This window comes from Schistocerca cancellata, chromosome 9 (genome assembly GCF_023864275.1).
Source record: "Schistocerca cancellata isolate TAMUIC-IGC-003103 chromosome 9, iqSchCanc2.1, whole genome shotgun sequence".
Taxonomy (NCBI): Eukaryota; Metazoa; Arthropoda; class Insecta; order Orthoptera; family Acrididae; genus Schistocerca; species Schistocerca cancellata.
The window spans coordinates 358,459,796-358,531,884 of NC_064634.1; the positions used below are offsets into that span (position 1 = coordinate 358,459,796).

General features: G+C 41.8%; 1 protein-coding gene across 1 annotated transcript; it reads left to right on the plus strand.

The window, feature by feature from the left end:
* The first annotated feature begins 7,433 nt into the window (after positions 1 to 7,433).
* On the plus strand, positions 7,434 to 42,108 carry LOC126100140 (aldo-keto reductase family 1 member B1-like). Its single transcript, XM_049910680.1, has 7 exons — positions 7,434 to 7,570; positions 29,984 to 30,151; positions 35,154 to 35,270; positions 36,447 to 36,638; positions 37,500 to 37,703; positions 38,814 to 38,962; positions 41,951 to 42,108. The coding sequence occupies exons 1-7, from the start codon at positions 7,496 to 7,498 to the stop codon at positions 41,991 to 41,993; spliced, it is 948 nt and encodes a 315-aa protein (XP_049766637.1). The 5' UTR covers positions 7,434 to 7,495; the 3' UTR covers positions 41,994 to 42,108.
* Positions 42,109 to 72,089: the final 29,981 nt, after the last annotated feature.

Consider the following 72,089-nt stretch of genomic DNA (forward strand, 5'->3'; position numbering starts at 1 on the left):
CCCAAATTTCAAAAACTTCTATTTTCTTCTTGTGTCAACTTTTATCGTCCAAATTTCACTCCTATGCATGGTTAAACTCGACACAAATACGTCCACATCTACATATGTACTCACAAGCCACTGGGTAATAACAGTCTTCAAATCATCTAAAAGCTTATATAATGTGTATTTGAAATATATAAAGACTGTAAAAAATGAACTGATTATAATGGTGGTCTAGTTTCAAGATGCTTACTTGACTTTTGTGGTTGGTCACGTGGCTGAGTTTTGAAAAGGCGGTCAGAACTTGTTTTATGGTCTTTAATTTGATATTCTGGTCTTGGTGAGTAAGGTTGTTTGGTAAGGTTTACGTGAGCCGATGAGCAGTGTTGGTCGGAAAGTAGAATTATTTATTTTTGTGCATAGTCAAGATTTGGAAAATATTCGAAGAATACGTGCTAGTATAGTTGTGAGTGACTGAAATTTTGACATGATGAATCGGTTGTTGCATGTAGTCTTGAATGAACTTGCTGAACTTTAGAGTTTTAGTTCAGTTTGTTATCTGGATGCACTGCCCAACGTTTTTGTCTATTTCGTTATTGTCTGCAAATATTCTGCTTTATCTGCTAAGTCAGTCAGTTGCTGTCTTATTGCATTACTGTGTTTAAATATCAGCCAATGTAGGGCCACTATCTGAAGTAACTTGTTGGTCGATCTGAATATAGGTGACAGTCAACTTCAATCCTTTGGTTAGGCTACATCATCATCCCGAGGGACATTCCTTTAATTTCCCTTTTATTCATTAATCCATTAATGTATTAATATTATATAAAATGTTCACTGATTGATAAATGAGCCTTATGAAAGACTGATACTTCTATAAGGGCTTAAAGCAACAGTGCACGACCGAAACCGTAATTTACAGATAAACAACATACGATTTTGAGGTCGAGTACTTGCCATCTGGCGAATCGTAAATGGTCCGCGATAGGAACGGTTGTTGGTAAGCCTGGGTGTAAGCTCGAATCTCACTAATCTTACCTTCGTCGTCTTTTCACGACATATACCCAGGAGGAAGTAGTAATGACTCCTCGGGGAGCGCACACTCTGGGAATTTTAACAGTAGCCCATGTCGTGGTGCATAACGTGTCTCTTGAAGAGCTCGGCGCCGTATTTGGGTGATCATCACCGTGATGGTTTCGCGCTTACTAAATGAACCTATGACTAGACGTGCTGCTCTTCCTTGAATCCTTTATCCGGTCTATCTGATATGGATCCGAGACTGACGAACAATATTCAGGTACTGGTTGAATGAGGTTTGTGTAAGCTACGTCCTTCGTGTCTGTGTTACGCTCTCTGAGGAATCTTTCAATGAATCTCAGTCTGGCCACTGCTTTAACTGCAATTAGTTTATGTGGTCGTTCCACATGAACTCATTCGTACTCATACTCCCAGATATTTAATGAGTGTAACTGCTTCCAGTGATTCTCCTGGAATTGTGTAATCGCGTAACACCCACAGAAGAAATTTGCTAAGACTGAAATTTGATATTCGATGTTAGCAAATCTCTGTGGACTCCTCTGCAGCTGAACAGTGTCGCTGCCTTCAGTGTTAAATGGTCCGGGATCGGTTCCTTGTACCATCACAGATTTTTTTGTGAGATGGGGATGTCAGGAAAGGGGCGTAATCAGCCTCGTGATGCCAAAAGAGTAGCTGCTTCAATAAAGAAACAACGGCATAACCACGATTCATCTATTGGCAGTAACGGCTGGAGGGATTGGCGACTCGTTGGTTGGTTGGTTTTGGGGAAGGAGACCAGACAGCGAGGTCATCGGTCGCATCGGATTAGGGAAGGACGGGGAAGGAAGTCGGCCGTGCCCTTTGAAAGGAACCATCCCGGCATTTGCCTGGAGCGATTTAGGGAAATCACCGAAAAACCTAAATCAGGATGGCCGGACGCGGGATTGAACCGTCGTCCTCCCGAATGCGAGTCCAGACTCGGTGGTGATTTGTCGCATGATCACATTCGATTCTTGTACTGCCTTCTAGGCAGCAGTCAGCCAGCCACAACGGACCTAAGACCTAATTCCTAAGTTGTGTTTACGCTTGCGTTTCACAAATTTATCTTCTTCAGTAATGCTTTTCTTCCTATTGCCAATCTGCAGTTTATGTCGTCTCTACCAGGGGCATCGCTAATTATTTCGCTGTCCAGATAGCAAATCTCATCTACTACTTTCACAATCTCATTTCCTAGTCTCCCTCAGATTCTCCTGTATTAATTCGATTCCACTCTGTTGCTCTTCTTTTATTGATATTCATATTACCACCTCTTTTCAAGATACCATCCATTCCATTCAATAGCTCTTCAGAGTCCTCTGGCGTCTCTGACAGCATTACAGTGTCATTTGCATATTTCAATGTTTTTAATTTTTATCCATAAACTTTCCTGAAAGCTTAATTTATCCACAAAATAAATGACATTCAAAAAACTCGCTCTACCTATTCTTGAATATTGCTGTCAATCTAGGAACCTTATCAGTTTGGATTCGTGGAATAGAGAAGATCCAACGAAGAGCTTCGCGTCCAGTCACGTGATCGTTTAGTAAGAACGAGGACATTAAGGAGATGCTCAAGCAGACGAAATAAGAGAGGCATTGTGTATCACGGAGTTTATTGCTGATATTCTGAAAGTGTACGTTCCAAGAAAACATATTACAAATGACGGAGGTTCTAGCTAATAGGGAGGCATATCGAAAGTTGTCCTACCAACGCACACTTCGTGAATGGAATAGGACAGGGGGGATATGACAGTGGAACGAGAAGTACTCTCCATCGCACACCATAAGGTGGCTACCTGGACATGCATGTCGAAGTAGGTGTAGAATTTACAAATGGCCACTGTACAGCTATTCCTCCCAAAATGCAGCTAGCGGGCCTGGCGCTGAAATGTTCTTCCATCACCAGATTTCGAACGGTCACCTAAGCGTCGAGTGGCTCCATCACTGAAATTACGCTAGCATCCTCGGTGCGTGGTTAAGGCACTGCTGTTCGTAGCCTGACCTTACACAGGGGTCAATCTTTGGGCTCTCTGGAGACTTCTACCACATATTGCGTGCAGGCACTGCTGTTCGTAGCCTGACCTTACACAGGGGTCAATCTTTGGGCTGTCTGGAGACTTCTACCACATACTGCGTGCAGGGAAGACAGGGACTGCAATTGGTACGTCGTTCACGCACGTCAGGATAAGCGACAGAGCTGTGCGTAATCCTCTTGACAGATAGTACTCTCGGTTTTTTTCCACGAGTTGTGATAAGAGTAACGCCGATACACAGCTACTGTTTGTGTGTCGCGATAAAGCTTGTGTACCAACATCTTGAGTTAAGTGTGCTACCGTACCTTTCTGATACGGATCCGAAATAACAGTACACGTCAGGTGATGGTTGTTTGTTCATCGCCTAGGAACATTATTTATTATTATTATTGTCGGCGTTTGATGTACGTATTAAGGGTAAGCTTTAGGGAGAGACAATATGTACAACAACCAAGAGGGAATAACAAGAGTGGACGATCAAGAACGAAGTGCTCGTATTAAGAAGGGTGTAAGACAAGGCTGTACCCTTTCGCCCCTACTCTTCAATCTGTACATCGAGGAAGCAATGATGGAAATAAAAGAAAGGTTCAGGAGTGGAATTAAAATACAAGGTGAAAGGATATCAATGATACGATTCGCTGATGACATTGCTATCCTGAGTGAAAGTGAAGAAGAATTAAATGATCTGCTGAACGGAATGAACAGTCTAACGAGTACACTGTATGGTTTGAGAGTAAATCGGAGAAAGACGAAGGTAATGAGAAGTAGTAGAAATGAGAACAGCGAGAAACTTAACATCAGGATTAATGGTCACAAAGTCAATGAAGTTAAGGAATTCTGCTACCTAGGCAGTAAAATAACCAATGACGGACGGAGCAAGGAGGACATCGAAAGCAGACTCGCTATGGCAAAAAAGGCATTTCTGGCCAAGAGAAGAGTACTAATATCAAATACCGGCCTTAATTTGAGGAAGAAATTTCTGAGGATGTACGTCTGGAGTACAGCATTGTATGGTAGTGAAACATGGACTGTGGGAAAACCGGAACAGAAGAGAATCGAAGCATTTGAGATGTGTTGCTACAAACGAATGTTGAAAATTAGGTGGACTGATAAGGTAAGGAATGAGGAGGTTCTATGTAGAATCGGAGAGGAAAGGAATATGTGGGAAACAATGATAAGGAGAAGGGACAGGATGATAAGACATCTGCTAAGACATGAGGGAATGACTTCCATGGTACTAGAGGGAGCTTTAGAGGGCAACAACTGTAGAGGAAGACAGAGATTGGAATACGTCAAGCAAATAATTGAGGACGTAGGTTGCAAGTGCTACTCTGAGATGAAGAGGTTAGCACAGGAAAGGAATTCGTGGCGGGCCGCATCAAACCAGTCAGTAGACTGATGACAAAAAAAAAAAAAAAAAAAAAAAAAAAAAAAAAAAAAAAAAAAAAAAAAAGATTAAGGAGCTAGCATCCATGATGGAGGCATAGGTTGCACATACGATAGTTAAAACATATGTTTGTACGTATGGACAGAGCACATAGTAGTTGAAATTGCTTAATAATTCCAACACTTTCGGTCTACAGCGTCAGAGATCTTGGACGGATCTAAAAATACACCTGCCACAGAGTTACCATTGGCGCTAACGCTGAAATGTCACACCCACCGTCTTCGTTTCTGTCGCGACGTGTAATACGGGACTTACTTCTATGCTGTTTCTCATCCGTCGCATCTCTGCGATCGATAGCGTTATAAGTACATTGTACGTTCCGAGCAAGTAATTCACTTTATCCTGTATAAGCGCTGCACATAAAGAAGTATACTTTCACATACATTAGACTTTCATATTTTTCAATGAAGTGACGTATTGCGTCGAATTAAATGAAAAATATTTCTCATCCTCCAGTTCTATCCCCGGTTTTCTGGAGGTTTCCCTTTGTTGCAAGACAAATACCGAAAGTGAAACCCCCGCCTCCCTAAAAATTTTCTTAATAAAGACCTGTCTCCCCTTCCGATCATCTCGCCGTGGCTGAAACAACCCGCTCTCCGTAAAGAATGAAAATTGTTAACCCTGCTCCTTTCCTTCAAAAACTATACACATATGCTCTTTCGGATCATAATGATCCCATTGGTATTTAAGGGCGTAATAATAAATTATTTGGTGTTATTGCAATTTTTAGTTTAGGTTTGTAAGTTCATAAACAATAATGTCAGGATTTCGATAGAATTTCCGCCCAGTTTTCCCACAGATCTCTCATTAGTGCTTGCTTTTCATTTTCTCTTCGTGCTCTTCGATCAGATTTGTCATTCAAGCGTTAGCACGTGAGATGCAACTAAAGCGTTTCAGTGACATTATGGCATTTCCGGACCACATAGACTTTGTGTTGATCCACCATACGTTTTATACAAACCAACCAGCAATAACAAACCAATATAGGTTTAAAGAGTAATTTGATGTAATTCTTCCCAGCTGTCACCATAAACATTTTGACCGTCAATATTAGTCATTTCCGCCACAATACTCTGAATATTATCGGTCATAATAGCTTGAAAAGATGATTTCATACCGCTTATTCTGGATATAGCGTATATTCTTGTACCCAGAGTCATTTTTATGATGTTTGCATTGGATGCTCTTCCAGTTGTGGAAAAGGTGGTAAGTTCCAGGTTATTTTTTTGCTTTTTTAATGAATCACTTGTACCGCTTGTATGTGACGTACGAAAGTGTGAAGTTTCTTCTGATGCATATGTAGGATGAATGCTGTCGCTACTGGTGTGATTTTCTTATTTACAAATATTCTCGTGATTGATGCCCGGATTTAATAACGTTTCCAACTGCTCATCAGAAGGAAATCGTTTCGTGATTTTAGTTACACAGAAATCTTTTCCTTAGATACACGAACTGCGTCCGCACCCAACAGACCCAAAAACTGGCGAAACATTACTGGTAGCGATAATGCTTTGATAACTTGAACACAGTAAGCGACCTGCATTGTTGTTTATAGTCACGCATTACAACAATGAAGAAGGAAAGACCTGCGTTGTTATGAAAACAATTATGTGTATATCTCAGACATGTATAAATAAAATTTTACTACCAGTATTTGTGTATTGAATAAAAACAATACCAATCGCCTTTATATAAGTGTATTTCTAGGCTACCAGTTTCGACGTTACATTACGTCATCTTCAGGCCAAAACTGCTCCAATCTAGTAACTTTCGTGTTACAAATATAGCAGTGCCTTTAACTGGTCTCGTAATTGCTATTACGGGCATAAGTGCTCGTTGGACAACAGTTATATTTGTATATGTTGTGTATTTTTTAATACCCTCAGTCATATAGACCCACGGGAGGGAAGTGTAAAAAATTAAGCTACATCCAAGTGGAGAAAATCTATTTCTTTTTCATTTGAGCCTTACGCTACGTGGAGTGCACTAAAAAACAAAGTCACTAAGTTTAGATCACTAGCGTTTAAATATAAAAATGTTATAGAAGAACAGACTTCTTTCCAGATCATATAGTCCCGAAAACTCCAGCAGGGTTAGAAAGAATTGCAATCCGCCAGCGTCAAGTGCTCGATTCCATCCTGCTAAACACGAATCCCACAGCTTTATTAAAACTGTTGACATACTTTTTTAACAGCCCCTTTGATGACCGAGACCCAGTAGTCTGAAGGGTGGGCTATAATCCGGATCTGCTCAAACGAAATTTTGTGCTGATTCGTTAGGCTGTGCTTGGCAACAGCATTCTTGAAACTTCCTGGCAGATTAAAACTGTGTGCCGGACCGAGACTCGAACTCGGTACCTTTGCCTTTCGCGGACAAGTACTCTACCATCTGAGTTACCCAAGCACGACTCACGCCCCGTCCTCACAGCTTTACTTCTGCCGGAGTCTCCTACCTTCCAAACTTTACAGAAGCTCATATGGTAGAGCACTTGCCCGCGAAAGGCAAAGGTCCCGAGTTCGAGTCTCGGTCCGGCACACAGTTTTAATCTGCCAGGAAGTTTCATATCAGCGCACACTCGGCTGTAGAGTGAAAATCTCATTCTGGCAACAGCAGTCTTGATTCCTCGCGAAAGATTTCATTATTATTTACGGAAACTGTCGAAACGTCGCGGAAAACAAAAATGTCAATATTAAGAGTCTGAAAACTTCTACTTGTGTTACAGTTTTGATTCCATTAGGGGACGAGGCTATCAGCACGAAGTAAAACTAATATCGAGATACGGTTACGCACACACTTGACCTTAAGAGCGCGGCACTCGGCGCTGATCTCTGGACGCATCTGCAGCCAAGGTCAGCGTCCCCACTCCACGCAGCTCACTAGTCCCCCCCCCCCCCCCCCCCCGCAGTCTGGTGATCCGTCCGCATAGCACCAAGCCCACACTAGCACAGTGATTCTCTCATCTGTAGCAGCCGCCCACCATGCCGACGATCGCTCCAACAGTGAAGCTCAACAATGGCCGCACCATGCCAGCTTTCGGTCTGGGCACGTTCCAGGTAAATGGGCAAGGAAGAAAAGCCATAACATCACATTTACACTTCTTGTCACCGTCTCTGTATTAGTTCGTAGCTGATGTTACGTGCGTCAGCCGTCCATTCAAAGTTATTAGCTGTTCCCAGGAAATGGATGATTCCTTTCTGAAAAGTTGTAGTATGTAATCTATTGTGATATACTAGACATCATCGTCCGCTTCCGCGACTGAGTGGTTAGCTTAGATGGCTGCCATAGCAGAACCTGGGTTCGATTCCTGGTAGTGCGAGGGACTTCCGTTGGTGAGAGGGCTGGTACGGGGTGCTATCACCCTCGCGATGCCATCTGAGAAGCTACTTGATCCACTAGTAGTGGCTCCTCGGTCTGGAAAGTCAACAAAACGGCCAGGAGAGCGGTGTGCTGGCCACATGCTCCTCCATACCGCACCCACATGACGCCGCAATGCAGAGGAGGATGCGGCGGCCTGCCGGCATCCCTTGGGTCTTAAACGGCCTGACGCGGAGCTCGCCATTAGACATATTCCTCCAATTTCCTGTCAGTCACGGGCGTCTGCAGAAATTCATTCAATAGTTGGTAAGATTCTAAAATATTCATTTTTGATATGCCACATTCAGCGAATTTGGAGATGTATCGTGCTCCAATAACTAAATCTGACAAGAAGTACGCTGAATGTGTCATTTCTTAAACGACTGATACTTAACCCTTAAATATGTTTGAAGGTAAATTACTGTGATGCCCAAAAGAGAAGCATGTCCAAAGTACATCTTTTTGTATTGCTCATATGATTGTCATGCCTTGATTGAGTTTATGATCTGAGTTTATGATCCTCGCATGATTAAAACAAACATATACAGCGTATTAGGAAATAAAGCTATAAAATATTGACAAAATATATCTCTACTCATATACCAATAATGTTAGGTTGACACTGAAATTAAAATGTGGAAGCAAAAAAGGAGTGACAATGACTGGGATCTTTTGCCATATATATATGAGATTTTTTGCCAGTTATATATATGTACAGGGCTATTACAAATGATTGAAGCGATTTCATAAATTCACTGTAGCTCCATTCATTGACATATGGTCACGACACACAACAGATACGTAGAAAAACTGATAAAGTTTTTTTCGACTGAAGCCGCACTTCAGGTTTCTGCCGCCAGAGCGCTCGAGAGCGCAGTGAGACAAAATGGCGACAGGAGCCGAGAAAGCGTATGTCGTGCTTGAAATCCACTCACGTCAGTCAGTCATAACAGTGCAACGACACTTCAGGACGAAGTTCAACAAAGATCCACCAACTGCTAACTCCATTCGGCGATGATATGCGCAGTTTAAAGCTTCTGGATGCCTCTGTAAGGGGAAATCAACGGGTCGGCCTGCAGTGAGTGAAGAAACGGTTGAACGCGTGCGGGCAAGTTTCAGGCATAGTGATGTGAAAAATTCAGTGTTTAAACCTCCTCTACCAAGAAACGTGCCAGAACTGCGAGCTCGCATCAACAATGCTTTCGAACTCATTGATGGGCACATGCTGCGCCGAGTGTGAGAGGAACTTGATTATCGGCTTGATGTCTGCCGAATCACTAAAGGGGCACATATCGAACATTTGTGAATGCCTAAAAAAACTTTTTGAGTTTTTGTATGTGTGTGCAAAGCATTGTGGAAATATTTCAAATAATAAAGTTATTGTAGAGCTGTGAAATCGCTTCAATCATTTGTAATAACCCTGTATATATGAGATCTTTTGTCTGATATATTAGTCACTTACATGCTTCAACTCTGATATCATCTACTAAATAAGGGACAGTTAAATGAAATGAGATAGATGAAAAAAGTGAGTATAGTGCCTATTATTTCAAAACGAATCACAATACATCTATCTCACATGGGCAATGCCTTCGGGGAAAGCCGGCCGAAGTGGCCATGCGGTTTGAGGCGCTGCAGTCTGGAACTGAGAGACCGCTACGGTCGCAGGTTCGAATCCTGCCTCGGGCATGGATGTGTGTGATGTCCTTAGGTTAGTTAGGTTTAACTAGTTCTAAGTTCTAGGGGACTGATGACCTCAGCAGTTGAGTCCCATAGTGCTCAGAGCCATTTGAACCATTTGAACCTTCGGGGAAAAATGTTTGCAGTTGCTTACGGACCCATGATTACACCCCAGGAGTGCACATCCACCTCTAAAGCAAATCGACGGCCGCGACTGACTTTCTTCAAATCGCCAAAAGTATGTAAATCTCGAGGAGAGGGATCGGGACTGTAGGTTTAAGGGATTCCCAGCGAACGTCTGCTGAAATAACAGGCACGGCAGCTCCAGCAAAGTCGTGGTGACCTTTCTCTTTGACTGCTTATTGATTGCCTATAACACAGCGCCACGGTTAATCCACAACGGTACGTGGACACTTCACAAAAATTGAAGCGTGCCGTTAGTCCAAACCATCAGTCCAAACGCTCAGGAACGTTGACAGAGGCATCATTCTATTGCAGTACAATCCCCCATTCATACATGTTGCCAGGGGTATTACGACTACGCTGCAGATGTTTTGCTGGGGAGCCCATACACATCCCCCATATAGCCACGATCTGTCCACTTGCGATTTTCATACTTCGGTCATTGTCGTCGATTTGACTCGGACGAAGATGGGCATGGCTGGGTACAATCATGGTTCTGTAGGCAGTCGCGAACATTTTTCCGTGAAGGCAATGATTGGCTTGTCTCACAGTGGAATAAATATATTAACAGTTATGGCGATTACTTTTGAAGTAATAAACAGCGCCGGCCGGAGTGGCCGAGAGGTTCTGGGCGCTTCAGTCTGGAACCGCGCGACCGCTACGGTCGCAGGTTCGAATCCTGCCTCGGGCATGAATGTGTGTAATGTCCTTTGGTTAGTTAGGTTTAAGTAGTTCTAAGTTCTAGGGGGCTGATGACCTCAGATGTTAATTCCCATAGTGCTCAGAGCCGTAATAAACAGCTGACTTGCTTTTTACTGTCTGTCTCGTTATCATTTGACTGAGCCTTACACTTTGTTTGCTAATAAAACTTTATACTGAATGGTGTTACTGTAATGGGTTTGTTGGGCAACTTTCACGCATTCTGCTTTTTAATGTTAGGTAAATTGAACAAAATGTGTTATGAATCCTACATTTTTGGGTTGTTTGCGTAATCATTACCAGCAGTCAATTAGATGATTTTGGAAGGCTTGCCAAACAAATCGCAAATAGGCCGATAGAACTGCCTTAACAGTCCAGGACTGAACGAAGATGGTCCTTGTCTTCCCAGTTTGATTTTTGTGCACGTATGCCACCTGGGATACGGAAATGATGTATGTCGCATTCCATGGAATTCAAGATGATGCCAACGCATGGAGAGGACAGCTGTTTCAACCTCAGACACTGTTCTCTTCTCCGTTCTAGAGCAGAACATTGCTTATTCTCTTCGCCACTTTTCCATTTGATTTCACACAAGAAGCACAGGTGCACTCACCTATAGTATGAAATGACGGTCTTCTGTAGGTTTCACGAAAATGTCTCTACTGTGGAAAACTGAATGTAGCTAGTGTTACCAAGCCACCATAGTCCATCCTAAGAGTTTACGGTGGATTCAGGACAATTAACGAAGTCTTAAATTGTGGACCACACTCGTCTCGCCAACTAGTAAAATAGAGGACAGATCCCCGATTAAATCTACAGCTACCGACCGCTGTGGCCGAGCGGCTCTAGGCGCTTCAGTCCGGAACCGCGCTGCTGCTCCGGTCGCAGGTTCGAATCCTGACTCAGGCGTGGACATGTGTGATGTCCTTAGGTTAATTACTTTAAGTAGTTCTAAGTCTGGGGGACTGATGACCTCAGATGTTAAGTCCCATAGTGCTTAGAGCCATTTGAGCCATTTGAAATTTACAGCTGCCCTCTTATTGGAATACAAATTGCACTCCATTACAATATGAAGTGCCGAAATACGAAGCCACAGGCATCAAAACCGGGTGAGTGCCTCCGTTGGAGCAAACAGCCATGCGTAAGGGGGCCATATCCTACACGGAGACGGGTGAGTAAGTGTGACCGGGAGGAAGGCCACGGACGTACAGTTGGTTTTACAGCCTGCACCCTGCAGCTAGCAGCCACACTCCCCCCTGCCGCCCATAAGCCCTACAGGTCTCCTAGGTTGTTTTATCAGCTATCTCATTTCCTATTACTGCCACATGCTCAGGTAGCCCACAGAATATCACCATTCGTGTTGTTGAAGAATACGAAGAATGTCTTCCGTGTTCTGAAAAACTTATAATGTTGGGTACTTTTGTCGAATGATCTGTCCAGCTCCAAGGAAATCGAAGCGGGTGAGAAATATGGTCTCTTGTTCTCGTATGAGCTACTCTAGTGTCTTCAGCATTGCGTACAGCTCAGCACGGTAGACTACGAACGTATCTGGTAGGCGTATTCTGAACTGAGACAATTATAAAACACCCAAGGGATTCTTCCTGATTTGAGCCATTTATGTATGGAATCTTAAAGCTGTGGCGCTCCTCTAAAACATTATTAAACAAGTACTTAAAAATCGCCTTTACAGTGCTTTCTTTTTTTATGATTAGTGAAATTCAAACTAATTCTGGGCATCTGCAACTACCAAGGTGTTGACTCACTCCATCCCTGGCTTAAAATATTGGTATTCGCCACGCACATTTATAAAAAAATAGGTTTACCTCGGATCCGAAATGGCCTCATCGATTATTAAGTGGACGGGCCACGGTAAGTTTTTCAGGTGCTTGCCGCACGAATGCACTGTGTCCACATGTCACATGCATTGTCTGCTCTCCATACCCGGCTATAACAAATTTTAAATTTCCAGAAGAATTTTCAATCTACAACTGAGTGTGCGCACATTTAAAACTTTCTGGCAGATTATGTGCCTGTGACCTTAACCATTCAAGGGCAAGGAGTTTCACATTTTAAATTGTTAAAGCCTCTGGGGCATAGAATTTTCTGCTGCACCTGCATCAGTTGGATCACCCGTTTCTCAATTATTTTCGGATCTCTCCTATTATCTCTCAGAGAACGCAAGTATAAAGTGCCATGCAGAGCAGTGTTATTGCTCCATGAGGACAGAAAAAGACCCAGTCCAGATGGCATGCCGTAATATGCTGTTCAATTGTGACACATAATAAAGGTCTTCTTTATTTGACAGCATAAATTTACTTGTTCGCTATGAATTCGTAAATGTTATACAAAAGTGCAAAAATTGTGCTCTACTTTACGAGGTACAAAGTGGAAGAAACTTATACAAAACTTTTTAAAGACAATCTGATGCATTTGTATCATCTAATTATGATAAATCTTCCACGAACACTGATATGTGGGAAATAAAAACACAGAAAGTAAACGAGGGCATTGGGATCTTCCACACTATAGAAAAAACTTGGCGTGCTTGGAAAACTAGAAATTCACTAGGAAAAATATAAACATTTGCTCAACAGTCTGAATGAAAAAAAGAACGAATTCTTCAATCACAGCATTCACAACTTACCTGACACTCTTCTACTTAATTTCGAGCCATGATGAATACAGGTAATGAATGTTGGTTTGATATATATGCATATACTTGGTTTACAGGATTATATTGATCTTTTTATGTAAAACTTGTCATATGATGAGATGATTGTAGCTTCAAAGCGAAACAGTAGTTTCATTGTTGTATTTATATACACAGCAGTTTATCTTTGGTTGTTTCTCTTACCACTTTTACATCATTTAGTGTCCTTGGATTAAATACTTTTATTAGTAAAACTTTCTGCTGTACTTCAGCAGTTACATTATTTTTCATTGGAATGTTTGGTTCAGTATATTACTACTCCTCTAATTGACATTATTCTCTTTTATGCCGTATAGTTAAGTGCATACTGTATACAATATAACTTTATTTGTATTAGAGGCCTTGAGAACCCAGGTGTAAAAAATGCTAGTGTTAAAATAAAATAGAAACACTTTTCAGTTGCAAAGAGCTATTTTTATTTCCCTATCCACACCATGGAGAACACTGTGCTATGTTCTTCGTTGCATCGAACCTCTGTGTCTTTTTTTTAGGTGCTTTTTTGAATTGATTGTCTGGATTTTAATTCATCCTTAAGAGGGGAATTAAAGATTACCGTAATTGGTAAATATATATAGCGTAGTAAGAGTGTCACAACTGTGAACTAGGCAGAGCTTCAAACTGTGACCCACGTGGTCTTGCAGGTGCTGACTTTTGAGTCTTGTACCATAGGAATCGAGGGAGAGGATGTTGTATGGTGGCTGGTATCCTCTTTCTGACACAACTGCACACTTTTATTAACAGGGTTCTTTATTTACATAAACAGGAAGCTACTTAACTTTAAGAGTCCATGTGTTGTGTCACAAGCGTTTCACTAATAATCCATGTTAGCCTCACTGTTGGTGAAGTGCAAGTCCTGCTAAGTGATGAATGACAGACACCAAATAAGAATGCGAGTGACCGAGACTTTGACTGGTGAGCTACGAACTGAGACTGAGTGAGTCCACAGGTCCGCGGCGGCGATCTACATACTTGCGGTCGAGAGGGCGTTGGCTGCACGTTCCTTGCGAGTCTGCCTTTGGCCTCTCTTCTGATAGGCGCACTTGGTACAGCGCCTACTGTCGATTTTCTTGCTACATCTTTGCCAACCGGTGATCTGGCGACAGCTTATGCCAGCCACTGACAAAAATCTTCAGGTATATTACTTACCTTACAAGCATTTCATAAAGAAGATGTAACAGTGCTTGGAAGCTCTCAGCATCCTATTTCAAAAGAAAAGTTGTACAGTTACAACATCTGGCGAAATATTTATTGGGAACAGTTGCCGTTGTTCCAAGATGAATCTCAGATGGCACACTGGTTCACCTCATGAGGGGAGGGCCATGAAAAAGCAGTAAGGTTACTTCCCATATCTGACAACACTAGGGGTCTTCAGAATAGATCAGTTATAGGTCGTTTTTTCGTGGCCTATCACAGCTTTAAAGAACTGGAGAATAACCGCAGCCAAGCGGTCTAAGGCGCTGTAGTCATGGACTGTGCGGCTGGTCCCGGCGGAGGTTCGAGTCCTCCCTCGGGCATGGGTGTGTGTGTTTGTCCTTAGGCTAATTTAGGTTAAGTAGCGTGTAAGCTTAGGGACTGATGACCTTAGCAGTTAAGTCCCACAAGATTTCACACACATTTGAACATTTTTTGAATAACCGCAAAAGCAAAGGTGTAGGTAGACTATTGCTGCTATAACGAAGGAAACGTGGTCAAAGGGCGTGTCAGCGATGCCAAGGACTTGATGTGTCGTCAATGGCTCATAAGTCGTATTCAGTTAATATTTTTAGGAACTTCAACAGTTTGTTTCGTAGCTGCCTCTAAGGAGACGAACGATTTTTCAACTGGAGACACCTTTGCAGTTTTGTTTTCACCTAGACATTTTTAACACATTTTGTGCTATCTTCAGTAGGCTTGTTTGTTTATTTTGATTCTCACACGTAGCTATTGGATATTTAAGCTAGTAACTTTAGATCTACTACGCTATACCTTATCATAGTTTTTGAAGTTAGGGAGCTTTTACTTTGTTTGTGTCTAGGTAACATGCTTATTTCTTTCGTTTTTCTCGTTAAACGAGCATTTTTATGATTTTTTCGCCAAGCGTGTTATCACGACACAAACAAAGTAAAAACACCACAACCTCAAAACTAAACTATGACAAGCTGTAGACTGCGCAGTGGACTTGAAGCTGTTAGCATAAACATCCAGTAGTTTCATGTGAGAAGAAAAATAAACAAAAAGACCCACTGAACATAGCACAAAAATTGCTGAAACATACCTAGGTGGGAACAAAACTACAAAGGTGTCTCTCATGAGGCGGAATTCCTCTCCAATTTTCTTAGCAACCACGGAAGTAAGAAGAACTGCAACATTTACAAGATGACTGTTTTTCAATTCCCTTTTTATACTACAAATAAAAAAGATAGAAGATTTTATGTCTCGTCGACGGAGACGTTATTAGAGGAGAAGCATTAGCTCGAATCCTGCAAGGACGGGGAAGAAAATCGGCCAGAACCATCAGCTTAAGGCGCATGAAAAGGAAGCTGTTTTTTTGGCCATCATATTCACTTTATCTGAATCCGACGGAACGCATGTGGGACGCTATCGGCCACCAGGTTCTCCGATCGGTAATCTACGGGAATTGTGTGACCTGTGGATAGACATATTGTGTCAGGTACCTCCGGAAACCTCTCAACGACTAGACGGACCCATACTTCTCAAAATCGCTGCTGTACTGTATTCTGGAGGCGGACGAACACTCTATAAAGCAGGAGGTCATATTGTTTTGACCATGGAAGTGTAATAAGGGGAGCAGTCATGACGTCACAAACTTGAAGTCGACGTCCGCCATATTAGCGGCCCCAAACGTTAGCTTCAGGTGGAAGTGCTTTAATAAATAACGTCAGCTTGAATCATTTACAGATGTACTGCTTGTTCTGATTATAGTTTTAAGTCTAAAGGAATCACATTTCATTCGTATGTGGACTAGTTAAAGCGACATTTCCTTTTATGTACATGAATTTTAATTGCACTGTTTATTTTTACTGTTGTGGTTTTATTTCTGTAATTTGACTTTAAATTTCCTACCAATACAGCTCCAAGTGCGCTCTGGTTGAATGCTGTGAAAAGGGAAGATGGAAACCGTCGTGAGGTAGCAAAATATATTCTCAGCATTTTCGGGAAGATGACATAGACGAAATATCAGTTTCGTCATTCCACATTAAGGAAAATACCGTATTACGTAAGCAGTCTTTTCACATCACACGCGGAGTTCCTTAGTTACTCGAAAAATGTAATAAACAGAAAGTTACATTAACTAGGTCAAATGCGTCATATTACTGGATCAAACATGCCTTTAAGATCAGGAAAACGTCTGCCAATGTCTTCTTGATACTGTGTTATTCACGAAGGCACTGTAATATTTGGTATTAAAACAACTGTTGCCTGGACACCATGGGAATTAAGAACAAGAAGCAATTGTAAAGAATAGTCTGCTAATTTGTAGCGGCTGCTAACATAGCGGCGCCAACTTTAAAGCAATGTACAGCGTTAAGTACGTAGGGCCACCCCATGGTTTTGGCTTATCAGTAGATGTGACGCGTTACAGCAATATCTATCTTACATTGACCTTTATGGCTGTATTTACAAGTGTGTTTAAAGTGACGTTTGAATGTTTCTTAAGGATTCTGCCTCACATTTATAGCATTTTTATGTTTTTCTGCAAAAGTGTCTGCTAAGAATTGCGTCGACTACGTCACTGTATTTCTCTCTTCACAGTTTGTGGAAAGATCCGTTGATGTTTCACCAAAATAGTTACTTTCGTATCTCGAGAAATAAAAACGTATTGAGCATGACTCACACTGAAACAGTCGTATCCCTTTGCGTACGATCATGTGGCAAAAACCTCGCCCTGATGACCTGAAGCGATTGCTGTATTTTAGGAGTGTGATAACTTTGTTCAACAGTCCTGTGTTCTGTACCACTAATGGGGCATATAGACCTGTCGGAAAAATCTATTTAAGTATTCCTATTTTTCAGCCTCATAATTATGCCAGCTGATTGGTAATGCACTACGGATCGACTGAAATTTTCCTGCGCAGTCCTGTATCTTTTTTTTTTTTTTTTTTTTTTTTCGAGTAGACAGCGACGACCGTTGTGCTTGTTGTCCGTTATATAACTCTGCTGTGACCGTTTGCAGCTGACACGTAACCAGTGATAAAGATGCGGATCGCAGGCTGCTGTCTGTCGCATGTGGATTATGCAAAGTCAGCGGCTGTAACACGAACCTATACTTCTCACATGGTGTCACACTACTGCGAGCGTCGCGTGCGTAGGTAATGACTTTAGTACTGCGCTCAAGAAAGCCATCAACATCTTGGTATTTTGCGCCCAACGCTATGGAATTCTATGTAACACCAAACAGTTATAGATATGACCAAATTTATGAGGACTATCCTTAAACATAGGATAAAGAAAATATAATGATCTAAGAGTTAACTGCCAAAATATTCGTCACAAAGTTCTAGAATCCACTTCTTTCCAGGACAGCTGATACACCGAAATGAGACGCTAAACTGGTTGAAACCCGAAATAGGAGTTCTCAAATACATAACGAGATCCTGAAGGTAGTGGAAAAAAATTCGTTAGATTACTGGGGAAGGGAATTGTCCCTTGCAGAAAAAATTATGTCTAGTGACGTCGAAACTGAGTCTGTCTCCAAACTAGTTTTGACTTCAGTGACCGGTCTAGGTGCACTCAAATTAGTCATCGCTTGCTTTTACCATCCACCAGATTCTGGTAGTAAAGTTGTGGAATCATTCAAAGAAAATATAACCTCCATTGTGCGTTGGACGTCACTTGCTCTTTCTTTCATTTCTCGCAGTGTGGAAAATTTACCAAACAACCTTGGTCAAGAATATTTTCACCCAGTCTATATACACGAAATTGAAATAAGACCACCGTGAATTCATTGTCCCAGGAAGGGGAAACTTTATTGACACATTCCTGGGATCAGATACATCACATGATCACACTGACAGAACCACAGGCACATAGACACAGGCAACAGAGCATGCACAATGTCGGCACTAGTACAGTGTATATCCACCTTTCGCAGCAATGCAGGCTGCTATTCTCCCATGGAGACGATCGTAGAGATGCTGGATGTAGTCCTGTGGAACGGCTTGCCATGCCATTTCCACCTGGCGCCTCAGTTGGACCAGCGTTCGTGCTGGACGTGCAGACCGCGTGAGACGACGCTTCATCCAGTCCCAAACATGCTCAATGGGGGACAGATCCGGAGATCTTGCTGGCCAGGGTAGTTGACTTACACCTTCTAGAGCACGTTGGGTGGCACGGGATACATGCGGACGTGCATTGTCCTGTTGGAACAGCAAGTTCCCTTGCCGGTCTAGGAATGGTAGAACGATGGGTTCGATGACGGTTTGGATGTACCGTGCACTATTCAGTGTCCCCTCGACGATCACCAGTGGTGTACGGCCAGTGTAGGAGATCGCTCCCCACACCATGATGCCGGGTGTTGGCCCTGTGTGCCTCGGTCGTATGCAGTCCTGATTGTGGCGCTCACCTGCACGGCGCCAAACACGCATACGACCATCATTGGCACCAAGGCAGAAGCGACTCCCATCGCTGAAGACGACATGTCTCCATTCGTCCCTCCATTCACGCCTGTCGCGACACCACTGGAGGCGGGCTGCACGATGTTGGGGCGTGAGCGGAAGACGGCCTAACGGTGTGCGGGACCGTAGCCCAGCTTCATGGAGACGGTTGCGAATGCTCCTCGCCGATACCCCAGGAGCAACAGTGTCCCTAATTTGCTGGGAAGTGGCGGTGCGGTCCTCTACGGCACTGCGTAGGATCCTACGGTCTTGGCGTGCATCCGTGCGTCGCTGCGGTCCGGTCCCAGGTCGACGGGCACGTGCACCTTCCGCCGACCACTGGCGACAACATCGATGTACTGTGGAGACCTCACGCCCCACGTGTTGAGCAATTCGGCGGTACGTCTACCCGGCCTCCCGCATGCCCACTATACGCCCTCGCTCAAAGTCCGTCAGCTGCACATACGGTTCACGTCCACGCTGTCGCGGCATGCTACCAGTGTTAAAGAGTGCGATGGAGCTCCGTATGCCACGGCAAACTGGCTGACACTGACGGCGGCGGTGCACAAATGCTGCGCAGCTAGCGCCATTCGACGGCCAACACCGCGGTTCCTGGTGTGTCGGCTGTGCCGTGTGTGTGATCATTGCTTGTACAGCCCTCTCGCAGTGTCCGGAGCAAGTATGGTGGGTCTGACACACCGGTGTCAATGTGTTCTTTTTTCCATTTCCAGGAGTATATATATACTGAAGCGCCAAAGAATCTGGCATAGGCATGAGTATTTAAATATATATTTATGTAAACAGGTAGAATACGACGCTGCGGTCGGCAACGCCGATGTAAAACAAATGTCTAGCGCAGTTGTCAGATCGTTTACTGCTGCTACAATGGCAGGTTATCGAAATAAAAAGTGAGTTTGAACATGGTGTTGTAGTTGGCTCACGAGGGATGGGACACAGCATCTCGGAGGTAGCCATGAAGAGGGAATTTTCCCGTACGACCATTTCAAGAGTGTAGCATGGACATCGGGAATACGGCAAAACATCAAATCTCCGACATCGTTGCCGGAAAAAGATCCTGCAAGAACGGGACCAACGACCACTGAAGGGAATCGTTCAACGTGACAGAAGTGCAACTCTTCCTCAATTGCTACAGATTTCAGTGCTGGGCCATCAACAAGTGTCAGGGTGGGAACCATTCAACGAAACATCATTGATATGTGCTTCCGGAGCCGAATGCCCACTCATGCACCATTGATGACTGCACGCACAAAGATTTACGCCTCGCCTGGGTCCATCAACACCGACACTGGAATGTTGATGACTGGAAACATGTTGCCCGGTCGGACGAGTCACGTTTCAGATTGTATCGAGCGGATGGACGTGTACGGTGTAACATCCACGAGATAAATTTTTGGCTACAGTGTGACGAGTGGAAATTGTGCCTCTAACAGTTATAAACGTTATGCATTCGACGTATGAAAAAACAGTGAAAACTAATAAATATTAATTATTTTTATAATATTCTATGATGTAATTAGACATATCGATGTGTATCATACAAAGACAATGATAATTGTAAATTCCTTTTATGATCTGCATTTGTCTTCCATTGTTTTTACCTTTTGTTGGTTGGCTTTTGTAGATTGCGGACGCATAACAAACTGAGGTCTGTTAAGAAACTGTAATTATTTGTTAATTATTACTTGAAAATAGAGTTCATTATTATTATAAATATGAGTGAATAATTATTTGTAACTTTAATTCCGCTCCCAGTAAGCATTATCTGTGTTAATTATTTCTTTCCGCTGCAACGAGCGCAGCCATTGATGACAGCGATTTGTATCGCGTTTTTGTCTGTGTTTTCCTTAGAAACAAATCAAATGTTTGCTTGATGAGGTCTAAATAGTGCACAATATGAAAGTATAGTTTATAGAATTTAATAATCATTTCAAATACTTACTTATTTGGTCTAACAATAGAAAGTCTCTATCAATTGTCTGCCGCCATCTTAACAATTATCTCAGCGGCAAATTCAAATTACGCAACTCTGCAGACATAAACGCCGAACGTAATGCAAATGTGTAAAAATAAATGTGCACCGGTGGTTCCGAACTCACTTTAATGAAAATAATTCGGATCAGATTGGTTCTTTAAAAACAGTGCTCATAGCACGATCCTTATAAGAAACTTTTCTAGCTGATGTATGGAGTCGAAATTAATTACGCACGAGTTGCGAAGAATATTGTTTCAGGTAACATACGTCAGTGTTGTGCGCGGCTGATATTCGGTGGTTTTCATGATCATTTTGCTGAAGATAACTGTTTCCATCATAATCCATAGTTGTATAGAATCTGTTGTATGAACTGTGATTTAGTGATACTTACACAACTTACAGACAACACTTTAACACGACGTTAACTTGGAGATCTTTAGCAACTTGATCAAATCTTTAGCGGGGAGAAAAATTATTTAGTAATTACTCAATGTAATAAAATAAGATTATCATTTCCATTTACAAATTAGTTAAATACCAAACCACTGAATAACACAGCGAACGCCACAACGGGTATGGAGACAATCTCATGAATGTCAGCAGGGGACAAGGTGGTGGAGGCTCTGTAATGGCGTGTGGCGTGTGCAGGTGAGTGATATGCGACCCCTGATACATCTAGATACGACTCTGACAGGTGACACGTACGTAAACACATTGCCTGATCACCTGTATCCGTTCATATGCATTGTGCATTCTGACGGACTTGGGTAATTCCAGCAGGAGAATGCGACACCCCACATGTTCAAAAGTGCTACGGAGTGGCTCCAGGACCACTCTTCTGAGTTTAAACACTTCCACTGGCCACCAAACAGCCGAGACTGTGACGTATCTACACCTCTCTATAACGCCTGAAGATGCTTGTTACACCTATCACTTGCTTCCTGCAAAAAAAATTAGTTCAACAGTAAGATACCCCTTGCACCGCTATGGCTGAGAGTGGGGGTGAAAAGAGATGCCATAATAGCAGATCTCAGGAATCGCTGGTGCAGTTTCAACCAAATTTGGCATATACATTACTCATTATTTTATCTCTTTGAGGGGCAGGTAAACACCACTAAAATTTACTCTAGTGGGGCAAGAAAATTTATTTACAAATTTAAAATTTATTTTACTTGTAACATATATGTTTTATTGTCTTGAAATGTTTTATACATCGAGTTTGTAAAAATTCACTTAAACAACAACAAAATATTAACATTAAATGTGGTCACTACAGGTAACCATCACCCCATTACAGTATACAAATTCGATATTTGGTGGTTGAACTTTGAAATAACTAGTCTTTAATTTTCGTGGTATCTCTTGAAACAGTTCTTGCCTGCTCTCAGACACAAAGTTACTTTGCACACTGAACACATCCACACTGACCACACTGGATTTTTCTTTGAACTGCACATCTTCTAGATGATGAGTGAATTGGTTGATGTTTACTGCTTTTGTGGCGAATACTTTCGTCTACATATGGTTTGTGTGATTTTACCTGGGTTGCTATACTACTTTGGGATACAGAAGCAAAATTAGCTGCCACTGAAACTATTTTTGGAGCCAACAAGATTTTGTAAACCTCTCGACGGAAGTCTTTATTGGAGAACTGCTCCATTTCGATCTCTTTGTGCACAATGAACGCGTTTGTCACACAGCACTCTAAAAAGTGAAAAACAATCTCATCCACCATTTCTTGCTTTTTCTGTTAATAGCATAGTCTGACTTTAGTCAGTCAAAATCATCCACATAGTTCATACTGGAATTGTAGTCTTTCAGTACAATTGGACAAGTGATATTGGTTATTGTTCCATCTTTCATTTTTCGAGTTACTGTGGACACATCTGATGGTGAATGACACGTTGAAATCAAGTTGACTGCCCTGTTATCTTTCCATCCATAGATTACTATGCCATCATTGCTTATTTTGTAATCGAATTCCCCTCATTCCAGTTCCTTTTCCTCCTTGAGTTTTGGTATGTTTTTCCCTCTGGGATTTATTGTTCCACAAGCGTACACACCATTGGATTTTAGGTCCTTGAACAGATCATATGATGTAAAATAATTGTCCATGAAAATAATATGATTCTTTCCATGAAGACCACTGGTAAAATTTAGAACCACACGACTGCACACAAGACTAGAACTTGAACAGCTTGTTGAGAATGTGGGGTCATTTCCATCAGTGCCATCACTGTCAACACTGCTGTCACTAGAAGGTATTTCTTCAAATAAAATTCGGTAACATTCGTCCTCAGTTATTCCTTTTCGGCTAGACATATTCGATGGAGACGAAGAAAATATACTGGGTGGAGCAGAAGGGCAGTGGTTAGCAGCACTAACCACACAGAAATTTGTCAGTAAAACATGGAAAATTCTGTTTCAATTTAAAGTTACATTACACGTACTCTTATATGTGTTCAACACATAAATATAAGCAATTACTTACCAAAAATAGTTGTATAAAGAAGAGCTACAGAGAATACTGAACGCCGCTTCCAAGAACAGTGCTAACAATAAAGAAGTATCAACTATTGTTCTGAATGCGCGGCAAAAATTCGCGCAGAAGACCTGCACTGCCATCTAGCGGCATTTTAGGCAACAATTAGCTGGTTGGCAGAGAGACTACTGGCCCCTGAGCGGTAAAGGGAGAAAATATTATGTGGTTAGCCACAGTGACCACTGCCCATTGAAACCGTCTACGTAGGTGGTTAGTTACAGCTTTGCCTGCCCTTCAAAGTGTTATGTTATGAGACTAGGGTATCGCTACTGCCCCTAGAGTTGAGTTGGGAAAAAGTAGAGTGTGCCACTTAAAAATATTCAAAAATGACCTGTTGGTATTTTTTTGTTCCTGGTTGAGTTGGAATGCGAGATCATTTATTTTCGGAGAACTATTTTAAAACAAAAATAAATTTTACTTTCAGAATGTCCACAATTTTGTTTACTTTTTTTGAGAGTACCTTTAAAAAACAGCCAAGAGTTCTTTGGGTAAAATTGAAAGTCGCCAGAAAATGTCGTTTATTCTCAATGTTGGTTCTAGTTTGTCTAAAGGTTGACAGAAGGTGGCTGCGTCATTTTAAAATATTCATGAAACTTTGTCTCTGGAAGAAAGGAGTGAAAATCTCATTCTGGAACTGTCGCTAAGCCATGTCTCCACTATATCATTTCTTCCGGGAGTGCAAGTTCTGCAAAGTAACCAGAAGAGCTTCTGTGAAGTTTGGAAGGTAGGAGACGAGGTAGTGAAAATATTGAAGATTTACATTCCCAACAAAAATAACTCTTCAATTCTGATGCGATTGTGATAAAATCTCGTAACCTATCGTATGTTTAATGGCGAACAGCTGGGAGTAAAACTTACCGAAGGATTTTGTTTCTACACTTGAGTTATCTGTGACAAACGAAAAATTACAGCAGGAAGTGTACCATCTTTCCGTCCCTGTGCCTGAAAAGAGTGAGGAAGGGGATTTTCTTACTACAAATATCTCTTTATTCCTCAGTAATATTGACTTTAACAGACGGTTGGCGTGGTTTTGCAAGTTGTCACTGTGTTAACAGCTTCAGAGTTTAGTAAGATTCAGTCCCAACTGATCACTGTTAAAAATACAATTGGTTATGGGATTCTACCGAAACTGCAACAGAATTGACGACTTGTTGTTTTTTGTCTGAGATGTAAACTCATTCGAAGAAGCATCATGTGTTATGAGTAATGGCTACATTTCTATTGTTGACAATTTTAAATTTGCTTCTTTTAGAAAAACACAGTATAATTTGCACAAACTCACCTTGCAGTAGCTACTATGACTCGAAGTCTTATTAGACAGGCAATTGGCGACCTCACTGTGTTGGTTTATAGTAACATAAGAGAAGAAATTCCATGTTTTTCAGCTAGAAAATTCTCGTTTCACTAGCTGTCATAACTCTTAAAAAATTACACTAGTGGTTTGAAAAAAAGGAGGAAAGAAACAAAAATAAAAATATAGCTTCTTCTATATCACAATAGATAAGGAAATTTTGTTTGTTAACCACATGGTGAAATACTCTTCTCTTTGTGTGCTATCACTTTCCAAAATCTCGTTTCGATATCTCGATATGCGGTATGAGGGGTGTTACGAATATTTCATTCTCTCACGTTCTGTATCCGAAGGGAAAGCGTTACATAAAATCCATTTTCTCGAAACTGAAGTCGAATAGAGACCTCTTTTCAAGTCTAAAGAAAAATTCAGTACGTTAGCTTAACTTTCTACGTGGCAAAATATGGTGTAACATGCACCAGACAAAAATCAAAGTGACCTCAATTGTCATTGCGAACTTTTCGGATTTCTCACAGTGTATTACTTAAATGGAAATATCACCCTTAAATGGAAATATTTCCATTAGCTTCATCATGAGGCTGACGTCTAAATCTAAAAATAAGGTAGAATTTTTTTTGCCGATTAGATTTTTTGTACAGCCGGTTGAGAAAGATTGCAGGCAGTGTTAGACAACACATCTGCCCTGGAAATACTTTACAGATTAAAATCTGGTTTCTGAATGTATGTCTTACTATAAGGTGTTTCATCATGCAGGAAACACATCTTCAACCACAGTAGGAATGGTACCTCCTCTAGCAGAACAGGCAAGTCGTTTGATGGGAACTGACTATACCTTGCATGAATCAACCTGTTTGGTAGTATATAACGTGCTGTTTCTCTGTAACCAATAATTCCTGCCCACACATCGATTGAAAATCGTCGCTGACGCATTGATTCTTCAACCGCTTGCGGGTATGCATCATCCAGGCTGATCTTGTGGCCAAAGTTCGTGGACACACTATACATTATACCAGTATAGCAACTGCTCCTGGAGGATCACCCAGACTAGAGGATTATTAAGTACGATGGGTACTGAACCTCTACGTTCAATATTTCCTGGATCTTCTTCCGCTTGTTGCAATATTCACTCGTCCAACAACAGGTGTACGAATGGTGCGAGTCCTGCTATGATCCGCCATTGCTGGAGGTTCAGAGCCATAGTCTGTTAGTCACTGGAAATGACGGCTGAACAACTACACAGATGGTACTCTGCTGTGCATTGTGGATATTTTTCAGCATACAGGGCATGCACTCGATGGTTGCTCCCATTTACCACGCCATAACGGAGTGTCATATCTGTCATTTCCCATGTGGAAAAATAAGCTTCCATTATGTTGACAAGGACAAATATAACACTACAAGGTAAAAGCGTTTCACAAATTTATCAGAACACAAATGGTTCCGCTGAAACTAGTGCATGAACTGCATTTAGCCAGAACCGAGATTACAGTTTACCGTAATGACACTAACAGATGTTTACCGCATGCTTTATCCATGGACAACAGCAGAGGAATCTGTGCTTATTTGTTTACTACTTACGGTAAGTCGTTCGTAACAGCAAAGAGTTTGCAGTAGAAGAGATGTGTTCCACAACAGCAAAGATGAACAAGTGTCCATAGCTCTTAAGGTATGCAGTTTAGAGCCATATTTTCAGGACATTTTGTCTTCTTTGGTCAATACTACCACCGCTCAACATATACGATACTTTTTTGAACACACTATATACTTGCACGGCTGTGATGGGGGCTTGGCTTGGTGTCTGTCTTGGTCACGATTATGTGTTCGGTATGTTGTTCATAATAGTTCAATTGCATTCTTGTACTCTTATTCATTATTTAATCTGCTTTTGCAGTACTCTCATTTGATTGTGTGTTAATACGATGCTCCTTAGTAGCCCAACCTGGAGATAATAATGTAGTCTGTTTTACTTCTGGAATATTAAATTCAACAAGATTCCATCATTAAGCCATACAGTGGAGCTGCATGGTCTCGGGGAAAAGTGTTGGCTGTACTTTCCTCTTGCTTCGAACCGTTTGTGACACCAGTCCAGCAAAGCCATGTTGGCTAATGTTGCATAGTCATACCAGTCAATCATGCGGACTGTTGTCTGAGCAAACCTAGCTGTCCTTCCTCAGGAGCCAGTTTTAATCTGGCCCCTCTACAGGTATCATCCATTATGGTTGCACCTGTGGTACTCTTATCTCTATCTTTGAGACATGCAAGCCACTGTTGCAAGGTGTGAGATTTCAATGTGAGATCCTAATTTTATTTTGTATAATTTTGCTTCACTTGTTCTTGTTGTAATTGGTAGATCGATAAACCATATTTGGCTATTCATAAGCACACTATGGCCTATATTCTTCAGCTCTATGTGTGTAGTAATTGACCTTACTTCTAGTGTTGTTGTAATTACTGTTAATATCTTAAATCCCTCCAGTTCCACATCATAAATAAGAAATGTGTGAACTCTACCACAATATAAGAATTGTCAGTGGTTTGTTGGAAACTACTTTTGATAGCTAGCTGAGGAAGTGCAAGGCACTATTATTTTTCTCACTTATACTGTTTGTTAGCGATGTATGGGGCGATATTTTTATTGGTGACAGAGGACAGTGTGTTGGACACTATTACATCAGAATTTGCTTCATTTACAGACTAATAATTGCAGCCATTAGGAGTTGAATGATTTTAGGTTGGTTAGTACCTCCAAGTAAATGTATCAAGAGCAAGCCATTGATGCTTATTTTATTCAGGGCAACAAGTCAGTTGGTGAACTGTAGACATTTGGACGCAAAACAGTTAGTCTATACTGACAGATGTCGTGCACTTAGGCGCAGAAAACATCAGGTAGTAATTTATGTGTTGCATTTGTGGCAAGACTGTTAGATGTGGAGAAAAAACAGCTAACACGCTGAAATGCGTACATATTATGGTATCAATGATCAGAATATATGCACTTACTCACTAATACCCAGCATAGTTAATGAGGATTACTCAGCAAAGACTACGGTCGCAGGTTCGAATCCTGCCTCGGGCATGGATGTATGTGATGTCCTTAGGTTAGTTAGGTTTACGTAGTTCTAAGTTCTAGGGGACTGATGACCTAAGATGTTAAGTCCCATAGTGCTCAGAGCCATTTGAACCATTTGAACTCAGCAAAGATTTTTATCTAGTATAATTGAGTAGGCTTCCACAGCCAGAGTCAGTTGGTATAAAAGTTTTCTCGTTATGGTGTCATGTCATATGATAAAAAATCATTACTGGTGAAACCCTTGTTTCGGCCATGGTTACAATGGTCTTCTTCCTGGTGTACTGTTCTTTAACTACGTAAACACCTAGCAATTTAATTTTGACATAGTCCATTCCTGACATAACGCACATGCCCTCTGCTTCCTTCTAATGTGATCTGACAGTTTTAAATGTTTGTACCTGGGCTTCTGTTTTATTAGTGTTTAAACTATGGTTAAGAGAATATGTGATTTCACCTGTGATTTCTCGAATCGCAATTGAGCCCTGTTAATTACAATCTTTTCCATAAAACAAAGGACTGGTACAATAGCTCAAAATGTGTAAAAAAGGGGTGGAGGTAGGATGTTGAGTAATATTATTAATGACAACTGAGAAGTGAAAAGGACGAAGATTTAAACCTTGGTGAAGAACCTGTCTTACTATACCCATAGTGAAATATAAATGCATAATCTTAGTACTGATTTTATCGCGAGTTTTGTGCACTGTTTGTGATTTGGTAAGTAGGTGGACAGCAGCTGCATGGATGAGCCCATAGTATAACGTGCCTTTAATTTTTTAAGCTGATATTTATGGTTAACTGAGCCAAGGCTCAAAGGATTAATATCAGAGTCCTCATGGAATATTTGCAACATGCCATGAGAACGAAACAAACAATAAAAAAAGACTAAGAAGAAACAAAAACACGAAATCCACTACCATAAGTGAAGTAGTAAGTTGAGTATTCCTGTACGTTACCTCCTATGCAGACGAACCCGCCGTCCCCCACCTATATCAACGTTAAAACTTTCTTCCCAAGAAACCTTGATCTTGCTGTCCTGCTCCACTGACAATCTGTGTGAATGCCACCATTTTAAATTTATTGTGGATTGTCTTGCTGTCCCATTCCATTTCTTCAAGTGTGAATAGATATTAACTAAACAAAGAATTTTGTGATTGGGTGGTATTTCAGATCCATTAAAAGGAAAAGTTCATAGCACGACCGACTTAAACTGCACTATAAACAAAATCTTTTTACAGGTTCATGTCATCTGGGCACAGATATAAAATTATTCTTATAAGTCACATGTTACTTTCCCTTTAAAAACGTCTGTATAATATAGGCTTTAGCATTTTCCAACATTTATATATTACTTATTTAACGAATTTTTTTCACAACAATACAGTTTTTCCTAAAGATGTTATTTTTATGAAAAATTCATGAAACTGTATCTCATCAAGCAATGAAGGAAACAATACAATGTGTTGCTATTATTAACCATATATAATTATCAAACTTACGGTTTGGTGTTTAAATTTATCAAAATGAAACTCTTTTACATTCTGATATCATCATTCTACTAGGGAACACACTAAAATACAATACAACATACTTGTCGCCCCCCCCCAAAAAAAACATAGTTTTAGATTAGCAAGGTATAGTATACTGTAATTTATCATGGTGTTAGATATTAGACTGTTTCCTCATTGAGTCAATTACGTCTCAAGTGTTATATGCATGTGAAAAATGGGGCATACATACTTGGAAACTAGTCTACAATTGTCTGCTCATATTTGAAATGAAGATTTCAAGGCAAGCATTTGATCGAGTGCATGACATAGCTACTGCTGGCGTAGTTATAAGCTTGATGAATAATTGATTATCCAAATTTAGTGGGTCTAAACGGGGATATATACCATGACGGGAGAAGAGCGTCATTTGAATGAATGTCTTGGATTGATGTCATTAGCCTGTAAAGTTACTGGGTTTATTACCATCTGGTAGGCCACGGAAAATCTAGTGATTGAATGTAGGAAGATATGAGAAAAAATGGTATCAGAAGTGACTGGTGACAAAGAGAAGAAAATTGGAAGTAATGGAAAAGACCTCTTGCAGCAGCCTTTGAGTCTAATAATGATGATAATGATGTTATTGTTGTTGTTGATGATGATGATAATTTATTGGACTGTAAGACTTTTCATTTGAGACACCGGGAATAGCGCTCCTTATAAGCGATCCAGATGAACGATAACTCTATACTAAAGGCGTGATTTGAGCTGTCTGTTTATGTCATCGTTTTACTCTACACTACAGCTTAAGGTTAAACGTAGTGTTGCACGTTTTTATGTTGCAGGCAACTCCAGGAGCTGTAAGGGACGCAGTCAAACATGCTATTAATGTGGGCTATCGCCATATTGATACTGCAGCTGTGTACCTTAATGAAACAGAAATAGGCGAGGCTCTTCAGGAGAAATTTGCTGATGGAACAGTGAAACGGGAAGACATGTTCATTACCAGCAAGGTGAGCCAATCGGGTTTTGATAATTATAAAATTATCTTCTTCGGAAGGAGACTGTAACGCCTAAGAAATACACCTTGGTTAGATAGTGTTCTTAGGTGCTTGCCCTTGACGAGAGGCAAACAGCTTCATTGTAACGTCTGTTTTTTTAAAAATATGTAACAAGTAAGTGTGTACTCTTGGCTTATTGTGTATTATCTGCATTTGCTACTTCTGTTTTACTTGAACTTTTTGTAACGAATGTGTAATTTCTAGGCGCTAGAATTTCCTACTAAGGAAGATAATTTTTTAACCACCGAAACCTGTGTCAAGGGTTCTAGTAACCCTGTTATGCAACTGATTTTTCATCCTTTCCAAGATGATCGATGGTAGTTTGTGCATTGCACAATGTAAGATTTGTACATTACACTACCTTCGTCTAAGTCTGCAAAATGTTGTCACCATCAAAATACACTTCATCAGCACTATTTAAAAACAATTCCTACGTGTATGTACTTAATCAGACGTTGTCAGCTTAAAATGAGCGAAGAGAGAGCTCATTACGGAAACGAGATGGGGGCTCCAATTCGAATGATGTCCTACCTCCACAAGCACCTGACAAGTTCTCCCAAGGAATTCGTCCGTCGCCCTCACTTCTAACTTTCTTAAGCTTCAGTGGCATCAGCCTATCCACTTCACTAATACTGGTTGGTTATAATTAAAGTGCAGCTACTCACAGAGTTCATTGTGCACTGTAATTATCATGCGGCTGCAAAACTTGGTAGATAATCTAATGTGTTAATGCAGAACCGATTTATGATGGAAAAAGTTAGTTCCAATGTTGGCCACCAGGTGCAAATCAAGTGCTATACAGCGTTTATGTGACGGTATGACAACCACACTGTCATTTGACAGATCCTAACGCGTATGAACAGCATGGCTATGAGGACAGGAAACGGTGCATGGCAGCTATTTGGCTTTGGGTATTTGTAAAATAACGCTGTTATTAGGCGCTCAATGGGTCTTTGTCTGATCTGAAGGACAACGTACAGGAACATGTTGATCAGGTTCCACTGGAACTGCTCCGGGCAACTGTTGACCACATCGTTATACAGATGCAGCATTTCGTCGACGACATCAGCACTCATGCTAAACCAACTGTGTAAGAGGCAATTACTAATAAAATCAATATTTTGCCTTTCTCACATGTTTGACCTTGCCTGACCTGGAAATATTTCTACAGCCTTTCTTGCATTCATAGCGCCAGACTTGCACCTGGGAGCCAAAACTGGAATTAATTTTTTCTAGCGTAAACCGATTCCTCATTAACGTTCTAGAATACCTACCAAGTTTCGCTGCCATACGATAATGACTGCCCACACTGGTCCTCTGTGAGTGGCTGTACTTTAATTGTATCACCCAATATTTTCCCTTTTTGCAAATATAGTGCCCTATATCGGTTCCATGAGTGGAGACACTTATTTGTAGATAATAATACTTGAAATAATTTTTCATCCAAGTTAACTCTCAGATAACTTAAATTTCTGATGGACTATTTTTTCTTCCTTGAGTTTCACAGCCTGGGACAGATCGACCTGTTAATCGCCAAGAGGTGTCTACCCCTTCAAACTGCTTCAAACGTTTAGTTCTTGCACCTTTTACATTCTTACGCTAGCCTTACACACTTTGCAACGGCGCCTTCTGAACTCCTGACGTAAAGACATGACGTTTTCGGGTGCTCTGCCGTCCCACCACTCGACATTGGCTGCTTGCTGTCATCGCCCGCTACTGTCAATTCTGCTTACAGCGATCAATCGCAATTCAAATGTCTCTTGATCCCAAGCTCGGATAATGATGTGGTTTGCATCACTCTCCCTTAAATAAGAACCTGCACAGCTTATTTTTCTGATTAATCGTCTTTCTTAAGTTTTGTAAGTCCAAACTGTAAGAACTTCGAAATGAGCGAGGTCAGTGAGAGGACATATCACTGTAACATCTCAGATCGTATCACCTTGTGAGTCAAATCTGGTACATAATATTCTTGTTTCATTTTCTCTTCCTCTGCGTTACATATTCTCTCCTCTCATCATATGAGAGTGCAGGCTAATTATAATTACAGTTTAACTTTCAAACCGCTGTAGAAATAACACCTTTGGTCAGAATGACGTCAAATTGAAACAGAGCATTATCGGTGAAGGGCGAAAGCGTATGGTAGTAGAAGAAAAATAGTGTGAATATAACAGAAATAAACAGAAACAGAAAATAAAAGAAAGAAAACAGAGGATAAAAATGAGACTAAATAAAGAAAAAAGAAAATACATTTGTTGGTAAGGGAAGACACAGAATGTACTGAGGAAAACTTGAGGCCTGACACATAATGGATAGTGTAACTGAAACCATACATAAAAGACAGAAGGGAATGAGGCGGGGGAAACTTGATAATTAAGAAAACAGTGATTCAAGAGCTTTAAGTAGGTCACATCCAGAAGAACGATGAGAACACAAGTCACGACTTAGAGATATTTAGGCAGAACTGCACCCACTAATGAGATACTAACACTGTGTGGAAGCATCCACATCTCGAATATGACAAAAGAGGATCAGTATCTTTGCTTATTTGTTGCAGACACCACACTCAAACAGGGTGTTGCAGAACATTGGTATCCCTTTTCTATCTGGATTCATACGTTCTTACTGTCAGAACATCGTTTCCCACACTAACATGGAAACCTGAACTGTCACTGAATGATAAATGTAAAATGGATCACCTACTAGATGGTCCTTCCATTTGATTCAGTAATGATATAAAAGTATGTACAACAGGCATATGGGGGAATCACTAACCCAGAATAACTCTTGATTGCCCTCTCAATACGCGGACAGTTCTGATCAGGCGCTGAATCAATCAATAACCAATTTCTTTGACATATGATCCGTACCCCTCTGTGCCACAGAAAATATACCTTTGTAACCTTCTGCTACACCAACGATTTTACCTATTTTCGAGCAGTTTTAGTGTCTTTTTGATGCGACACACAATACTGTTGAATAGCGGTATCTATCTAAAGTTCGATATAATGAAAGTTACAATTTACAGACGTAAAATAGTGTCAATTGTTTCGATAATGACGATTTTAAAGACAAATAATAACGTAGTGGAATGATTATGTTTAACCTGTGTTGACATAAGTCCATTTTGTAAATGGATACATGCTGCTCATTTAGACAGGAGAACAAACACTAGTTAAAAAATACTGCACTGTAACAAAATCAAGTAACTCAGTTATTTTTTCACTCTTTGCACAATACTTGATGGAATCTAATTCGTCCATTTTTGAAAAGAAACTACTTAAAGCAAATTAAGAAAGTAAATTGTTAGTATAATGTCGAATATTCTTATTAATTTTAATCTGTGTGGAATAACTTGGAACGTATTTTTTCGGAAAATCTATATATTTTGAAGCTAAATTAACGTGCCCAGTCCTTTACATGGCTATGTAAATGGCAATAACGCATGAATTCATATATTACTCTCACGAAGAGATCTTAAGAGGATGAGATAGCCAAGAACGTTGTTAAACATAGCTCTCATGAAAGCAAATAAACAGATTAACTCATTGAGTTGTCTCCAATTCAAATTCTTATAACTATGAGCATCCAAAAACTAATAAGCTTTCACTTTTACTTATTAGCTTCTGAGCAGTCGCTATATTTAAGATCGATATTGTGCCAAATGATGTAAACATACATTGAAACTCACTAAGCATTTAGTATTTTTCTTTCCTTTCATGTCTGTCGGTACTGACTGTAACAATGTTAACTTAAGAAAAGGCTCAATATTACATGAAAAGCAAAAATGAAAATCAATCTGTCTACAAAGGAGATGGCTTACAAAAGACCTCAAAAACACTGCTTAAGTGTGTTGGACCCATACCAAATAGGACTAACAGGGGTTACTGAACATAAACAGGGGACACGGAGCATATAAATACATGACGCACAGAAGAGTGTCTTGGAACTGCTGAAAAATTCGAACTGGCAAATATTTGAAGGTAGGTATCAGCTATATTGTGTCAGTCTACTTACGAAGTTTGACAAGCAATATTAAATGAGGAGCCAACGAATATAACAGGACTACTGATGTACTGCTCAAGCAGGGAGTGCAAAAACTACACTATGCTAAATACAGTGTGTTCAGAGTAATTTAAACATTCATTATTTCCACACACAATATGTGATTCAAAAAGGAAAAACTCCTAATAGTGATAAATCGGATGCACTTTACAGTGCTTGCACAGTATGCGATAGAAGAAGAAGGAGGAAATAAGAATATGATCCAATTCCCTTCATGAAAAATTATTATTTTTGATTAACCGCTGTGCTTCTTAAGACTGTATAATCAGACAGGTCAGTTTTGGAGTTTCTATACTCTGTCACCAGGTCCGATAGCAAATTCTATGAAATAATATATGTCATGAAAGTAGTCACATATTAAACATACGATCGCTATGAGTAAAGTATGTATAACAGCACCAAAAAAGGTTTGTATCAAGAACTGAAATCTCTAAATCTTACTTGATACAGAAATATTAAAGAAAACACACAGTATGACTTTTGGGGCTCTTGGTTACATGCTAAGCTGTTATGCCCATTTGCTTAGTTAAAGGTGAAAATAAAGACGGGTAACGAGATAATGTATAACGTGATGTACCTTAATTTCACACATCTCACTAATCACAAAATCATTATGTGCATGAATAAACAAAACTGAAAGTTTCCTTCACACAATTCCTTAACAGTTATTCTCATCAGCTTTTCATATCTGCTCCTAAAGAGTTTCTTTTTTGATGTATTAGTGTGAGAAATATATTTTGTGCATTATGTCAATTACACTGCATGAACTTTCAAATTAGACTTTTCGCACATACCTTTTTAGACTTTTTCTGTTTTATTTAATTAAATTGCTTAAGTTATCGGCAATTTGGTAAGAAATTCAATGAAAAAACCAAAAAATTGCTTGTTTCAGTTGTGGAATACACGTCACAGGCCAGATGTGGTAGTACCTACACTAAAAAAAAGTTTAGCTGATCTTAAATTGGATTATCTGGACTTGTATTTAATCCATTGGCCTTTTGCATACAAGGTGAGCTGCAGAAGAAATATTCAATGTTAAAAAGATTGGCACAAAATAGCTAACTGGAAAAAATGTAAAAAGCAATGAGATACAAATTAATTCATAATTGTAAAAATGTGTATAAATGTATATAAATGTAATTGTATAAATGTAAATTATTTAATAAAGAAAAAAGTAAAGATAATCTCTTGTCAGATAATAGAAGTTTTGGTCAGTGGCAAGGTACCTGAGTGTAAGGATGAACATTGAGCATTGAAATATTAGACATACATTCTTCTTCAGAGTAACTAAAAGTTTTGCCCCTGAGTTGAGTGTTTTTGCTGTTATTCACATCCATTAATTATTCTAGTTGATCTAGAATGTTATCATCCCTTTTCTCTCCCTGTTGTCACTACCCACGTGCATTATCCTTGCAGTGTTACATCATTTTTACTGCAAGCACATTACAAGTAGAAATTGCATGTTATGTAGGCAAAGTAAATTTTTACTCAGTGTGTGTCACTGTTTTTGTTACAAAACCTATGATGTCTACAAAACGATACCTTGTCATTTCCTATATTTTGTCTTCAAACACTGCTTTCTTGGAATAGTACATTAGTGTTATGAATGTATGTATACACCTGTGGCATCTGAGTGTTCATTATGTTGGACACTTGGTCTCTATTCCTTTCTGCCTTCATCATTACTCTTCCTTATTTTCTGTTTTAATCCTAGTCCTACTATATCATTCTTGCCTCCAGTGTCCTGTTCTGTACAGGTGCAGACCCTTTAGTATTATAATTATATTCTTCATAATTTTTTTCCTTTTTGACACAACTTGAAAAAATTGTATGTTTCAAACTTAGCAGCAAAGTATTTATTATGTCATACTGCTTCATTTATTAAAATATCAATTTAAAAATGTGTAGTTTGTGTTATCACTTTACATTGTGAGTTAACAATACTGTGTAAAATGAGCCGGCCGGAGTGGCCGAGCAGTTAAAGGTGCTACAGTCTGGAACCGCACGACCGCTACGGTCGCAGGTTCGAATCCTGCCTCGGGCATGGATGTGTGTGATGTCCTTAGGTTAGTTAGGTTTAAGTAGTTCTAAGTTGTAGGGGACTTATGACCACAGCAGTTGAGTCCCATAGTGCTCAGAGCCATTTGAACCATTTTTTTGTAAAATGATCTAATTGTTACAATAGGAAGGAGACAACAATCACCCAACAGAAAATGGGGCTGCAGCTACAGCAGACATCGACTATGTGGACACATGGAAACAAATGGAAGAGTGTGTTCGTTTAGGTCTAGCAAAGAACATTGGAGTGTCCAATTTCAATAGCAAACAGATCACAAGAGTACTTGAAAAAGCTTCAATCAAACCAGTTACCAATCAGGTAATGTCATAGTGTAACATGCCAATTTTCATTAGATAAAAAACGAAAAGTAGTTTTTAATGAACTTCTTATATTCCTTTACCATTTACAACCATGATTCACCAGTCATGCAGTTCCTGACTCTTTATCAAGCTAAAATTGCTCCTAATATGAACAATATGGGCCTATTGTTGAAATAAATGACCGAACAACATTTTTATCTGGATGGGAATGTTATATCATGAAGCTGGTAGGGAACAGTAATACTTCAGTTTGTAAATTAAAACTAACGAGAAAAATATATTTACATATAACCTAATGTAGCAATAACAGTGATCCTACAGAGCCAACCTAGTTTCATTGTAGTCTGTGATCACATAACTAGTTCCCTCTTGTAAGTTACTTGGATGAGTACCTTTTTTTGTTAAATGTCATGTGACATGGTTGCTTTTGTGCACTCTGAAATCTGCAATATTGAACTATGGTACCTCAGAAATGAATACAAGTTTTCAAAATTACAGAAAGTTTATCATGAGGATGGATCATCTTATGCAATCATCTGATACTGTGAAAAGTGAAGGTATTTGTGAATTCTAAATTTCAGCTTTAATATGTGCAGTATTCACTTATGTGTAAGATAGTTACACATTATGTAACTTCACATCTATATTTGGTGATGTAATAGCAAGGTACATTTCAAACATCAAGAATTCATTGTGCACAAAAACAATAAATGTGTAATGTTTTTAAATACAGAGATTTGCTGCCACCCACTAAACGTAAAGTAACGTAGTATATATGTATTATATCAATATCTATTCATTTCTTGGTTTTAGCTACCTGTTATGGCATACATATAATGTGAAATGTCTGTTAATACAGGTTGAATGTCACCCTTACCTCAACCAGCAGAAATTGATCGATTTTTGCAAGCAGAGAGACATACTTATTACTGCATACAGCCCACTTGCAAATCCCTCTATGAAGATGCCAGATGGTGGGGTGCCACTCTTAGAACATCCAAAAATCAAAGAACTTGCTGCTAAATACAAGAAAACAGTGGCTCAAGTTGTTCTTAGATATGTGGTAAGGAATAACAGTTTCAGTATGGAGTTTATTTAATAGTAAAATCAGAATTAGCATTATTAGGTTTGTTCTTATACAGTGAAATGAAAATGAGGAAATTTCTCATATTCTGTAAGCTGTATTTTTTTGTGTTTCACACAGCCCTTAATTATCTTTCCTACTAAAAACATTTGAATTTTAATTCGAACATATTGTCAAGTTATGTATCTGGTTTTTGTCATCTTTGTGTGATTTAAACTACCATCTTTTACGTACATGCTGATGTGAAAGAAATGAGTTAGACTGTACGTAGCTAAGAAAGGTAACTTAACAGGTACTTAGATTGTGAGACAGAAAATGACACAACAGTAAGAAGCTTACAATTTCCAAGCTTGTTAAATGCTTTATTTTGTGTTCATGACAGTAAGATAGTGAAAACAGATATCAGTCAAAATTTGCTTCTAGATACATAAACACAATGTATGTTAGAACTGTATACACATTATAGAAAAATTTATTTAGCAGTAACTGATACAGATTGTTCAGCAGACAGGAATGCACTTAACCTTGCAGCAGTAACATTTTTGAAATTCTTAATTGATGTTTACAATATGCACTCATTGTTCCAACAGAAAAAAACAAAGGATGTTGTTTATAATGTGGAGAATACACTTGACTAGGTAATCTAGATGGAGAAAGCAGATGATGCATAACAATCATGGAACAACTTCAAATTGCCTTCTCCTGAAGCAGAGCTTCTGGGTAATGGAAGCGAAAACAATTAAACGTTTGTTGTATAAATTTACACTGTGAATGATTCTGAAAATGATAATGCAGGAAAATCAATTGTTAGTTTCTCTGATAGTCTTGGATTTGAGAGGAGGTGAGATGCAACTGCAAATTCTAGGTATGAGACAGGAATTGGGAGGAGAGAAGAATATGCAAATGTGTGTGTGTGTGTGTGTGTGTGTGTGTGTGTGTGTGTGTGTGTGTGTGTGTGAGAGAGAGAGAGAGAGAGAGAGAGAGAGAGACAGAGAGAGAGAGATAGAGAGAGAGAGAGAGAAAGAGTTTTTTTGGGGGTGGGGAATTTATTGTATGAATCAGGAAAAAATTAATATTTGTTTGTTGCAGTTTCAACTAGGTACAGTGCCAATACCAAAATCTTACAACAAAAGTCGAATTGAGGAAAACATCCAAATCTTTGATTTTAACCTCAGTGATGATGACATGGCCTACATCAAGACATTCAACAGGAACTACAGAATCTTCCCTTTTGCTGAGTAAGTTTCAATCACTAACATTTGTTTTAAATAACAGTGTTTCTGTTGACGAGTTTGGTAGTAGATGCTGTAATCTCCCTTGTTCTTGTTGTGGTCTTCACTCTGAAGACTGGTTGGATGAACCTCTACATGAGGGTACATCCAATGCAAAGCAAGTGCTTGTCTACTGCAGTGTACTGTTATCTGAAGCTTTAACCAAGCCCTGGTCTTTCTCTCAACTTTTCTACCGCAACACTTCCCTCTATCACTAAACTGATGACTACATTACATTTCCCTTGTCTTACGTCTTCATCTGATAACCTTTTTTCGATAAGGGTCGGAAGGATCCAGGCCGGAAGAGGAAGCGTTATGGCCTGGGGAATGTTTTCATGGCATTCCCTGGGTGATAGAATTCTAGAAGGCGCACTGGATCAACACAAGTATACATCTATCCTTGGGGACCATGTCCACCCCTGCATGCAGTTTGTTTTTTTCTCGGCACGATGGCATCTACCAGCAGGGCTATGCAACGTGTCACGCAGCTCACAGTGCATGTACGCGGTTTGAAGAGAATCACGATGAATTTACCGGAATCCCGTAGCCATCAGACTCCTCGGATTTAAACTCATTCGAGAAACTGTGGGATCACCTCGATTGGGCTGTTCGTATCAAGGATCCTCAACCGAGAAACAAGGCCCAACTGGCCATGGTACTGGAATCTGTATGGCTCCCCATACCTGTAGGTACCTTCCAGAACCTCATCGACATTCTTCTTGCACATCTCGCGGCGGTCCGCGCTGCAAAAGTTGTTAATTCAGGCGTTTGACAAGATGTCACATTGATGTGACTGCACAGAGTATGTTTCGAAAAAATAGTGAAGAGGTGGGAAGGTACGACCTGGATTTCATCATAATGGAGATTCCGAAATCAGGTAATAGGTTGTAAGGTATACCCAGCAGCAGATACAGACATATCATTATTTAGTAATGATGAAGAATAGGCTGAAGGTTAAGAGAATCGTCAGGAAGAATCAGTGTGGAAAGAAGTGAGATACTGAATTACTGGAGGAATGGATTCTCATTGTAAGGGAGGAAGATTTACAGGACATAGTGAATGAACTGAATAAAACACAGAATTCGGTTTGAAAATAAATCAAGAAAGATGAAAATAATGAGGAGCAGCAGAAATGAGTTAGCGAAAAATTGATCAAAACTGAGGATCGCGAATTAGATTAACTGAAGGAGTTCTGCTACCGTGGAAGCAAAATAACACATGACGGACTAAGCAAGAAGGACGTAAAAAGCTGACTAGTACAGGCCAAGAGGGCGTTCCTGGACGAAAGCAGTCTTAATTTGGGGTAGAAATTTATGAGAGTGTTCATCTGTAGCACAGTGTTGTATGGTAGTGAACCATGGACTGTGAGAAAACTGGAAAAGAAGAGAATCGAAGCATTTGAGATGTGGTGCTACAGAAGAATGTTGAAAATTATGTGGACTGATAAAACATGAGGTTTTCCACATAATTGGAGAGGGAAGGAATATGTGGGCACTCGTTAGAAGAAAGGACAGGATGATAGGACACACGTTAAGGTATCAGAGCGTAACTCCCACATGGTTCTTGAGGGAAGTGTAGAGGGGAAGAACTGTAAGGAATGATAAAGGTTGGAATATATACAACTAACTGTTGAGGATGTTGAGCGTAAGTGCTACTATGAGGTGAAGAAGCTGACACACAGGAGACACACACAGGAGACAGTCAAGACAGGTCACACCAAAAAAGACAGATAATTCCGTCCGCCCCCCCCCCCCCCCAAAAAAGAAGACAAAGATAATCTTATTTTGATCATAATCATGTTCTTCTTATCAACATACTTCTCTAATCCCCACTATATCTAACTTTAACCTATCAATTTCTCTTGTTAAATTTTGTAACTTACCTACCGACTAAAGGATTTAACATTCCTTGCTCTGACCCATAGAATACCAAATTTTTTTCTCTGATGGCAACATCTAGCTGTAAAGCTCCCTCTCGAAGATATAAATGGAGGGAGTATTTTACATCCAGAATGCAGTGTTGAAGAGCAAATAGAACTGCGCATCATCTGGAGATTTAGTGGCTGCAGTTTTCTCTATTTCCAGCTGCTCAATTTACCAAGAAAGTACTTCCATTGCTGAATTACAATCTCTGTTACAAGACAGATCCAAATGACTAAATTCTGCATTCTCCATAAATAAATTTGATTGCATGCAATAGCTTTTACTGTGAACTTTTCTTTGGTACAAACAACAATAATTATAGCTGTAACAATCACCCATCGGTACCAAAAAATAAACACACGGATTTTATGACATTGTTCATGTTTACTTCATAATGCTATGATTCCCAGCAGTGTTCTTGAACATCCAACAACTGGAGGACAAATCCATTCTTTCATCTTATTTTCAAATCATTCTCTGTAGCTGTAGCTTCCTGAGTTGCTATCGGCACATTCCGTTGTATATAAACCACTTTTGTACAGATATAGTTCTGCTCTCGTGCTGTATATACCTCCTACTTCATACCTGCTACTGTTACTTCGGTTATAACAGTATTCGTCCCATGTATAAGGTAACTGCAACTTAAAAGTATAAAGTTCTATGTTTCTTAAGACTTCAAATTTGCTAGCAAATTTTTACAAATTATACAAACTGTTATGTGATTACTTGTCTGATTTAGTTATTCTAAGCAGAAATACAGGGGACATTTATATGCTGAAAGTACATGTAAGAACGAGCATTAAAATCATGTTCAAATATCTGGTAATTAGGTATTTATTGATGTGTATATCAATTCTGATGGCAGTTGCTGGTTTAACTTTATAAGCAAAAAGTTTTATTAGCATGCTGGGCGTTTATAATATAATTTACAGTACTTTACAGTGCAGAACAGCACTTGGTGGTACTTGTATCAGGATAACTATGTGCTGTGAAGAAAGTTAAATGATTGACGCTTCTTTTCTTTTCTGTTCAGGGCTGGCCATGACAAACATTACCCATTCCACGCGGAATTCTGAGGTGAAGTGCAAGAAGTATCTGGACTACACGTGAATGAGCCTGAAAGCATCTGTGCTCGTATTAACAGATGTGATAATGTTATATCAGGACTGTAGCAAAACACTTGGATTCACTTACCACGTTTGTTCACCTGTTACATAAAAGAAAGAAGTTTAAAGATCACAGCTGTTTTTTATCATTCATCTCAGTGCTACCCATATTGTCTTAACTGATATTAAACTTTTAAAGTACAAAATTGACTGCTTATCTGATAAACACGATAGCATTGCAGCTGCCAAGTATCCATTCCAGAGATGTAAGGTGGGTGTGTCAGAACTCAGTTTGCATGACAGTTCTTTATGTGAAACGACATCGTTTTGGTGTGTACATGTTGAAATTTTCCCCATTTATTTCCATGTGATTTTCTCTGTCAGTTTCTTTTCCACTTAATTTCATTTTAATGTTACATTTTCTCCATATTATAGATGGCCCTTCTTGATTTCTTTTCTTCATACTTACTATCCTCCCACAGGCGAAGTCCATGACGGCTACTTTGTTATTGTAAAGTAACTATTTCGGATAAAATTCTAAATTATTAATCACAACTTACTATTACTATTCGAAAGTTTTCACAGCAGCTCTTAAAATACCCGAAAGTCCCCACACTTATCGTTTTGTGTTTGCTGGGAAACGGCATACTAGTTCTTTAAAATACAGTAAAGGTAATCCTACGTATGAGAATCGTTTGAAACGTAATGCACAGCTTGAGGACTGGATGATGTGACAGCTCTGAAAATTACTTTAATTGCTATCAGAGTCTCGAAGACGAAGCAAAGACTTTGTTTCATTCATAGGTTATTTTGTTTTTAAGTAATTTTAATTTGAAATGAGGTGTGCAAGTGTGTCAGATATTGTGATTGTTGAATATCAAAATTCGTACATTAATCTCAAAACTTTGAGTGATCAAATCCATACGGAAGTACCCACTATTTTAAGCGAAGTTTGTGCTTCAAATGGTTGAAATGGCTCTAAGCACTATGGGACTTAACATCTGAGGTCATCAGTCCCCTAGACTTAGAACTACTTAAACCTAACTAAGCTAAGGACATCACACACATCCAAGTCCCAAGGCAGGATTCGAACCTGCGACCGTAGCAGCCGCACGGTTCCGGACTGAAGCACCTAGAACCGCTTGACCACAGCGGCCGGCGAAGTTTGTGCTGAATTACCTGTTGAGCACAGTATAGTTTCATTTTGGTCTATCTTTTTTCGTGGTGGCTATGACGGTGCAAAATCAGGAAGGCTGCAAACATCAACTATGGATGGAAATGTGAAACCTATGACAGTGCTATCGAAGAAAATTAATTTGCGAAATATGAATAACATTCAGAAATGAGGGCTAATAACGTGTGTAAACCAAACTCTGACAAAATGTCGCAAGACACGAGAAAGTTTGCTGGCAAATAGACCTTTCATTGTTTGACTTCTGAATGGAAGCAGAAACTTTACTGTAATATGAAAGTCAAGCATCATTTCTTCAGGTCGGTTGCTGTTGACGAAACGTGAATTATTATTTCTTCAGATTTATTGCTATTGATCAAACGTGGTTCAGAGAATTTCGTCTGGGGTTGATATCAAGTCTAATAAATGGGGTGATTCCATGTGGAAAAGAAAAAAGAATGTGTGCTCAGTCATAGATCACGAAAACAATTATTATTGCTTGTGATCGACAAGACGTAACTGTAACGGAATTCCGTCTGGAACAAGTGTCACATCAGGTTACTGTTGTGACTTTAAATACAAACTTCGCTGAAAACTGTACATACCGTATCTCGGTCTCCGTTACTTGAGTCTGAGCCAGCTAATCACCGTAAGATAATTCGACCGCATGTCAGAATTGTTCTAAGAGAAAAGCTGCGCCAGTAGCGTTGCCGGGGTTACGTACGCAGCTGAAGAGACGCCACTACAAGAAACTTGACTAAAGTGGCACTGTGAGCTGTTGTTTCCACACAACACAGCAAAATTCTTGAGGCACGTTTTTCATTATGGCGTCCAGAGAAATCACATGGTTGACATGGCGTTCATTGTGCAGGTTATGGCTGCAAAGCTGCGCCAAGAACTAAGAGGAATAAGAAGAAGCAAACGCTGGGTCCTAAAGCCGATGATATGCAAACTGACATATACTCTAACGAACACCAAAATTAGTGATTCCAACAATGAGGTATCGAGATTTATGCAAAGTATTTAAAAAAGAGCTTCACCCGCTTATTCTGTCATTAAGTACCTGCTTATCACAAATTTAAGACCTTGTCCCGATGACACGAACCCGAGGATCTGAATATATTACCGGTAGTCAGCGTTAGGTTTTCCGTAACTGCAGAGATACAATTTTTTCAATTTTGAGAATGAATTGAGCTGCTGCCAGATTAAAACTCTCTTATTAATAAACCAACCATACTTTTTACCTGCGAAATAGTTTACATACATACAAAACTTACACAAGGATATAAGGCATGAACCTCATATACATTCAGTGCATAAATTTGTTACTGAGTACTCAAACGCATTTTGAATAAATTGATAACTGTTATGTGCGGACAGACTCTTCGAATTCACGAAACTCGATTACAGCGCACTGTTTCTCACGCACTGATATAGTTACGTTACACACCAGCATGTTACTCGCTACAAATCGGAGTCCTGCAGCGGCAGAAGGCTGCAAGTATGTAGATATGTAGAATAGAGATGTGGAATGTTAATAACGTTTGTTTTATTTAAAAAGGTTTAAGAGTTTACACATTAAAAGTTGAGAGGGATTACTTTCCGGCACGGCCTTCTATCTTTCTCATAGTCATGCATGCTTGTATAGCTTCGCATTTCTCCTTTAGCCAATCCTGCTTTGCCATTTTGCACTTTTTGTCAACATCATATATTAAAAGTCTGTATTCCCTTTAGCCTGCTTCATTTCCTATGTTTATATATTTTTCCTTTTGTCAATTACATTCATATATCTCGTGTGCTTTCTACGAATTTCTCCTTGGGTTTGTCTTTTTGTGTCGTTGTTTCTTTGCGGCCATCACTCGCTCAAAGCTCCCTATTCGTCTCCGTTGTATTTCTTTCCCTTATTTCTGTCAATCGTTGTCGAATGTTCTCTTTGGAATTCTCAACAATATCTTTGTTTCAATTTGTTCACCTCATACCTGCTTCAGTTCGTACCTTTCTACAAATTCTTTAATTTTAATCTGAAGAAAATAGGCAATAAGAAATGGTCAGAGTTTACATCTGCGCATGCAAACGTAACTCAGTTTAAAATTTGACTACGAAACATTACCAAGTCACATCATCATAATTTCTTTCAATCTCTTCCTTATCTGGGAAACTGGTAGACATATAAGTTGTACTGCTATGGTGGATGTTAGCTTTGTATCTCTCAAGACTACGTTAATACGTTCGATACTCTGTTAATAGCACCTTACTCACATTTCTATTTTCTTATTTATTGTTAGGCCCGCTCTAACATTACCTCTCTTTCATTTTGCATCGACAACCATATACTCACACGAAAATCCTGTTTTTCGTGACTCTACAGGGAGATTGACTATTATAGGTACAAATGAGAGGGGCGATTAGAGGGGAAAGGAAGAAACAAATAGCCCTAATAAACATAGATGCGGAAATTAATGCTTCCCTCGATAGAACGTATTACTTCTGAATACACGATCACCTTACAACAGAGTTCCCGAGGACCTTTACTGAAGTAATGCACTTGGGGACAAACACGTTACAACAAATTTTCCACGTGGCTACTGTTCATCTGAAGGCAGCCTTCAGCACGTCCCCTTATCGATGCCCGTGCGCGTTCAGATATGGCAGGCGTATTCCGAATGCGTTGACAATCATCCTCCATGCATTCTCGGAATATCAGCAGGCCTGCAATACGCCAAAGATTTGGAATATCCTCACGCATGGCCTGGGCGGCCATGATATAGGCGAATCAGGACTGTTATACGAGAACGAACCGAAATGTAATGCGTCTGAAATTTGTGATAACTGCTAAAGATTAAAATAAAGAAACATTATTAACATACTAAATTTTTATTCTTCATGTCTATATATATTTATTGCCCATTGCTGCTAAAGGGCTCCCACTTGTAGCACATAACATGTTGGTGTGTAATGTAACTAAGAGGAGGAATTCCAAATTTTCGGGACTGGTGCTGCCATCTGGAAAGTAGGAGCAATAGATCTTTGCACCGCTAGGTGGCGAGAGCTGCATATCTGATGAGGCAGTGTGTGGAGTGGTATTCAGCTTGAAGGACGTGTTGCGAGTCCACAGTGATTTCTGTAGTACTCTGTGTTTGGTGTGTGGCGATTTTACGACGGATCCACGAACAGAACAGCGCGTGTGTATCAAATTCTGTGCTAATTTCGGGAAAAGTGTTACGGAGACCCTTGCAGTGACTCAACAAGTGTTTGGGAGACAGAGCATGAGCTGTACGCATGTGTTTGAGTGGCATGCTCGGTTCACGGTTGGCCGTACAGACGTCGAAGATGATGCTCACACTGGAAGGCCCATTAGCCACACAACGTCAGACATTGTTGCCAAACTTCAACAATTGGTTAGTGCGCATCGACGTCGAACCATTCAAGACCTTGCGGATGAAGTGGGTATTGTTTATGGGACATGTCAACGAATGTTGACTGATGAATTCGGCATGCACCGTGTCGCTGCAAAATTTGTGCCAAGGATCTTGACTGCCAATCAGAAGGCACAGCGTGTTGAAGTGTGCACGAGCCTTCATCAGACCGCATCTGATGATCCAACCTTCTTGTCACCGTTCATCACCGGCAACGAGAGCTGGATTTATGGTTACCAGAGACGAAGCAACAATCGTCCCAGTGGAAGAGCCCGGGCTCTCCAAGACCCAAAAAGCGAGACAGGTGAAGAGCAAAGTGAAGAGCATGATCATCGTTTTCTTTGATACCAAGGGAACTGTGCACACAGAAATCGTACCACCTAACCAAACAGCATACTACTGTGACGTTTTGCGATGGCTCCGTGAAAACGTGCGGCGACGAGGCCCGAACTGTGGCGTCACGACAACGCGCCCTGTCACACGTCCTTGCTCACCAGGACGAATTTGGTAAACAACTACACGGAGGTTGTACCCCATCCACAGTACTCGCCAGAATTGGCACCTTGCGACTTCGTGCAATTCCGAAAACTGAAACTCAAGTAGAAAGGCCGTCGGTTCGACACTCTAGAGAGGATTCAAGAAGCATCGCTGGCGGTGATAAACACCCTGACTTCCAGAAAACGTTTGACCAGTGGCAGAAGCGCTGCGACCGGTGTGTGTGGGGATGGGAACTACCTCGAGGGTGATGGTGACCATTAGTTCAACGATATGGTTTTCAACAGATGGCAGCAACAGTCCAGAAAATTTTGTATAACACCTCGTATGTCAGTGCGTGAGAAACAGCATGTTGTAAGCAGGTTTTTATTTGAAAGAGTTCGTCCAGACGTGCAGTACCCTCTCCTTCAGCACAACAATGCCACAACACACACGAACGCTGTGACATCTGCAACAACCCGACACATTGGGTCCACTGTCATTGACTAACCTCAATACAACACAACTTAGCGCCCTCCGATTTTCATCTGTTTTCAAAACTTAAACATTATTTTTGAGGACTTCATTTTGACAGTGATGAAGCGATGTAAGCAGAAGTGAGGTCGTGGCTCCGTCAACAAAAACATTCTACAGTGACTGTGTTAACGAACTGGTCTCTCCATGGGAGAAGGGTGTCCCGTGTGATTATAGTAAGAAACAAATAAGTAGGTATGAAGGACAAAGATGTAGAATGTTAATGAAGTTTATTTTATTAAAAAAGTTTTAAGAGTTTTCACATAAGAAATTCGAAAGCGTTACTTTTCAGCACAGCCCCCTACTTGCTATCGAGTCGATGTTTGCTAGTACTTACCTACTTTGATTGTTTGATTGACAATAAAGTCAAACGAGGGGAGTTTATTACCCTGTAATGGCGATGGCATCTTCCAGCAATACAACTGCTCGTGTCACAAGGTCAAAATCGTAATGCAAGGGGTTGAGGAGCGTGATAGTGAAATCACACTGCTATCGTGGCGACCACATTCTACTGATCAAGGTTTGACTAAACACATCAACACATCTGGGACGCTATCGGGCGCCAACTACACGCCCACAAACCCCCGGCCCGTGATATACGATGACATATTCTCAGACATTTGGTGCCACACACCTCCGGAAATACACCAGAGGAGATGTCGAATCTATGCCACTCATGGTCGCTTCTGTATTGCTTACGAAAGATGTACTGGTACGCTGTTAAGCAGCAAGTGGCCATAATGTTTCTCTCGTCAGTGCATAACTGCAGTATCCACTGATGAGCCAAGACTTTACGACCTCCTGGTTCAAATGGCTCTGAGCACTATGGGATTCAACATCTTAGGTCATAAGTCCCCTAGAACTGAGAGCTACATAAACCTAACTAACCTAAGGACATCACACACACCCATGCCCGAGGCAGGATTCGAACCTGTGACCGTAGCAGTCCCGCGGTTCCGGACTGCAGCACCAGAACCGCTAGACCACCGCGGCCGGCCTTACGACCTCCTGCTTAACAGCTTCTTTGCCCGTCTTTGGAAGGAAATACATCACTGATTCTGCGTGTCAGGAATCCGACACTTTGTTGGTAGGTTTGTAGAGGTATGTGGCACTAGGTGTCTAATCCGCGTAAATAAAGGACCGCTGATTTGCGACGCGGTGATGGTGCCCGGTAGCCACCAGATGGGTTCCCTAGGATTTACATCTGGCGAACTTGGTGGCTGAGTTATCAACATGAGTTCACTATAATGCTCCCAAAACCACTGTGGCGCAGTTCTGGCTCCGAGACACGGACAATTACGCTGCTGACAGATGCCATCTCCGTCGGTGAAGCCATCAAACACGAAGGGATGCAGGTGTTTCGCAGCTGTAAGCTTGTCTTCAATTACTACTACAAGTTCCATGCAAGCACAGGAGAATATCTCCAATTACATAACACTGCTCCAAGCAGCCTGCGTCCGTGGCGAGCAACACGTTTCGAGCCACTGTTCACCACGATGACGGTGTTTCTGGAGACGACCAACGACCTAGTGTAGCAAAAGTGTGCTTCACTCGAATAGCCGACAGTTTTCCATTGATCGACGGATCGCGATGGTTCCGTGCCCACTGCAGTCGTAACCAACGATGCCGCTGGGTCAACACTTGAACACTTAGGGGCGGTCTGTATCGGAGCTCCATGTGCAACAATGTATGATGAACGGTGTGCTCCCAAACACTTGTGCGTGCATCAGGACTGTGCTCTTTCGGCAGAGATGCCACAGATCGCCATCTATCCAATTTTACAGAGCATACAGCTCTCAGAACCCCACATTCTGTGAAGAGTCCTGGACGTCGAACCACTTAGCGCCTAGTGGTAGTTTCACTGTCTTACTGCCTCTTTCCATAGATGCTCATGACAGTAGCTCGTCAACATTCGACTAGCTTCGCCGTTTTCGAAATACTACACTACTGGCCACTAAAATCGCTACACCACGAAGATGACGTGCTACAGACGCGAAATTTAACCGACAGGAAGAAGATGCTATGATACGCAAATGATTAGCTTTTCAGAGCATTCACACAAGGTTGGCGCCGGTGGCGACACCTACAACGTGCTGACATGATGAAAGTTTCCAACCAATTTCTCATACACAAACAGCAGTTGACAGGCGTTGCCTGGTGAAACGTTGTTGTGATGCCTCGTGTAAGGAGGAGAAACGCGTACCACCACGTATCCGACTTTGATAAAGGTCGGATTGTAGCCTATCGCGATTGCGGTTTATCGTGTCGTGTCATTGCTGCTCGCTTTGGTCGAGATCCAATGACTGTTAGCAGAATATGGAATCGGTGGGTTCAGGAGGGTAATACGGACCGCCGTGCTGGATCCCAACTGCCTCGTATCACTAGCAGTCGAGATGACAGGCATCTTATCCGCATGGCTGTAACGGATCGTGCAGCCACGTCTCGATCCCTGAGTCAACAGGTGGGGACGTTTGCAAGACAACAACCATCTGCACGAACAGTTCGACGACGGTTGCAGCAGCATGGACTAGCAGCTCGGAGACCATGGCTGCAGTTACCCTTGACGCTGCATCACAGACAGGAGCGCCTGCGATGGTGTACTCAACGACGAACCTCGGTGCACGAATGGCAAAACGTCATTTTTTCTGATGAATCCAGGTTCTGTTTACAGCATCAAGATGGTCGCATCCGTGTTTGGCGACATCGCGGTGAACGCGCATTGGAAGCGTGTATTCGTCTTTGCCACACTGGCGTGTAACGCGGCGTGATGGTGTGGGTTGCCATTGTTTACACGTCCCGGTCACCTCTTGTTCGCATTGACGTCACTTTGAACAGTGGACGTTACATTTCAGGTGTTCTACGACCCTTGGTTCTACCCTTCATTCGATCCCTGTGAAACACTACATTTCAGCAGGATAATGCACGGCCGCATGTTGCAGGTCCTGTACGGGCCTTTCTGGATACAGAAAATGTTCGACTGCTGCCCTGGCCAGCACATTCTCCAGATCTCTCACCTACTGAAAACGTCTGGTCAATGGTGGCCGAGCAACTGGCTCGTCACATTACGCCAGTCACTGCTCTTGATGTACTGTGGTATCGTGTTGAAGCTCCATGGGCAGCTGTACCTGTACACGCCATCCAAGCTCTGTTTGACTCAATGCCCTGGGCGTATGAAGGCCGTTATTACGGCCAGAGGTGGTTGTTCTGGGTGCTGATTTCTCAGGATCTATGTACCCAAATTTCATGAAAATGTAATAACATGTCAGTTCTAGTATAATATATTTGTTCAATGAACACCCATTTATCATCTGCATTTCTTCTTGGTGTAGCAATTTTAATGGCCAGTATTGTAGTTCGCTGGCTCTGCGTAAAAAACTTTGTCAAAGTTTTTATCTCAATGGATTTCCCTATTTCGAGCCCATATCTTCGCTAGGGTGATCCTCTGTTCGTGTCTCCTCCGCTAATATACTATTTTTATCACGTCCCATATCCACAAAACCACCAGATGGCACCCAACGTCGCTATGTGAAGTAGTCATAATGTTTTAGCTAATCAGTGTATAGTGGCTATACCTTTCAGTTGTTTGTAGTACCAACATTGTAAAACCATTTTGGTTAGTTTTAGAAGTCCGGATCAGTCTATCAGCTAGCATGTTGCCCTTGCACTTACTGGAAAAGTCGCTGCCTCTCTTCAGAAGGCACATGTTGGTCTAGACTCTGTACAGTTACCACTATGGTGTGGTTCCATCCACTGTACGGTTATCTGTATCGTTGAGACTGAGAAGCCAGAGCATGGAAACAAGAACATGTAGGTACTGAAAAACAAAAACGTTATGCTAATTATTTTTGAAATAACCTTCATAAAAATTTTTTTTGTGCATAAATTTGTAGCGTTTTTGTTTTGTTTGTTGGTATTCCGGTTGCTACGGGTTTATTTATCGATTGCCATTGTTACTTGTAGTCAACTGTTGCTTTCTGAGTTTTACATATTGTCATTTTGTCATTTGGAGACAGCGAGTTGAGCTATGGACGCTAGAAAATGAAGGGCCAGTTGGTTCAAATGGTTCAAATGGCTCTGAGCACTATGGGACTTAACAGCTGAGGTCATCAGTCCCCTAGACTTAGAACTACTTAAACCTAACTAACCTAAGGACATCACACACATCCATGCCCGACGCAGGATTAGAACCTGCGACCGTAGCAGCAGCGCGGTTCCGGACTTAAGCGCCTAGAACCGCTCGGCCACAGAGGCCAGCGAGTGCTAGTTGGAGAAATAGGAATATTTCCGACACATTCTTCTGTTTGAGTTGAATAGAGAGCGGCTAACAACAGCACAGGCAGCCAGAAACATTTGCACCGTATATGGGATTAATGCCATTGGACAGATCACGGCAAGAAAATGGTTTTCTCGTTTTAAGGTGGATCTTTTTGACATTAGTGACTCTGCGTTCAGGAAGACTTTCAGCGTTTCGCGAAGGTAGTTTAAGGGCATTAATCCACAACGATTCACGTCAGTGTACTCCACAACTGACAAAAGTGATGAACTGTGATCTTTCCACCATCGTGTGACATTTGCATGCAACGGGGAAGATTGAAAAATAGGGTGTATGGGTACCGTATGCTGTAAACCGAAATTATAAAAATCAGCAGGTGGCCATATGTGCATCTCTGCTTGATCTTGTATAGTTAATGGTGAAGAGAAATGGTATCTTTATGCCAAAATAAGGAAAAGAAAGAAATGGTCGAGATCAAACAAAGCAGCAACTCCCCATCGAAAGACCAGCGTGAGACCACAAAAGATAACGTTATGCATCTGGTGCTTGCTTCCTCAAGGTCTAAACATCACTGCTGACAGTTATGGTCAAGAACTGAGACATCTTGTAGACGCAATCCAAGAACAACGACCGGGAGGACTGCATGAAGCGATGCTACTCCACGACAACGCCCACCCGCATTCTGCTAGAGTGAAAAAAAAGGAAAAAAAATACTGTACAGGAGTTGGGTTGCGAAGGCATTCTGCATTCTCCTGATCTTGCCCCTCAGATTTTCACCTTTTCCACTTTCTATCGAACCGCCTTCAAGGAACTCACTTTCCGGATAAAAATGCGACCCGAACACGGGCTGACGAGTTCTTCCTCTGGAAATCACGTGATTTCCACGGTGCGTAATGAAATAGTTACCCCAGCGTTGACAGGCTGTTGTAAATAGTGAAGGAGAATATAGTATTGATGACTAAAGTCTCTGTGTTATACCGGGTGATCAAAAAGTCAGTATAAATTTGAAAACTGAATAAATCACAGAATACTGTAGATTGAGAGGTACAAATTGACACACATGCTTGGAATGACATGGGGTTTTATTAGAACAAAAAAAAAAAAAAAAATACAGAAATTCAAAAAATGTCCGACAGATGGCGCTTCATCTGTTCAGGAAAGCAATAATTAGCATAACGAAGTAAGACAAAGCAAAGATGATGTTATTTACAGGCCCGCATCTCGTGGTCGTGCGGTAGCGTTCTCGCTTCCCACGACCGGGTTCCCGGGTTCGATTCCCGGCGGGGTCAGGGATTTTCTCTGCCTCGTGATGGCTGGGTGTTGTGTGCTGTCCTTAGGTTAGTTAGGTTTAAGTAGTTCTAAGTTCTAGGGGACTGATGACCGTAGCAGTTAAGTCCCATAGTGCTCAGAGCCATTTGAGCCATTTGTTCTTTACAAGAAATGCTCAATATGTCCACCATCATTCCTCAACAATAGCTGTAGTCGAGGATTAATGTTGTGAACAGCACTGTAAAGCATGTCCGGAGTTATGGTGAGGCATTGGCGTCGGATGTTGTCTTTCATGGTAAATCCAACCCATACCGTGACTTTCTCGTCGTGCAATGGAGTTTCCACGATAGTTCTAGGATTTTCGGTAGCCCAAATTCTGCAGTTGTGGGCGTTGACAGACCCTCGGAGCGTGAAATGAGCTTCGCCGGTCCACAACACGTTACTCAACCAATAGTCATCTTCCGCCATCTTTTGAAACGCCCACACCGCAAATGCCCTCCGCTCCACTAAACCGCCAGGTAACAGTTCATGATGCCGATGGATTTTGTACAGATAGCATCGGAGGGTACGCCTAAGTGTCAACCAAACAGTAGTGTTTGGAATGCCGGTGCGACGTGCGACTGCATGAGCGCTGACTTCCCCGTGCATAGACGAACCCGCTACAGTCTCCATTTCTTCCTGAACTGTCTCAGCAGCATTACGCCTTGTGCTCGGTCGGCCACTACGTGGTCTATCGTCTAAATAACCCGTGGCTTCGAACTTCGAAATCATTCTCGCCACAGCTGCATTTGTCAACGAACCTTTAGCCGTTCCAATCCCTTCCTATGGCGATAGGATCGTAACGCTGAACTGGCACATTCCCCATTCTGATAATACAGCTTCACTAAAAGCGCCTTTTCAGGTAACGTCAACATGCTGCGACTGCTGGCGCATCTGATTCTCTCTCTCATTACAGCTCCTTCTATACACGATTGTCATGACCAGTCACTAGTCACTGACGTTTTGGTGTCCAGCGCCATCTGTCGGACATTTTGTGAACTTTGTTTTTTTTTTGGTTCTAATAAAACCCCACGTCATTCCAAGCATGTGCGTCAATTTTTACCTCTCTATCTACATTATTCTGTGATTTATTAAGTTTTCAAATTTATACTGACTTTTTGATCACCCGGTATATCTGTTGTATTTATAAAACTTACGGATAATGCTACGAACTTGTGCGCCAAACTTATAATTAGTAAAGTAAATCCTTTGAAAAATTATCGCAGTTTTGTTTCATGAATAGTAAACAACATCTGCATCTTACGAAGTTAATTCTGTCGCATTAAAAATTTCTTCTACCCTTTCAGTCAAGTATGCTGAAAGCGTTATCAATGTCAGTGTGAAATCACTCATGAGGAGAATAATGACAAAATAAGTGATGGGTAACAACGAAGTGTTGCATTAACATTTGAAACTTCTTTCCTGTGTTCATTGCTGTATATTGTTATTTCAACTAGGAAATTTAAAACTTATTATTTTGTTTTATAATATTGTTCCTGAAACTAAAAATATACAAGTAATAGTATGTGCTTATCCGTGTATACAGGAAGTGAGAAAGATTCTGATTTGTGGAGTCATCAGCTTAATGATTACCCGTCTCGGCTGCCTGGTACATGAAATTGAACAGTGAGTAGGCAGCTTTCAGCACCTGTGGAAAAAGGCAATACAAAATTATCTTACAGTAACTGTCACCCACGGCAATGTTCAAATATCAGTGAATTAAATGAAATATGCTTGTGGCCTTATTGGCTGGGAGGCACCGATCGGAACGTTCGTGTGCTTGGTGCAAGCTTTTTTAGTTGGCGCCACTACGGCAAGTTATACGTTGGTGATGATAAAATGATGATGAAGACAAAACACACACTCAGTCACGAGCGGAAAAAACTCCACCCTGGTTTGAATCGTACACAGGACGCTATCCTATACAGGTAGCTACGTTAATCGCATGACCACAAGCTATTGATATAAATCGGTATGCATCTCAGAAGCTACACTGAAGAGCCGAAGAAACTGGTACATCTGTCTAGATCCCCGCGAGCACGCAGAAGTGTCGCAACACGGCATGGCATGGACTTGACTAATGTCCGACGTAGTGCTGTCGGGAATTGACAGCATCAATTCTTCAGGGCTGTCCATAAATCTGTAAGAGTACGAGGTGGTGGAGATCTCTTCTAACAGCACGTTGCACAGCATCCCAGATATGCTAAATAATGTCGATGTCTGGGGAGTTTGGTAGCCAACGGAGGTGCTTAAACTCAGAAGACGCTCTGTAGCAGTTCTGAACGTGTAGGGTGTAGCTTTGTCCTGCTGGAATTGTCCAAGTCCGTCAGAATGCCCAATGGACATGAATGGATGCAGGTGATCAGACAGGATACTTACGTACGTGTCACCTGTTAAGAGTCGCATCTAGACGTATCAGGGGTTCCACATCTCTCCAACCGCACACGCCCCACACCATTACAGATTCTCCACCAGCTTGAACAGTCCGCAGCTGACATGCAGGGTCCATGGATTCATGAGATTGTCTAAACACCCGTACACTTTCCTCCGATCGACACAATTTGAAACGAGACTCGTCCGACTCGTCCGACCAGGCAGCATCTTTCCACTGATCAACAGTCCAATGTCGATGTTGACTGGCCCAGGCGAGGCGGAAAGTTTTGTGTTGTGCAGTCGTCAAGGGTATACGAGTGGGCCCTCGGCTCCGAAAGCTCATATCGACCAATGGTTCGCACGCTGTGTTGATGGCAATCTGCAGTAATTTGCTGAAGGATTGCACTTCTGTCACGTTGAACGGTTCTCTTCCGTCGTCGTCGTTGGTCCTGTTCTTGCAGGAATTTTTCCGGCCGCAGCGATGTGGGAGATTTGATGTTTTACCGTTTTCCTAATATTCACGGTAACCTCATGAATTGGTCCTTCGGAAAAATCCCCACTTCCATCTCGGAGATGCTGTGTTCCATCGCTCGTTCACCGATTATAACACAACGTTCACTCACTTAAACCTTCATAACCTGCCATTGTAGCAGCAGTAGCCGATCTAACAACTGCACCAGATACTTGTTGTCTTATATAAAGGCGTTTGCCAATCGCAGCGCCGTATTCTGCCTGTTTACATATCTCTGCATTTGAATACGCCTGCCTATATCAGTTTCTTTGCCGTTGCAGTGTATATAAGCATCGCGTGACACTGAGTATCTGAAATCCCACGGGCTTGTGACTGATATTAATATGGAAGTATGGATTAAACACGTGGAGGACTGTATGAGCATTGTATTCATTACGTGGAATGATTTTATGCAGAACTTATCAAACAATAAAAGCGTTTTCACAGATATGATGAAGTTCGAAAGTCAAAGAGAAAATACACACATCAAAAAACTTTTGCATCACATCGGTTCCGAGAGTTCCGGAACCTGTACAGAAAATTGGAATAGAGACCAACATAAACATCATTTCCGCCCTTTTCATTGCTCATAAAAACCACACATTGCATGTTGTACCACCATACAGCGAGACCTTCAGAGGTGGTGGTCCAGATTGCTATACACACCGGTACCTCTAATACCCAGTAGCACGTCCTCTTGCACTGATGCATGCCTGTATTCACCGTGGCATACTATCCACAAGTTCATCAAGGTACTGTTGGTACAGATCGTCGCACTCCTCGACGGCGATTCGGCATAGATGCCTCAGAGTGGTTGGTGGGTCACGTCGTCCATAAACAGCCATTTTCGATCTATCCCAGGCATGTTCGACAGGCTTCACGTCTGGAGAACATGCTAGCCACTCTAGTCGAGCGATGCCGTTATCCTGAAGGAAGTCATTGACAAGATGTGCACGATGGGGGCGCGAACTGTCGTCCATGTAGACGAATGCCTCGCCAATATGCTGCCGATGTGGTTGCACTATCGTTCGGAGGCTGGCATTCACGTATCTTACAGCCGTTACGGCGTCTTCTCTGACCTCCAGCAGCGTACGTCGGCCCCACATAATGCCACCCTAAAACTGCAAGGAACCTCCACCTTGCTGCACTCGCTGGACAGTGTGTCTAAGGCGTTCAGCGTGACCGGGTTGCCTCCAAACACGTCGCCGACGATTGTCTGGTTGAAGGTACATGTGACACTCATCGGTTGAGAGAACGTGATGCCAATACTGAGCGGTCCATTCGGCATGCTGTTGAGCCCATCTGTACCGGGTTGCATGGTGTCGTGGTTGCAAAGATGGACCTCGCCGTGGACGTCGAGAGTGAGGTTGCGCATCATGCAGCATATTGCGCACATTTTGCGTTGTAACACGACGCCCTGTGGATGCACGAAAAACATTATTCAACCTGGTGGCTTTGCAGTCAGGGTTCCTCGGAGCCATAATCCGTAGGTAGCAGTCATCCACTGCAGTAGTAGCCCTTGGGCGGCCTTAAGCGAAGCATGTCATCGACAGTTCCTGTCTCTCTGTATCTCGTCCATGTCCGAACAACATCACTTTGGTTCATTCTGGGACGCCTGGACACTTCCATTGTTGAGAGCCCTTTCTGGCACAGAGTAACAATGGTGACGCGTTACAACCGCGGTATTGACCGTCTAGGCGTGGTTGAACTACAGACAACACGAGACGTGTACCTCTTTCCTGTTGGAATGACTGGAGCTGATCGACTGTCGGACCCCCTCCCTCTCATAGGTGCTGCTCATGCTTGGTTGTTTACATCTTTGGGCGGGTTTTGTGACATGTCTGGACACTCAAAGAAACTGTGTCTGTGATGCAATGTACACAGTCAACATCTGTCTTCAGGAGTTCCAGGAACTGGGGTGATGCAAAACCTTCTGTGATGTGTGTAGGTTTGTCAAAGAGTAATTACTGTTCCATATTTCGTGTTATATTCCTCAAATCAATAAATTTGTTGTACTGCAACTTTCTAACGTAGCCTATGTTCTTCTTCAGTGTTTAAGCTATCTCCATATCAGATTTCATCAAAATCGGTTCAGTGGTTTAGTCGTGAAAGCGCAACACACAGTTACTGTCGCATTTTTAATATTAAGTAAGTACAGATCACCTTTTTCACGAATTTTGCAGGAATTCACAGTGCGTAATTTAAATTGAATGGCATAATTACTAGTGTCTTACTACGCAAGTGTATATCATGGATATTGTTAGAAAATATCTCTACCGTGTCATGAACTACAAGGATTACGCAAAATAAAATGAGCACCCAAGTGATATGATGTGAGGAACAAACACCAAGGACATTCTTAGGGATCGAAGCATTCAAATCTTGAAAGGTATTCCATTGCTCACAATGGTGATGTTATAACTCATTTACAGGTGCTAGAGTAGGGTAAAGGAGTTTTTACTCGTTTTCCCAGTAAAGACTTGGTGCCTCAGTGACATTCAAATACCAGATGCTGATAACGACAGGTTGTTACATCATCAAGTTCATTAAACCATTTTAAGATAGGACCACTTATGTGAGAAAGGGAACACAAGGGATGCAGTTGGTTCACAATAACATTCACGTAATCTTCAGCTGTAATGGCGACTTTGATGACAACCACAAATCCCATGAAAGCTCAGGTGAACGTCCTTTCAATATTGCCTCCACTGGCCTGCGTAGTTGTCGTGGTGCATGTTGCCAGCAGCCATTCGCCTGGATAACTGAGTGTCTGAACACGACCATCAACCTAGTGTAACCGCAAAAGAGATTCATCTTACCAGGCGACATGTCCCCGTTGATCTACTGCCCGATCTCGATGGTCCTCTGTCCTTCGCAGTCGTAACTGACGATGTCATTGGGTCAGCGTTGTACACGTACCGATAAATGTCGTGTACTGTGGAGCCCTGTGGCCAACAATGAACAGCGTTAATCGCATACAACTGATGTTCCTGAGACATACTGAGCCTCAAAATAATCTACGATAGTGATGTAAGCTGAAGAAATGAATTAAAATTTGTACCACCACTAGGTTTCGAACCCAGCTCTCCCGCTTTCAAGACAAATGCGTTATCTGTTGTAGCATACTAGCATTTCAGCTGACGCAACAACACGGACTGTACTAGTACAACTCCCTCTCCCAATACAAATTTCAGTTCACACCACAGGCCATTTGCGCACCGTCTAAACTCAATGAGAATTGTACCAGCAGTGGGATTTGAAGCTAGGTTTCCTGCTTACTGGGCAGATGTGCTATCTATTGTGGCACACTGTAAATGATTAATTATCACCTATGCCCGAGGTACAGAGAGAATTAACCCCATTTAGCTCATTGCTAAGGTGCTATTCCAATATCAGAGAGCTTCAGCAGTAGTGATGCGAAATCAGAAGGGGTACAACAATGGGCTGTGGCATAAATTGGAATTTGTATGGGGAGGGAGACGTACTAGGATAGTCCAAGCAGCGGTGCTAACTGGAGTGTTACTCTGGTGCAACAGACAGCGCATTAGTTTTGCAGTGGGACACGGGGATCAAATCTCGGCGCTGAGACAAATTTTAATTCATAGCTTCAGCGCACATCATTATGTTAAATGAGCAGTGTGTTCCGAAACTTGCTTGTCCCAGCAATATAGTCTGACATCTGCCACAGATCGTCCCCTATCCTGAGTTACAGAATGGGTAACCCATCTATATCGACGTTCTGTGCTGAGACGTGCACAGTCAAAACCTCGTGGTTTCACAGTCATTTAACGTCTTTCAATAAGTGCTCATGTCAGTAGCACTCGAACAGCTGACCAGATTTTTCGTTCCTATATGCTTGCTTCGAGGAGCTGGTCCATAGCAATCAACACTTTGTTAAAGTCGCTTTTGTTAGATTTACGCTCATTGTGGACCGTATCATTGCAAGGATCGTTACCCATTCGTCTGTGGCCCTTTTACGTGTCTTCTTTAATGAGTCTCGTACCGACGACACCAACAGGCGGCATTCAGTATGTCTATGAGCCGTGGTCATTATGTTTCGGTTTATCAGTGAGTATATTATCGAAATTCTGACTAGTTTTCCTACTCAAAATAAGTTAACGTTATGAGTGATTTGTTTATCCAGAGGTTTTTAACTTTGAAGAGGTTTATGTCACCCTCCCGATACAAGGATTAAATTGAGGATCTCTGCTGCCAAATAATAACTACGTTCGTTGGTCGTATTTCATTACCGTCGTTGACAGACCTAAGCAGTTTTTAGCTGCGGGTACTTATACACTGAAGTAGCAGAAGTCATGGAATAGCGATATGCACATATATAGATGGCGGTAGTATCGTGTGCACGAGATATAAAAGGGCAGTGCATTGGCGCAGCTGTTATTTGTACTTAGCTGATTCATGTGAAACGTTTTCCGACGTGATTGTGAGCGCACGACGAGAGGTAGACGCATGGAACATCCCATTTCGTAAATCGTTAGGAACTCAAATATTCCGAGATCCACAGTCTCAAGAGTGTGACGAGAATACCAAATTTCAGGCATTATTTCTCACCACGTGAACACACTCTCCTAGCGGATACGTTCATTGCACGTACCACATTGATTTCTGCCTTTATTTCACGCAGTGTGTTGTCAGTTAGTACTGACAACTCAAAGAAAACTCCGTTGCTATCAGTCGTTAAGTGAAGGCCGTAGGCCACTGCGTTGTCCGTGGTAGCTTTAACATTTGGTGATGACATTATAATTCTACGACTGACAGCGAAGGACTGGAAAGAAGCTGAACAGAATGGATAATTTCTTGAAAAATTAGGTTTGTGACACAACTGTCAATACCGCTTCGCGATTTGGATTCAGCTTTGCTAAGATTTCGCGATTTTAAGTAGTGTGAGTTCGGCACAGTTTACTGGGAGCAGAAAGGATTCGTTTTCTCAGCAGATCGAGACAAGTCAGGCTGGCCTGGCATTCCCTGTGTGATTAGCAAGTGGCGTTCATTACACCTCGAGAGTAGTGGCCTAGCTTTACACCGAGGATGCGAGAGCGCGAAATTCGCCTTCCTGTTTGTACAAAGTGGAGCCCTTCCCGACGCCTTCCCGGCGTGGGAAAAGTTGTTACTAAAAATTACAGACAGTCCAGTCGGAAATAATACCCCTGCTACCAAGCACGGGGCAGACACGTATAGCCAATGTAGACCGTTTGAAGGCTGTACCAATCTCATGATTTCGAATTACACGTTTTGCTAAAGTTATGTGAGAAGTTACAATTACTTTCCCCTGTTTTAACATAGAGAAGGGAGATAATTTTTCGTCATATTAACAGAAGCATACGTTTTTCCTTTGAAAATTGTGCACAATTTGAGGAGAGTGATCTTGGAGTTCGGAGAGATTAGTTTCCCGAATCTCGCGTGGTGCTTATGGGCGCCCTGTTTGTGTTTCTGAAGACTTTTTCAAATGGTTCAAATGGCTCTGAGCACTATGGGACTTAACATCTGAGGTCATCAGTCCCCTACAACTTAGAACTACTTAAACCTAACTAACCTAAGGACATCACACACATCCATGCCCGGGGCAGGATTAGAACCGCTTGGCCACACCGGCCGGCGTTTCTGAAGACTGTAAGTTTTGTTGAAGCATAATGTATCTCATCTTCTGAGAACTCGCACTAATTTCGACACGCATCTTGTTTGGTCTGTTATTTACATTTTAATGTTTAGTGTTTTTTTTAACTTCGTGAAGTTCCCACATGTAGTGATCTTACCCGTTTACATCTTGCAGTCTTCCAGTTAAACGCTAGTCCTACAGAGTTTAGAGTCACCCACTTTATTTTGGAATAGTTTCCAGAACATCATTTAGTTTTACGAATTGTTCATTGAATAAGATAAAATGAAAATGTTTCGGAGTCTCGATATGAGTTACATTTTCAGACCACTGACATCCTACAACCACGTTCTGGTTCAGTGAGCGCCTTAAATCATAAATATAACCTGCTGCATTTCTAAGGTGTTTGCTTCACTGTGATGAATTTCTGTCGTGTGTTGCGAAGCATTAGTTTTACAGAGGTTGCTAAAGAGAGACAGAGGTGTTAACGACAGTCTAAGGCTCACATATTTTGTTAGCTGGATAGTTATATCAACCTCTTCCAGGTCTGTTTCCTTTGTGTTAACTCTGTTGATTGGTGCATTGCGTTATGGTCAGGGCACACTCTCGACGACAAGTTTTCAGATGACACAATCATTATCAGCCAAAGATAAGCAAGGGTGATGGAATGCAGTTAAATCAGGAGATTCTTAGAGAATTAGAGTGGAAAGGTAGTAGATGAAATTTGCTGTTTGGACAGAAAAATAGCTGACGATGGCAGAAGTAAACGGGATATGAAATGCAGACTGGCATTAGCAAGGAAAGCTCTTCTGAGAGATGGAGAGATTTGCTAACATCGGATATCAGTTCACGTGTTAGGAGTCTTTTCTAAAATTATTTATAGGGGCTATTGCTTTGTATGGAAATTAAACACTGTAAAGATATGAAAAGATAGAATATTTTGAAAGTGGTATTGCATTAACTGTCCCGTGCTCGTCCATCCCTGTCCTCACTCCTTCCCCTCTTCTTTACATGTTTCCTTGCTTACATTGGCCTGGCTATCCCGGTATTTTGCTATCCCTTACACTTTTATTCTTCTTGAGTTTGACTTTCCTTTTTGGAGTCTTTAGTCCCTCTTTGGGGTTTGAACTCCTCTAAATTTTGTCTCCACGGTCTGAGCCAACTGGGGAACAACACCATACATAAAGTCTTTGACATGTGGCCTTACCACCTTTCCATTTTTTACCTGAAGCCAGAGTCCTTTTTGTGCTATACAGCTAGCACAGTACCCATTTCATGTGCTTGGGGTGTTATGTACTCTTTTGATTGAGTCTTCTGACAATACAGGGATCACAGTTCTGATACATGAGCTGCTACCTCCCCGTGTATGCCTAGGAGTAGTGGCTTGTCATTCTGGAGCATCGTAAGTCCCAGCAACAGCCCCTATTCCAGGTGGCCCTTGGTGTGGCTGAGTAATGCACAAGGGGAGAGTCCCTGATTGGTTTCGGTGATATCAGGGCGAACACTTTGCGTATCAAACGCATCAAACTTAAAAAACCGACCGTTCTGTGGTTGCCTGTTTATTCGGGAATGACTCTTTCCTTGGTACCTCTTTTGAACCTACAACTGTCCCCTCCCTGGATATCCCCTGACAGGAGGAGGGTCAAACTCACTGGTTTGTGGTGTTCCTGCTACCTGGTTTGCATCAAGACTGACAAGGACACCTTCCCACTACCAGCTCATTATTTTTGGTAGAAACTATCATTGACAGGTTTGGCTGATCTATTGATCAGATTTTCTGCTGCTGAACAGTCTGTGGCCCTTTGTGCCTGTGATCATCTTCGTACCCTTAGCGCTAGGATTTCATCCGGATCAAGTGCCGCCCATTCACCCCCCTCCACGCCCATCCATAGTGTAAGGCCCTCCCCTAAACAGCCAGCAGTTCCTCAAACTGGAAGCTACATCAAAGCCGTCACAGTCCAACACATGTTAGACTATGATGAAATTCACTAATGATAAGAAATTTAAATTTTTCTGCATAGCAATATAATATGAATGTATATTATTAAATAAACAAAAATATTTATAGAGACTAGAAAGCATCGCCAGCAATAGAAAACAAAAAATAACGTGGTGTTATTTAAGGGCAATAAGGACAAATTTTCATTAACTAATTCACTTATTATAATACGTTCATTTGAGGTAAACAACAGAGCAACATTGCAGGAGTCACAGGTGTGTGCGGCTGGAAGAAACGAGGGAGCTCGGACAAGTTTGTGCGACCTTGTTTCGAGGGTGGCAGATGCCTCGCCCAACGACTCACCGTGTTCTTGTTCACTGCCAGATCTCCATAGACATACTGCAAGCACCTATGAATATCTGCGACGACCTAGTTTTCCGCCAAAAGAAACTCAATGACAGCTCTCTACTTAGAAAGCACCTCTGTGCCGGACGCCATATCGAAGGATTCCTATAGCGCCGCCATCTTTCGGAATTTCATGAAACTATAGGACTGAAGCAGGAATATTGCACAAATGCGACATTTTTCAACCAAAATTGGCCTGGAAAAATGAGTTACATTATTTTTTGAACCTCCCTCATTAAAAGGACATTTTATATTAGAGATGGGTCGTTAGCGAACCAACGAGTCCAGAGGAACAATTCAGCAAGATGAACGGAACGAGTGAGGAACGAATTCTAAGGAACGGTCTTTCATAGTTCACTTAGGTCGCGGATTTCTACTTATAGTTCCCGAGAACGGGAAACGGTTGATTTTGTTCCCGCAACGGCACATCGGCCGGTCTCGTTCCTGCCTCGGTCTCGCTCGGCCGGACTCGTCCTTCTTCGCGTGGCCACTCGTCGCAGTTCCACTGCCGACTGCTCGTAGTTCACTATCGAGTTGCTGTTCGTTTCGTTCGCTGCGCATGCCCATTCTACATCAGTTTCAAACATTTTTAGAACTCTAAACTTCTGGTTCTTTTCGTATTCTATTCAGCGTCCATGACCGGTAATTAAAACGTATTTTATAATTACGTAAATGTATGTTATACATACATTTTTTTTTCAGGTAACAAAACGGCATATCAGCTTACTTCACTATTTAGATAAATAGCAGAAGGAATACTTGTAAAAAGGCAAGATTTTTTGCATTACACATGCAAAGGAAGGCGGCACGGCACACACTAGTGGCTATTTTCTGTCTTTTTTTGATCCAAGGTAAAAGAGCAAGTTCATTTTTATGGAAGGCAGGCCGACTAACAACCGAATGAAGCTCGCCCTCGATAGTCGAGTGTCTGGTGTCACATTTTGTAAAGAGAATATGGTAACTTCTACAATATTATTTCAGTGGTACAGGGAAGCGCACGAAAAATCGGCCCCGAGTACTAAACTGCTCATTCTCGCTCAACAGTCATCATCTATTGTTTCTAAGTTGTTGTTTGCATTACCTTTTTGTCATTTCTTTACTGCCTAATTAATACAGTTTTATCTATTCTGCTCGTAGCCGTCAAAAAATCGTGCGTGACTGGCGAGCAGTCTGTACTTGGGGCCGGTTTTACGTGCGCCACCTTATATTATTTCACTGCGACCAGCGACATAACGCTACAGTTGGCTAAACGGGAGGTTTTGCAGAATTACGAAAATTACAAGTGTGTGATAATTCTGTTATGAATAAAAACTCTGTACTCCAGGGGGAGGCAAGTTCCCCCTCTTGGCACCTTCCATCTTCAGTCACTTGTGCTACTAATTTTTCATAAGAACCATATAACAAGCACAAACGAACGGTGAATGAGTAAAAGTGAAAGGTTCCCAAAAAGAGCTATCACCAGTGAACTAGTTCCCAAGGATGAACGAGTTTGCCTATCTGTATCTTATATGTAGAAAAATTGTTCTGTCTGATAACCACCTGATAAGCCTAAACGAAGAAAATCCGAAGAAATTTGTTGTACTTTCAGAAGAAAATAGAAATAGATATAGAACTGAATTTTATTGTTTTGCTGCCTCAGTGTGTATGTTCAGTGATACAATAATGCATGACTGCATGCGTGTCTTACGCTTTGATAGCGCATGAAAATCTCGGCTATAGTGATGAGTCTAAGAAATGATGTAAGGAAATGTGAAATGCAGTACTGTGAGGCGAAGCGGCCATTGGGATCTAGTTTAATAACTTCTCTTGTGTCTTGGGCACAATTTTATTATTCTCAAAAACAGCTTACGGGTTCGACATTCCTTCATTTTCAAAGGCAGTGTTATGTCAGTCATGTAAAATTGTTCAGTAGATACATGGTATCACGGCAATATTTCCAGTCTCGTGACTGAGAATGTTTACGGGATGCACTGTTTCTAATTACGTGATTGACATAGCACTGCTTTTGAAAATGACGGAATGTCGAAATGTGTAAGGTAGTTTTGGAAATAATAAAAGTGTGGTCAAGACACAAGGAAAGTGAAATGTGAAATGTTACACTGTGTTTGTCGCTTGGCCTGTCAGAGGCCACAGAGGGGTGGCAGGAGGCGTAGCCTCACCTGCAGGAGTGTCTCCCTGGAAAGCGAGTAGAGGCCGCAGACCCTGATGGAGAGAGCCTTCGAAGACCGTTGGCAGAAGACCAGCAGCAGTTTCCGGTAGCGGCTGTCGCCTTCCCACCAGCAGCTGCCGTAGGCGGAGGCTGACAGGCGCTCGCTCTTGAAAAATAAAAGAAAAAGATGGCCAGTGCTGGAGAAAGTCTCCTGTTTTGTCATTACTCACACTCTACAGGCAGTGGAGCACCAGAAAGCTCAGTTTCTCAACCTGTGATCCTTTGCTTGAAACAAACGAAAACAGGGTCCATTGCGGAATTTATAATAACGTTCTATATTTAACCTGTGCTGTTAGCTAATTTTTTTTTTAAATTTCGCAACAACCAATTTTCCCAATTTTTTTCACCTAGGCTGGTGCATTTATTTGACAAAAGATTTTCGTGAGTGGCGTGTTTAGCATGTAATGAAATACATTTCTTTTCTCGGCCAATTTCAGTTGAAAATAAGGAGAATTTGTAGATGAACATCGTGGAATATTCCCTCTTCAGTTCCTATAGTTTCATGAAGTTCTGATAGGAGGCGGCGCTATGTAGCCTACAAAATGGCGACTGTAATGGAGGTGTGTTCCAAGCAGAGAGCCGTCATTGAGTTTCTATTAGAAGAAAACCAGAGCGTTGCTGGCGTTTGCAGAATATCTACGGAGACCTGGAAGTGAACAAAACCACGGTGAGTGGGCGAGGCGTCTTTCATCACTGCAACAAGGTCGCGCAATCCTGTCCTATCGCCCACATAACGCTCGGCAGTATACAGCCTCTGGGAATTGAAGAAATGACTTCAGCATGTTTGTCTCACCAAAAAACTTCTTCTTATTCTTCTTCTTTTTCTTCTTCTTCTTTGTGACAACGCAAGGCCTGACACAAGTCTGCTCACCCGAGAAGAGCTCAGAAAGCTTCATTGGACTATTCTTCATCATTCACTCTACAGCTCGGATCTCGCGCCTTCCGATCTCCTTCTGTTTCGTCCAATGAAGGAGGCGCTCCTCCGGAAGCAATACGTGGACGATGGGGAGATAATTGATGCAGCAAGACGTTCGTTAGTTCCGACGTCGACCAGTAGAGCGGTACCACGCTGGCACACGCGCCTCGCCAGTAAGGTGGCGTAAGGTCGTCGCATTGAAATGAGCTTGTGTTTAAAAATAGGGTTTTGTAGCCGCAAAAAAAGAGTGGGAAATACACTCCTGGAAATGGAAAAAAGAACACATTGACACCGGTGTGTCAGACCCAACATACTTGCTCCGGACACTGCGAGACGGCTGTACAAGCAATGATCACACGCACGGCACAGCGGACACACCAGGAACCGCGGTGTTGGCCGTCGAATGGCGCTAGCTGCGCAGCATTTGTGCACCGCCGCCGTCAGTGTCAGCCAGTTTGCCGTGGCATACGGAGCTCCATCGCAGTCTTTAACACTGGTAGCATGCCGCGACAGCGTGGACGTGAACCGTATGTGCAGCTGACGGACTTTGAGCGAGGGCGTATAGTGGGCATGCGGGAGGCCGGGTGGACGTACCGCCGAATTGCTCAACACGTGGGGCGTGAGGTCTCCACAGTACATTGATGTTGTCGCCAGTGGTCGGCGGAAGGTGCACGTGCCCGTCGACCTGGGACCGGACCGCAGCGACGCACGGATGCACGCCAAGACCGTAGGATCCTACGCAGTGCCGTAGGGGACCGCACCGCCACTTCCCAGCTAATTAGGGACACTGTTGCTCCTGGGGTATCGGCGAGGACCATTCGCAACCGTCTCCATGAAGCTGGGCTACGGTCTCGCACACCGTTAGGCCGTCTTCCGCTCACGCCCCAACATCGTGCAGCCCGCCTCCAGTGGTGTCGCGACAGGCGTGAATGGAGGGACGAATGGAGACGTGTCGTCTTCAGCGATGAGAGTCGCTTCTGCCTTGGTGCCAATGATGGTCGTATGCGTGTTTGGCGCCGTGTAGGTGAGCGCCACAATCAGGACTGCATACGACCGAGGCACACAGGGCCAACACCCGGCATCATGGTGTGGGGAGCGATCTCCTACACTGGCCGTACACCACTGGTGATCGTCGAGGGGACACTGAATAGTGCACGGTACATCCAAACCGTCATCGAACCCATCGTTCTACCATTCCTAGATCGGGAAGGAAACGTGCTGTTCCAACAGGACAATGCACGTCCGCATGTATACCGTGCCACCCAACGTGCTCTAGAAGGTGTAAGTCAACTACCCTGGCCAGCAAGATCTCCGGATCTGTCCCCCATTGAGCATGTTTGGGACTGGATGAAGCGTCGTCTCACGCGGTCTGCACGTCCAGCACGAACGCTGGTCCAACTGAGGCGCCAGGTGGAAATGGCATGGCAAGCCGTTCCACAGGTCTACATCCAGCATCTCTACGATCGTCTCCATGGGAGAATAGCAGCCTGCATTGCTGCGAAAGGTGGATATACACTGTACTAGTGCCGACATTGTGCATGCTCTGTTGCCTGTGTCTATGTGCCTATGGTTCTGTCAGTGTGATCATGTGATGTATCTGACCCCAGGAATGTGTCAATAAAGTTTACCCTTCCTGGGACAATGAATTCACGGTGTTCTTATTTCAATTTCCAGGAGTGTAATATGTTGTATTGAATTGTGAATAAAACCAACTCACTTTCAGAAAAAAGGTGTTGCACTACTTACTGAACTCTCCTCGTACATACGTCCTTTCTACGTTACAAGAAGTGACAGATGCATACGTAAGTGATGAAATTTTGGACAAAGTCAAATTAAGTTAAAAGTTTTTTACATATCTGCCACGAAATATTTTTGTCAACTTTGTAAACTCAAAATCAGAGTCTGCTGTAATAACTTTGTTTGTGTTAGCGTTTCCTGCAACATCCCCTTTCTCCATAGAATGATTGCAAACATATTTCAAGCGTATGTGTGACATCAAATTATGTACATCACGTTTAACATTGTGGTGTGCATAAGCTGCTGTGATGCATATGCTTGAAAACGACCCAAAGCCGAAATCAGCTGCTCACACAAACTAAACAAAGAACATCATTATACACCAGACAAGAGACCATGCTTCCATTTGTAAAATACAAGGTGTAATAATGAATATACGTGTTTTAAGGCTTCTTAGCATTTATTACATTCAACATACAGTTAAAAATAATACATCAAATGATAGGGCAACTCCAACAGTTTTTTTTTACACATGTTCAATGTGTGCACCATCCGTCACACATTGAGTCGCTAGGAAAGTTCTTCCCAAACCTTGATCAGTGCATCTGGAGTAGCTGTTGCAAGAATGCTAAGTGGGTAGATCAGCTGGTAGTGAAACCCCAAAGATAAAAATCGCATGGCGTCAGATCGTTTGTGAACGTGGTGGTCTTGCAAAATAAGCTCTGTCATCATGCCCCTCGTGGCCGATTCAGTAATTCTGTACATCGTTGTTCAATCCGTCGTGTACTGAGTTATGCTAGTGAGGCGGTGCACCATCTTGCTTTTCTGATGAAGTTCTATGGTTCAGCTTCTTCCAACTGATGAAAGAGGCAAAGTTATAAGACAGCAAGATGAGAGACAGCAGTTACAGTTGCTTTTACGGTCGCTTAACCGAAAAAGAAAGGCCCACAAAATTTCCGCAGGATATGGCACAAAGAATATTCAATTTAGGGCAGTCTCGTTGCAGCTGCTCCATCTCGTGGGGATTTGCAGACTGCCCCACATGCGAACATTATGCGTGTTCACATTTCCTCTTAGGGGAAATGTCGATTCATCACTGAGGACGACACGACCCAGAAAATCTTTATCGTCATACAATAACATTTTGTTTGCAAAGTTGGCCCATAAACCGCAGAGTGTAAGATTTAGAGCTTAACTACAAACGATAAGGACGTTGTTGCAAGCGTCTTCTTAAAACTCTCCACTCAAACGCCGGTGGAACTGTTAATTCACGACATGCCTTCAGAACTGGGGCTACAAGTGTAAGGCCCGATCGCTAAACACGTTCTTCGGTCACTCTTTGTTGTTCAACACTCTTTCCTTTGTGCACAGGCGAACAAACAAAACTTTTTGCGTTTCTCTTTCATTTGATTTCATTTATAATTATAAGTTGAATGTAATAAATGCTAAAAAGCCTTAAAACCCGTATATTCACTTTGAAACACCATGGATGTGGAGGCTGGTGACCACATAGAAACAAAAAACTTTGCTTGAAAGGCTCACAGGCGCTGCCTCGAATGGTACCGTTCAAACTGCACAGTATTTGCATGAAGTAGCAGTTCATCTTTAGGTACGACTGTTGCTTGCTGATGTGTCTCGCCAGTTTATGCGCTGGTTCGCTAGGAAAGTACAGGCTCCAAGCGGAGCCCCCTGTTGGAGAAACAGGTCACACGCTCCCGCACTGTGAAAGCCTGGCCACAAGTCGCTTACCCTAGCGTACGGGCACAGGTAAGATGTTAGTGTCCAAATTAACTATCTTGGCTTCGATTCCCCCGTGCGTTAACTTGTTGCATTTATTTATTTGTGGCTGACTATGTCTTAGTGCTACCAGTATTGGTTCCCGTGCCCTACGCAACTGAAATCCCATGTCTCTGTCGTTAGCAATACGTATTCAGACTGAATTTTTAAGGTTGGGATCGCAGTTCGAAGAGGCGAAAGAGAGGATCATGCCATGTCCCATGTCAATACAATGTTCAACAACAGCAGATTTTACTGGTTCACCTACTCTGGTATGATGTTCATGTTCACCTTTAACAGGACACGGATGGCCAGTCTAATATTTCACAAATTGGCGTGGGATTTTACATACTCCTAGTATCCTTAGATATAGTTCGTCTTTGACGGAACCTACCACCGTTTACACTTGCGCTAGAGGGTGCAAGAAAATATTTTATTCGATTTTTCTTGGATAGCTCGCCTATCTCAAAGAACACACCACCACCATAAGGTAGAAAAATATCCTCATGGACTTCTCCGTTTCTTCTCGTTGCTCTTGAACTTTTGTGCGTTCTGGTGGAAATACATTGTGAATCAGATTATTGGAGTACTTACTCTGGAGAAACACAGAGTGAAGGCAGCTAAGTTGTGCTGATGTAGCTATAGCCCTGTGAACGAGAATGTATAATATACCAGTGGGATGCGATGGGTGATGTCGTGCCGGTCCGTTGGCGCCTGCGCTTTCTTAGTAGCAAGCGACAGTCACACCTTTATATGAGGAGCAGCTGCCTCGTGGAAGTATTGTACAGTTTAAACAGTTCCATCCGACACAATGCCTGAGAACCTTCGAAGCAATTATTACGTTGGGAAAGACTCAGACGACACAGTAATCCTTTGGTTTGTGATGCTCTACAGCAGGCTTGGCCACTAAATTCACCCATGGGAGAGCCCGTGCACCTGATTCTAAGAGAACCTTATTGTTTAGAGACTAATACAGTGCTGGCATTGAAACTACAACACTATAAAATGACGAAACTTTACTTGTTGCACTTAAACATTAAGGAAGAATGCGCGATTAAGCCTGTAAGTGATTTGGAGTGAAATTTACTATACAGAGACGCCAACTGTGTTCAAACTAGATTTAGCTTTTCCATTGTTTCTCTGAACAGCTTAAGGCAACTGCTCCATCTCTTATGACCTCATCATGGATGGGACACTGAATTCCATCCTTCATTACTTCTACAGCATGAACTCGAATTCCACCGACAAAACTTGGAAGGTTATTCAGAGCATTTTCGCATAAGCCATTTCCGTATCACTGGTGGCTCGTTGCAGAATAATTGCATTTCATTACTGGTGTGCTTGCAGCTGCCCTACAAAGTTTTTGTTTGAAAATAAGGGTAATACATGATCCAATGATGCTACAGAGCATCG

Bases quoted from the DNA above. Each gene is read 5' to 3' on its own strand.
- LOC126100140 (XM_049910680.1), top strand. From the start codon at position 7,496: ATGCCGACGATCGCTCCAACAGTGAAGCTCAACAATGGCCGCACCATG. The intron at 7,571-29,983 runs GTAAATGGGCAA...TTTATGTTGCAG, and splicing joins TCGGTCTGGGCACGTTCCAG to GCAACTCCAGGAGCTGTAAG. The intron at 38,963-41,950 runs GTAAGTTTCAAT...TTTTCTGTTCAG, and splicing joins AGAATCTTCCCTTTTGCTGA to GGCTGGCCATGACAAACATT.